This window comes from Schistocerca americana, chromosome 2 (assembly GCF_021461395.2).
Source record: "Schistocerca americana isolate TAMUIC-IGC-003095 chromosome 2, iqSchAmer2.1, whole genome shotgun sequence".
NCBI classification, from domain to species: domain Eukaryota; kingdom Metazoa; phylum Arthropoda; class Insecta; order Orthoptera; family Acrididae; genus Schistocerca; species Schistocerca americana.
This window is the reverse complement of record NC_060120.1, coordinates 698,198,896-698,270,984: the sequence shown is the minus strand read 5'-3', so window position 1 is coordinate 698,270,984 and position 72,089 is coordinate 698,198,896.

The window sequence follows — 72,089 nt, the reverse complement described above, 5'->3', positions numbered from 1 at the left end:
AACGTTTATGTCGTTGTTAGTGAGTTGTTTCAGTATTTTTCCTAACCTTGAAACGAGTTATTTTTCTGTGTCGTTCAGTGAAAGAACGTAGTAACAACAGTGTATTTAAATGAAAGCGTTACTACACATTTAAATGAACATTTTCTCCAGAAATGGATTGGTCGTGGTGCTACACGTCTGTGTCCAACCAGGCCCGATTTAACACTAATGGGTTTTTGTGTATGGGGATGGATGAAAGACATAGATTATGAGGACAAAGTCAATACACTTGCGACATTACTTGCTCGCATTATGAATGCAATAGACGAAACTAAGATCAACCCTGTGAAACTGATACGAGCAACATAGTCTGTTCATATACGTGCAGCTAAATGCACTGAATTCGCTGAAGATATTTTTGAACATTTATTGTGAATGTATTGTGAAATTGTATGTAAACTGTACAACTTCCTTAACCGGTTTAACATGAATTCACGTGTACTATGTTATTAACAAAATCAGATTATCTAACACATTCATACAGTTTCAGTTAACGTTACTACTATCTTTTTCCAAAATTAAATTCTCTACAACTTCTGTTGAAAACTTTGTGCAATTGTATGGAATTTAAAAAACAAATTGGGCCAAGTAGTTAATAAATTAAAACTTTTACGAAGTTATATCTTTCCTTCTCTGGATGTTCTGGAAAACTACAGCAGATACACATCTGAGAGATGTTTTATTAGATTCATCAGACCAATAACAACAAAATAAATGGAAAACGTGCTTTACTTTAACCTCGTACAGTTTTGCTATGGCTTCATATTAGCGAAGTTGCTAGATTTCAGGCAAAATCCTTTATTAGCCGTATCTCCGTAACTAAACATTTGCGGACCTATGTTTATATGAACTTTTTTCTTTAGTTTTACTTGTAGAATAACATATTAAAATATTTGCTTATCTTCGTGAATCACCCTGTACATGTAAAGGTCAGCGTACCTGAGTGGTATGCAGAGCACCCGTGTTTGATTCCCCGTACCGTGAAGAATTTTTCTTTGCACGAAGACTGGAACAGAGCCCACTGAGCCTTTTCATTTCAATTAAAGAGTTGCTCGAGCGATTAGCAGCGGCACCAAGGTCCAGGAAGCTGACAACGGCCAGAAGACCGGTGTGCCGACGCCACGCCCCTTCACACCGCATCCGACTGACGCCATTAATAGAGGAAGACAGGGCGGTCGATCGGTGCTGAAGGGCCCGAGAGGGCCAGTAGACGAACTTTTCTCTCAGCCACAGCTGAGACGAATCACTTTTTTTATCGTCGGCTTGCTCTTCTGGAAGACATTAACGATGATTGGTCTGGCACAACGGCCATTTCAGTTGAGTTTTATGGCTATAAAGTATAGTCTCGTTACCAATGTCCGCCTTACAAACGTAAGATACACAAACAGTTGAAATACGACAACACACAGAACTCAAAGTTTCCACGATTGACAGAATAAGAGGTTGATGACGCACACGATATCCATCCGTTAAGTTAAGACCTACGACACTGGCAACAGGAAGAGCATCCGGCCACGAAGTTAAAATAAAATAAATCTGCCAGACCTTGAAAGCAGTCGACCCTATATGACTACATAAACGCTAGGAGAAACGCAAACTGCTGCTGCACAGCGATACATACACAGCAGGCGCAGCAGCGTTCTCCTTGCTTCACTTTCTTACTCTTATTGCGAATCACGCCGTTTAAATTGGATGAAACATCATTCTTTTGCTTTTCCAAATGACGTGTCTCCTCTGCATCAAATACGAGCCTAGAAAAGCATTCTTAATATAGTTATTCTTCAGTTCTATGCTTTTTATGGTTTCACCTTTTGCTTCTTCTCTAGTCAAAATGTAAAGTGAGCCGTCTGAAGCTATGGTTAAACAGCAATGAAATGTTGGCTTACAGAGTAAATGTTGTACTCTGTAAGAGGCCATAATTACAGGGCCACTAAGACGGAATATAATCCCTATATCAAGTAAGCCGTCCACTCGCTGCGATACGGCCTTAGAACAGATCCTAAATAGAGATCATCCCAAAGGAGCTGGATTTCATGCTGAGAGATAATGTTACACGATTATTTCGCCTGTTGTCACATTTGGACGAATGACTACAGCCAACAGAGATCTTCAGGTCTGGTTGTCGATCTCGTCGTGGGAACTGACAGAAATTTTGGCGAGACCGTTGGGCTTCCCTAGCGCCAAAAGAAAAGAGAACAAGTGAAATTATATTCTTCTGTAAGTGTTACTACCAAATAGTCTTTACTCCAAATGAGCAGGACTGTAAATTCATTTTTTGTAGCTTTAACAAGGAAACTGAGTGATCTCGAAGACTCAGACCCGCATGAAAATTTGCTGAGAGTACAAGTTGTTTATACCGGAAAGAGTGGTATGAACCACCCGCATGGAAAACTGCATGTCTTACCACGAGTGACATTTGAATGACCAGTATTGGAGGTCTAAGAGAGGAACTTTATCAACGCGGAGAAATATCGATGTAATAGGATCAAGAACACACAAAGCTGAACTTTGTAACTTATTGCTCTACTTGAAATAATTACGCTATCTGAACAACAGGTTTTTTTTCTAGTAATCTGCACGGCAAATTCAGTCTTCAAAGTGCAAGTGTGGTATTTCAATGGCGTAGTCAAAGCGTTGTGGAACAGAACAGTATGCTCATCTAACAAAGCCTTTTTTTCACATTTGACGTCATTTCTGCATTGACGCAGTCTAGAATTAAAAGTCATTCTAATTACTTTCTCAAACGATGATATTGGTATGTCAATGTCATAACCCGGGTTTTGCCAAGTGTATTGTAGCCTGGACTTGTACTTCCCTCAGAGAAGGTTGTTGTATGGTATGGAGTGGAGTCTGATGATGAAACGACGGTCGTGTAACGTTACTTGTGCTTTTTCACATGTCTTACCAAAACAATGATCTTTACCGTATGGAGCTTTTATTGCCTAAAGAAGAGGAAATCATGATGTTGGCAATAAGTTGCTGTTTTCGGTGTGTTTTTGGTCCTGTTATATCGATTTTTGTTTCCTCGCGTTATCGAAGTTTCTCTGTTAGACCTTGAATTAGTGATCATTCACATGTCTCTCGTGATAACAGGAGCAGTTCTGCATGCGAATGTTTTTGGGATGATGGGATGCGCGATTTATTTTTAAGCAAGTTTTCGTGCGTTTCTGAGCATTCGAGGTCACGCATTTCTTTTGTAAGCTTACTCTGCTCAGTCAGTCAGTTCGTGCTACAGCCAATAAATGCATGCATGAACTGGTAACAGGCAAAAACGATACAAATGCAAGAAGCAGCGGTGAAACCGCGTGTTTTCAGTGCCGCGTGGTAAGGTTTGCAGTGGCGCCGAATCTCGACAGAAACGCGGCAGCCTATGACGCATAACTGAACCGCTTTGTAGTGCTAGGATGTACCGTTAAGGGTCGCAGTGCTGCTGAATTTCTTCGACACTCATGTCGACCGAGGCTAAGGCGTTAATGCACAATGGAACTGGAGCAGCACGTGCATGTTCTCTCGGCCGTTAATGACGGTTTGTGAAAGCTGCTGATCCTCCTTTAAATAGCTCCTTACAAAGCTGATCAGACCCGTACCAATTGTCGGCAAGAAAAAACTCCTAGGCAGTACGCGAAATGTAGAGGAGGCTGCGTTTAGGGATTACCGGAAATGTAACAGTATGGGGACGCTGATGGTGAAGTTTGGTTATGCCTATGGATTTACTGGTATGCAGGGAGGGGTCCCGTAATTTGAAGCGAAGGCAGTGTGCAGTTGATCACACAACACAGGCTTCGGTAATTTATGTTTGATTTAGATTTGTAAGATGCTGTATAGCACATGTGCATTACTGTAAATTACATTATATACCTAGTTACTACTATGAGAGTAGTAGGTTCGGTGTACGTACAGCCCACGACAAAACAAAAACAGACATGTTGGTAAGCTACGAGCAACATTTCTGCAGGCAACTCGAGCAGTAGACGGACCAGCAACTAGAACTGGCTGCGTTGTGGGCTGTAGGGTGTCGTGCCATTTATCACAAACACTTCTTCCTCAACAGTAACTAGGTATGTAATTTGATTTTCAATAGTGGACATATGCTATATACAATTTTACAAATTTAAAGTCTACCATATGATAAAATAAATTCTCGAAACTAGTTGCAGCATAATAAAGCTTTCCGCAGGTTTTTGATGGAATGCATAAAAATAAATAACTGTCATTCCAAAAAGTTTCGTGGCTGGGTAATTAATAATGGCTGCGTAATTAAGAAATCGAGACTCGTAAAAAATGGCTCTGAGCACTATGGGACTTAACATCTTAGGTCATCAGTCCCCTAGAACTTAGAACTACTTAAACATAACTAACCTAAGGACATCACACACAGCCATGCCCGAGGCAGGATTCGAACCTGCGACCGTAGCAGTCCTGCGGTTCCGGACTGAAGCGCCTAGAACCGCACGGCCACGAGGGGCCGGCGAGACTCGTGAAGATCGTGGTTTTAATGCTTGAGGTGTTCTACATAGTCTCCTCTGCCGCCGCCCCCCCCCCCCCCCACTTGAGTACAACGGACAAAACGTTCATACAACCATGTGAAATTGTAGAAAAGTCCTTCGTTGGGATGTTTGAACAACATGCAGCTTGAATGTCGTTTACGCCCTCAAAGCGTTGATCTTTCATGTGAATTTCTAGACTTTGTCGTTTTGTGGTGGGTTCCCATTAATAACATCAAATCTCGTCACCCGTGATGATTTTTTCCAGAAGATAATTATCCACGTTTTGCATTTCAGTCAAGTCGCGGCAGGCGTCCGCGCGTCGTTGTTCTTGTTCCGGAGTCAAGGTGTGCGGGACAGAGCTTGCACACACTTTTCACTTCTTCAAAACATTCTGCAGAATGGGCCTGAACACTTGATACAGAGATGTTGTTTCGCTGCGATTTGTAACACAACAACGTCGACACACTCCAGTCGTAGGTCTACTAAAAAAATATTCAAATGTGTGTGAAATCTTATGGGACTTAACTACTAAGGTCATCAGTCCCTAAGCTTACACACTACTTAACCTAAATTATCACAAGGACAAAGACACACACCCATGCCCGAGGGAGGACGCGAACCTCCGCTGGGACCAGCCGCACAGTCCATGACTGCAGCGCCTGAGACCGCTCGGTTAATCCCGCGCGGCGCAGGTCTACTACTTAACACTGCTTGCTCACAGCTCACTGGTCGAATGCACATCTTTTGTTTACAGTTGTTAGTTCAGGCTGCCACAGTAATCACTGCGCTGACATCAGTTATTCGCTGGGCAAAATGGCTCTGAGCACTATGGGACTTAACATCTGTGGTCATCAGTCCCCTACAACTTAGAACTACTTAAACCTAACTAACCTAAGGACATCACATACATCCATGCCAGAGGCAGGATTCAAACCTGCGACCGTAGCAGTCGCGCGGTTCCGGACTGAGCGCCTAGAACCGCTAGACCACGGCGGCCGGCGAAGCTGGGCAGGCGCCTGCGGCCTGGGCTGACCCATTCTAGCAGTACGTTAGGTTTAGAATAGTAGTGGGTTTACATTAGGTTTGGGTTGTATTTTGTAGTTTTTTTGCTGTATTCTTCAGAATTTTTATGTTATTTTATGAAAAATTATGCTTTTCATTTGTGAGTGCGTTATACTACCTGCTATTGTTTCCACTTCAACATCACATAACCAACAGACGATCTGCGTAGCTGTAGAAACGTCAAAATGTCCTTGATGGATTAGTTTCTGAGGTGGAATCTAATCACTAGTTCACTTTCGAAGTCAGTGAGATCTCATGACCATCCCATTCTGATGTTACTGCTTCTGTTCTGACAACACAAAACTCCCCGTCTCCTTTTATGCTCGGGATCTACTTCTCGCGATATCACTCTGCATTACAGGGGAGTGTCCAAAAACTATTGGTCGGATAGTGTATGTGGTAGATAAGGGTCAGGATCGCTGCGCGATTTAATATTTTGCTAGCTTACTGCGTACAGCGAGGGGAACAATTATGTTTTCAGTAATTTACCGTACACTTGGGCTGCTTAAGCTTCGTTTTTAGTAGGTATCTTGTATGCTTGAATGATACTTGTCGATCCCTCAGACCGATGGAATAAACCCAGATAAATAAGCCTTTTCCGTCTACTCCTTTCGCGATCCTAATCACCTAATTGATATAACTTGATATTATGTCCAGATCGGGTGTAGTGGCTATCAACCCTTTAGAGATTCCGGGTACTCGTGTGTTTCGCCTACAAGAACTGCCTGCTACGCTGCAGAGGCCAAAGCGAAGTGAGTGATGTACGTTGTAGTTGCTGCTGCAGCCGACGACCCACGTACGAGGCTGCGTAACCGTGCATTGGCCAGCTCCGGCATTGCACAGCGCCCGCGAGCTACCTGACAAGCAGGCATTAATGGCGCCAGCCAATAAATACATCGGCGCGTGTTGCAAGCGACGCCACGGATTTAGAGGCCCTGGCACCGCTGCCCTTGACAGTAATTCGCGAGCCAGGGTATAAAAAACGACGTTCCGCGAATTTCTGCTCCAGTAACGGCCGCTGGTACCTGTCCAGCACGCACCTGCGCTATTTGCGGACTGGCCGCGCAGAAATAGCGCCGGCCTTGCCGCGCTTACCTCCTTCCTCTTTATTGACAAGTTGCAGCTCATCATTTCGGGTACTGTTGTGATCGATTTCGCTCGATACATCAATTTAATGGGTACCTTCTTACGCAAATATTTCAATGTGCGCTGTTATAGCAACAAAAGCAGAATTATAAAGATCTCCAACGCTCCTTTTTCTGGTGCTTCGAAGTGGCACAGCATTTAAGACACTGAAACAGCAAAGTTCCTATCCCATACCGTGATCCGCTCAGATTAATATGGTCTCTCTAAAACATTTCGGGTGAAAACTGCGATGGTTCAGTTTCATACAAACCGTGCGTACGTAATTAATCTGTTGAACTCATGTCTGACAGCAAAAGGTGTTTTGTTCTTATTTCAATCTTAATAGTTAGCTACACGTTAAAAAGCTTTACACACTGTCTGTAGACTCACCGACGTTATCTATGGTAGCCGGAAACGAAACGTAAGATAATAATAACACGATACTTACTTTAGAACACTGATACTTGGGATCATTGTAAAGCAGGCCTCAGAAAGACGTAAAAGAAATTAGGCAACATGCTATTAGGAATTGAATCTTCTCGATTTTCAAGCTATGTGAATTCTCATAAAATACTTAAGCTTTCGATGGCTATCTCCGCTATCGTCGTCAGGAGTAAAACCGTCAGCACACGGACAGTGCTTTCTAACGTGAACGTTGAACATGCTGAGTTCAACGTGCTGCTGAACACTCAAAGCGATGCGACTTGTGCATACGGTACGAAATGGTCGGGCGTAAAACTCCTGGGTTAGCTCCATTAAGACGCATATTTCCTCCCCTGTCCTCATGCTAGTCATGTTGTTCTATCTGTAGTATACACAAATAAAAGCTTTAATATCCATTAACGTGCCATAAGCCAAAAGGAAAAGTACCAATTCCAGTCAGTGACGACGTCAGCTTATTAAAGTTTCATTACAAATACTGCAATACATATTTACAATAATTTCCCACGAAAGATAAAAATTGTTTCATCATTCTCAATGTTACGTAAAACCCTAAGGCCATCTTAACTTGATCATTTTTTCTATTCAGTAGCAGAATATTTACACCATATGAAATGCAAAACTTGAAACAAGAAAATACAAAATATCTTACTGCAAGTAGTGTAAGCTGTCTTGCAGATGAAGGCAATCGAACAAACTCACTCCTGAGAAAGCAGGCATTTATATTTACATAACACCCAGTACTAAATAATATATAGAATATATACAAAGACTGTATAAAATAATGAGAAAGAATCATAATCTACTAGAAAACGCGAAAGTTCGTAAAAAATTACTAAATCCAGTGACATTCGAACCTGTAACACACCAACTGTTAGCTGACAACTCTGGATGTCTACTCATTACGCTAAACCGACAATGAATAGTGTATGACCACACTTTTCATCTTACCGTTTCCTGAAATTTTAATAGTAGATATGTTACTAACCGACTTTTAATTATGACAAGCTGTGCTAAGAACAATGCGTTTTGATAGCTCCTCAACGTTCCGTTGCCTTGAAACAACATACTATCCTAATATGCAAGTTACAACAATTATTTAACCACCAATGTAACGTTTGCCGTCATAACAAAAGATCAAAGGGATTTTCGAGAGATCCTTAATTCTCTTGTGCTTAGAAACGGGATATATTTATATACTACATATGAGCTGAAGGTCAATACTGCGTGTCGCTATTCTGTACTGAAGAGAGATGGCGGCGTGTTTATTGCAGAAAAGAATTCGATAAAATCTAGCTTGGTTATCGCGGATTCCGAATGTGAATTAATCTGGATGAAGTTAAGTATCAAAGATCGGTCAAAAATGGTAATCGGATGCTCCTATACACCGCCTGGGTCGAGAGCTTTATTGTTAGAGCGCTTCAGTCAGAACTTGCAGAACATCGTTGATAATTTTCCTGATCATGCCGTTGTAATCGGAGGTGACTCCAATTTGCCAGGTATAGATTTGGAGCGTCATGCTATCAAGACTGGTGCCAGAGACAGCGATTCGTGTGAAATTATTCTGGATGTCTTGTCTGAAAATTACTTTGAGCAGATAGAGAACCACCTCGTGGGGGTAAATCCTCAGACCTCCTGGCAACAAACAGACCTGAACTTATCGAATCAGTTAACGTACAGGAAGGTATCAGTAATCATGAGGCTGCGATAACATTTATGACAATGTGTCTTACAATGGATGTTAAGAAAGGTAGGAAAATATTTTTTCTTAGCACGAGTGACAGGATACAAATTTCAGAGTATCTGAGCAGTCAGCAAAAAATATTCGGTGATGAGACGAAGATGTGGAGAACAAATGAAAAAAATTCAAACGCATCGTGCAATATGCCCTAGACAAATATGGTCTGAGTGAGGTGTTAAGGGTTGGGGAAGACCCATCATGGTTTAATAGTCGTGTCAGAAAACTGCTACGGAAACAAAGAGAACTTCATCTCAGGTTCAAGAGAAATAAAAACCTAGCTGACAAACAAAAGCTGAACGAAGCGAAAATGAGCGTGAGGAGAGCAATGAGCGAAGCGTTTTGTGACTGTGAAAGTAAAACTTTGTAAACGGATCTGAGTAAAAACCCTAAGAGGTTTTGGTCGGATATAAAATCACTAAGTGGATCAAAATCATGTATTATTTCACTTTGTGACCGTACTGGCACTGAAACGGAATATAATAGAGAGGAAGCCGAAATTCCGAATTTGGTCTTCCGAAATTGTTTCACCGCGGAAGATCGTAGCACAGCCTCTCCTTTCAAACGTCGTAAGAACGTCGAAGCGGCAGATATTGAGATAACCGATCGCGAAATAGAAAAACAACCATCGCTTAGTAGTGGAAAGGCGTCAGGATGATGAGATACCTATAAGATTTTACAAAGACTATGCAAAAAAACGTTCTTCTATTCTAGCAGTAATACTGATATCGTTGATCGCTTGAGCAACGTAGATACCTAGCGACAGGAAGAAAGCAAAGGTCATTTCCGGTTTTTAAGAAGGGCCGTAGGACGCATACACATAATTATGGACCTATATAGTTGACGTCAGTCTGTTGTAGAATTTTGAAATACCATTTATGCTTAAGATTATGACGTTTTTGGAGAATGAAAATCTTCTCTATAAAAATCAACACGGATTTCTCAAACATAAATCCTGTGAAACTCAGCTCGCTCTGTTCCTCCATGAGCTCCACAGCGCCGTAGACAACGGCGGTCAGTTTGACGCCGTGTTCCTTGACTTCATGTAGGCGTTTGACACCGTCCCGCACCATCGTTGAGCGAAAAAAAATACGAGTTTATCGAATGTCGGAGCAATTTGCGACTTGATTCAAGACTTCCTTTCAGACAAAAATCAACACGTCGTTCTTAACGGAACAAAATCGAAGGATGTAAAGCTATTTTCCGGAGTACTCCAATGAAGTGTGATAGGACCGTTCCTATTTGCAACATACATAAATGACCTAGTAGAAAACATCGGATGCTTTTTAAAGCTGTTCGCAGATGATGCGGTTGTCTTTAGCAAAATAGCAACGCCAGAAGATAGTAACGATTTGCAGAATGACCTCGAGAGAATTGTTGAATGATGCAGGCTATGGTAGTTGATCCTGAACGTAAATAAATGTAACATATTGCGCATAGGAAAAGAAATCCACTACTGTACAACTACGCTATTGATGACAAACCCCTGGAAATTGTATCTACCGTAAAATATCTGGGAGTAACTATCCAGAGCGACCTTAAGTGGAATGACCACATAAAACAAGTAGTGATAAAAGTAGATGTCAGACTTAGATTCATAGGAAGAATATTAAGAAAATGTAACTAATCGACGAAGCAAGTGGCTTATAAGGCACTTGCTCTACCTTTTCTTGAGTATTGTTCGTCTATCTGGGCACAAATAGCGGCACGTTTCGTCATGGCATCGTTTAGCCGGCGTGACAGAGTTATTGAGATGCTCAACAAACTCCATTGGCAGACGTTACAAGAGAGACGTTGTGCATCACGAAGAGATTTGCTATTGAAATTACGAGCGAGCACTTTCCCGAAGAGTCGGACAACATACACTCCTGGAAATGGAAAAAAGAACACATTGGCACCGGTGTGTCATGCATGTGGGAGGCCGGGTGGACGTACCGCCGAATTGCTCAACACGTGGGGCGTGAGGTCTCCACAGTACATCGATGTTGTCGCCAGTGGTCGGCGGAAGGTGCACGTGCCCGTCGACCTGGGACCGGACCGCAGCGACGCACGGATGCACGCCAAGACCGTAGGATCCTACGCAGTGCCGTAGGGGACCGCACCGCCACTTCCCAGCAAATTAGGGACACTGTTGCTCCTGGGGTATCGGCGAGGACCATTCGCAACCGTCTCCATGAAGCTGGGCTACGGTCTCGCACACCGTTAGGCCGTCTTCCGCTCACGCCCCAACATCGTGCAGCCCGCCTCCAGTGGTGTCGCGACAGGCGTGGATGGAGGGACGAATGGAGACGTGTCGTCTTCAGCGATGAGAGTCGCTTCTGCCTTGGTGCCAATGATGGTCGTATGCGTGTTTGGCGCCGTGCAGGTGAGCGCCACAATCAGGACTGCATACGACCGAGGCACACAGGGCCAACACCCGGCATCATGGTGTGGGGAGCGATCTCCTACACTGGCCGTACACCACTGGTGATCGTCGAGGGGACACTGAATAGTGCACGGTACATCCAAACCGACATCGAACCCATCGTTCTACCATTCCTAGACCGGCAAGGGAACTTGCTGTTCCAACAGGACAATGCACGTCCGCATGTATCCCGTGCCACCCAACGTGCTCTAGAAGGTGTAAGTCAACTACCCTGGCCAGCAAGATCTCCGGATCTGTCCCCCATTGAGCATGTTTGGGACTGGATGAAGCGGCGTCTCACGCGGTCTGCACGTCCATCACGAACGCTGGTCCAACTGAGGCGCCAGGTGGAAATGGCATGGCAAGCCGTTCCACAGGACTACATCCAGCATCTCTACGATCGTCTCCATGGGAGAATAGCAGCCTGCATTGCTGCGAAAGGTGGATATAGACTGTACTAGTGCCGACATTGTGCATGCTGTGTTGCCTGTGTCTATGTGCCTGTGGTTCTGTCAGTGTGATCATGTGATGTATCTGACCCCAGGAATGTGTCAATAAAGTTTCCCCTTCCTGGGACAATGAATTCACGGTGTTCTTATTTCAATTTCCAGGAGTGTATTATTTTCCCCACATATGACCTCGCGTAATGACCACGAGGAGAAAAATCGAGAAATTGGCGCCAATATAGAAGCGTACCGACAATCATTCTTCCTACGCGCTACACGCGAGTGGAACAGGATTGGAGGGCTCAGTGGTACAAAAAGTACCCTCCGCCATACACCGTTAGGTGACTTGCGGAGTATGATCTGGATGTAGGTGGCGTTCTTCCCTCTCATTGGACTGTGTTCAACCGCACGTTACACAGATATTGCTCTTGCGGAGTATGATCTGGATGTAGGTGGCGTTCTTCCCTCTCATTGGACTGTGTTCAACCGCACGTTACACAGATATTGCTCTGCAGGCCCGGAAAGACTCCCCAACATGCTTTTTCCACACTGTAACGTCAGAAACTGCGCACTCTCAACGTTCGAATGCACGGTACGTGTGCCCACGGCTTAAGGATCGGATGTGCTATGGGCTGCCCAACTAACCTTTCGCGCACGCTTCGCTTCAGCCCTCTCTGATTGGTGCCACATGTTGCAACCGTGCCTGTAGAAGCAGAAAACAGCGCCAGTGCCGGCAGTCAGTGGCTTTTACTCTTGACGACAATGACAGAGATGGCCATCAAAAGCTCGAGTATTTAATTCGAATTAATGCGGCCAGAAAACCGAGATTTTATTGAGACATGCCGCCGCGAAAGACTCCGAAGACACGTGCTATTAGGAGCTCTCTGGATCGTTGTAACAGTCTCTAAAGGGAACTTCGCGTATTTAGGGAACTGGAATGGACATCTTTGGCAGTTAGTCGAAATCATGTTCAATGACTTTAGTAAACATGTGTTCGACATAGACTGTAGACACACTGCTACTTCCATCGTAAGTCACGCGTAAGGATCGGGAGGTATTACGCCGCGTGCGCAACATACTGTCATCTCCATCACGCTCCACAAGAAAAAGGAGAATGTCAGGGATTGATATATTCACTGGCCTCCGGTGTACAACTACGATCTTATCACCCAAAAATTTTCGGATTCTCGCAAGAGGAATACCGATCGTCCCAAAACTCCTTACACACGCCAATTTATTTTATGTAGTCGTTTTGCTATGTATACGACAAAGTCAACAGAACCGAACAATAATCTGCCACAAATGTTAGTAATTTTTTAACTATCCAACTCCTCATCATAGGTAAGTTTGCTAATGCACGCTAATGCGATGCTGATCGACCCGAACGTAGCCCACTCGAATCCGGTAAATGGGAAAAAATTATTTATTGCACTGCCTTCGGCGAGGGTACTACAAAAGGTAATACTTAATGCCTGATTACTTAGCTTAGTGTCAATACCTTGGATTAAGTTCATATAATGAAGTGAGGGAGGTCAGTTCGTCGAATGCAGAAGATAAGCGCGATGGACTTCTTAGTAATATTTGAATCGAATACGCATTTTGCAATATCGGGGTATCACCTTCTCTCCTCCGTTCATTCCGGAGTCCTACATAAGGCAGGCATTACACTACACAAGGACTGTCCACAGTTATCCATACGATACAGACACACTGAGAGGATGACCCTGTCAATGATCTCCACTAGGATTGCTAAGAAATCAGTGAAGTCCACACTGCGCGACCTCAGGTCAGCAGTGAGCATAGGACTGCTTCGCTTTTAACATTAGTCAACAACATTTCACAAAGAAAACACCTTTATTCCCATGAAACACTCACCGGTGGGCGAAATTTGCTTATTTCCATGATTAATAAATTAGGTTTATACTCAAGAAGAGCGCTTAGAATCGACGGCCATCTATAACTAGGTTTTGCTTAGTTCATCTTTATCTCATCAGGTGGAATGAACCCTTTGAACAGACCACGGACGATATCTTCATCCGTCCTTGTCCAATCGGAGGTCGTGCTCTGACTCCAATGCCCTTATTGTCGGCGATGTATCTAATCTTTCTTTCTATTTTCATCCTTCATACCGACTTGATCAAGATCTTCTAAAATGTAACAGCTCCTTAAAAAAAAAGGGGGGGGGGTCGCACTGTACTTGTAGTCTTCTGATCGTAAGCGAGAGGGATCGAAGTTGGGTTGAATGTTTCGTTGGCGGAGTCATGATTAGGGACAGATCTATGAGTTGAACAAATATGGGATAGGAAATGAGACGTGGACTTTTTGAAGGAACAATTTCAGCATTCGCATATAAAGACTTTGAAAAACTACGGAAAACCTGTACCAGTACGACCCGATGGGTAATTAACCCCTCTTCCCAAGAATAATGTGTGTAATATGATGCCCTTCCCTTTTTCCTAGCTGAAATTTACTGTCAGGTATCCTCTGATGTTGTGGCATTCAGTACCAATGCTGATTTGATACATCTCACTGCGCTAGCCTCCCCTTTGGAAGTCTCCTTAACTCTGCATAACTACTGCAACCTTCATCCACCTGGACCTTGTAACGGGACGTTCCTCTAGCATTACTTTTCCTCAACAGTAGTTATCGATACCAGAATTATTTTTCGAGTTTTGAACATGTTAGTATTATGTCAGTTACTTTTCTGAAAACTTTCATATAATTTTATACACAATGTGTTATATTTCAAGCTAAAATTTATGAAAAGGAATTACTTTATTTTCAATGTTACAATCGATAAGAACTAGCTCTGAATGTACAGTTGAAATTATTTTTTTTTTTTTTTTTTTTTTTGGAGCACTTGAAATTACGAAATATTTGGCACACTTAAAATTTCTATTATTAATTACGCATTCTAGTACTGTTTACTATGTTTATTTCTCGATTCATTTATGAAATAACAATAGAAACTAATAGAAATTCTTTTGTCAAGAAAACTTGTAAGCCCTTTGGAATATTGTTATTTCCGCTGAGTGAGAGACTAGTAAACATACGTCTGATGTGATCGGACGTATTTTTGTAATTTGGGCGAACAATGTAATTTCGACTTTGTTAAAGTGAAAATTCAGAAGACTGTCTGATACACTGAAACGTGACAAAATATATTAAAGTAACAACAAAAATTCTGCAGCAACAATCTTCAAATTTACTTAGATCAATTCAACCATCAGGACCTGAAATGTGAGAATTTCAGCTTCAAGAACCAGACCCCTAGACAAGAAGAACTGGAGCAAACTCTACACGAGAAGCTAATTAAATTAGAAAGTTTATTGTAACCTTCGCTCCTCTCAACTTTTTCATAAAAGACTTTGCTTATTGTGGAAAATAACTAGATTTAGAAAGGAGGGGGGAGATTACAATCTCTTTACCGTATTCAAGCGCTGGACTACACTGTTTTTAACACCCCTCCCCCATTTATCTCCGTTATCAAATTGACAGTTACTTGATGCCATGTAATATGTTCTATCAATCAATTCCTCATTTTAGTCAGGTTAATTTCGTTTTTACCCAGATTGGTTCAATACCTCCTCATTAGTTATTTTATCTACCTACCTGGCCTTGAGCATTCTTGCGTGGCACCACATTTCAAAACCTTCTATACTCTTCTTGTATGAACTGTTTATAGACCACGTTTCACTTTCGTGCAAGGTTAAACTCCAAACAAATACCTTCAGAAAAGATTTCCTCGCATTTATATTTATATTCGATGTTAACAAATTTCTGTTTTTCAGAAATGCTTTTCTTGTTATTACCAGTCTGCATTTTATGTCCTCCATACTTCGGCCATCACCAGTTATTTGCTGTACAAACAGCAACTACTTTTAATGTCTCATTTTCCAATCTAATTCCCTCAGAACCGCCTGGTTTCATTCAACAACACTTCATCACCTTCGCTTTACATTTATTGATGTTCGGCTGATAATCTCTTTGCAAGACAGTATACACTGTTGTCCTCTACATTCCTAGAATTCTCTCAACAAATCTAAATCTTCCATTTGCTATTACAGCTATTTACGTGTGTTTCTTCGGCTTCACATTCATACTCTTATCACTCCTTCTGATCACCTTTCATTATTTTTTAAACTGTAATTTCATAGACTTGTCGTCGTCGAAAGTAAGTACTAAAGAGTAATCTGGCGCTGCGTTCGAGATAACTCTTTACTGGTGGCGGCTATGGTAAGCCTGAGAGCGAAAACAATGTGGATAAGGCGTCGAATTCGTAAAGTTACAAACGTAATGGTGACGCAAAAACAATAGTATCCAACTGCAAAGGCTGTAGATTCAGCTTTCAGAGAGAGCGAACTATACTGCTCCTTTTTTTCGTATAACTGTTTAGGTGCCGCGACCTCGCCGTTCAGGGACAACTAAATTGGAATCTTTCTGTTTATTCGTGACGAATCTTAGTTCTTGTGAACACTGGCCACTATAAACACGGCTCAGTTGCTTGTGTACAACTCTGTAAGTGGTCCCCATCCCACCAGGGCGAGACATTGTGAGTTGCGATGACACGTAATCAGACGCCAACAGCAACCAGGTCCTTAAATTTTCGTCGAGAAATGATGTTTGTTCGTAAAGTACTCCTCACCGGCAGAAAAGAAAGTGATAGCGTTATGATTTGTGTTACCAGAGATATGTCTCCCCATTTCAACACGTTTACAATAAAACATTGTTACAACGGAAATAAATGTGGCTCGACAAGGGCATTGAAATTCACATGACTGTTGCAAACAAATTACTGATATTGAATCTTGCCATAGTAAGAATAAATCACCATAAATTTATGGAATTTAGTCCATATACAGACAGAAAAATATCAGTCGATATTGAAACTAACTGCGGACTTTCAGTTGTAAAATTCATGTACAAATCGTAATTTCCATCACAAAGAAATTCTTTGACAATGTTTCTCCTCGTAAATCGCCTTCTAGGTACTGCTCAACACCGTCTGCATCTTCGAATTTTAGAAAAAAAATGAATCTTGCTTACTTGAATCTTCTTAGGTTGAATCTGCTAAATACCAACTTCTTCGAAACCAGTGGACGGTGCTACAAAATGAAGCAGGATGTTTAATGCAAGTAACACAAAACTAACTCAGTCCTTGTCTTGATTGGTTAGGTTATTTTAGTTCATTGTTAGGTCCAATTACAGGAAAGTAATCATTTTTTACTGCATGAATTTTTTTTGGTGTGGAGAACCAATACCCCAAGGAACTTTAGCCAGAAAGTAAAACAGCCAACATCACCTGTGCAGCACGAGCTAAACGCATTTTTCCACGTGAACAATCGTCTGAGGATGATTCTGTCAGTTCCAAACCAGTACTGCCTCTACTTCGTAAATAGCATTATAAATAGTGGCTGGTTGCTTTTTTTACATTTTGGTAAGATTTAATTTGCAAAAGAAATAATTGCACATTACATATCAAAAATTAGTGTTTCACGAAACTATGAAATGTTCTCGGGTTATCAGCCGAGTGGTGTCGGCGTCTTGTCGCAACGTTTCAACGGATTCCGTAGCCATCATCTTCACTTCGCCTGAAGATTGTGGATGTGGAATCCATTGAAATGCTGCGAGAAGACGACGACTCCGCTTGGCTTATAATCCGAGAAGATTTCATTGCTGATATACGTCGAGAAAGCCTGCAGTCACATATCTTTCACCAAGCTGCCACACTCTGCTGTATCAGACTTTATCTGACAGGTCTTACAACAGTTTAACTTTGCTTTATTTTACTCATTTTATTTCAGTAAAGGGCATATTCTGGATGTGATATTTGCAGGACTCGGAATTAAAGTGTACCAAGCCTGTTGAAGATAAATTATCAGAGAAAGGATTAAAAGGTGTACCACTTGAACTAAAATAAAATTTAAATTGTTTTCAATATTTAGATATGTACGTGATGTTCGAATAATTTTTTGACACGAGATATAAGTCCGCAGCTCGTGGTCGTGCGGTAGCGTTCTCGCTTCCCACGCCCGGGTTCCCGGGTTCGATTCCCGGCGGGGTCAGGGATTTTCTCTGCCTCGTGATGACTGGGTGTTGTGTGATGTCCTTAGGTCAGTTAGGTTTAAGTAGTTCTAAGTTCTAGGGGACTGAAGACCATAGCTGTTAAGTCCCATAGTGCTCAGAGCCATTTGAACCATCTGAACGAGATATAAGATCAGTCATCGATACCATGTCTGAGGAACTGTGATTTATTTTTTTTTTAAAAAAAAGGTGTTATTAATTACTTTTACTTTATGATGGAAGAATCTCCTTCACACTGCATCAGTGTACTATATCACGGCTTCTACACATGTCGCGTGACTTACTATACAATTTTTCCCCCACTGCATCCTTTATATTTTTACGTTAGTTTTACGTCGTTCGTACCGCCGTTGACAAACTGCCCCTTGCAGCGCCTTCACAAAGTTATGACGTTATTTGTGCTACCTTTGATGGCCTTCTTTATAACGTGATACTTTCGTAATTTTTATTTTATCGCCTCTTTTTCGTTACTTAACTTAGACTTGAAGATGATTTGCAGGGCACACAGAAACCGTTAGTCATTAATTAAGGAATCTGTGATGCAGGCTGTGTTTCTTCATTTATCTGTGGTCAGTGTTGAGCTTGTACTACAAAAATATATAAATCTATTTCCTGTTTTATTAGTATAGACACTTTACATATCTTGAATTTTCATGTAATCAATATTTAAAAAGTCTATAATATATATGCCTGATTGTAAGAAAGGTTCTGGTTTACGTGATATATTTCGCAATGGGCGTTGTAAACTATTATTGTTCCTGTAACTCGTTCTCGCTGCCGTATTCTTAAGCCTGTCAGCTACTTTCTGAATAGCGGTGAATAAATATGTGAATAAAAGAACTTTATTTTTCTTCTGTTCCTCTCTATCCCTCATCTCCGAAAAAAAGATTATTTCTTCTTCGGAACTGGGACCTATTTTATTGGTTTTCTTTTTAAATGATGTGTCAGTCATGTCTTTAATAAGGCCATTATTTATAGCCACATTCGAGAGATTGTTCACTTCCTGTTCAATTCTTCCGGTCTACAAATAACAGCGTGAAAATGGCATGTTTAGCTGTGAATAATTACGCCCATTGTGGTCAGTTTATGAACTATATCGAATAAGATTAAAATGTCTTCCTACTAAAAACTTCTTCCCTCGTATGTGTAATTTTTCTTACTGCATATATTAAATTTTTTTACTAACAGCATCATATTGTAGATATGATCATCTGGATATTCCTGGTATATATACCTTAGATTGAGCACACAATAATAGTGTTTTCGATTCATTGTAATGCAATCCCTTACGTCCTTCTCTGTGCCGCGTATTCATGTAGTGGTCGTAAGAGGCATTTGTAGATGATGGGCCGAGATATGGTGGCAGCGAGGGTGATGTGATGAGGACAGGGTACAGCTATTTCAACCGTCCTGTCCTTTGCAGCGGACTTCACTGATAATAACCCTGACTTCCTTTTATTCCGGCGGGTCCACCTCTCTTGACATCTATTGGTCAGTTCTTAGTTACACAGATGCCTCTGGTTACTTTTGATAAGACGGTGTACATCGGAATACTGCCTTACACCTACATCTGGATGACAAGACGGGGGACTCGAACCGTCACCCTCCTCGATGCGGGTGTAGTGTGCTAAACAGTACGGTTACTCGCTCGGTCGTTCGGCTTCTGCGCTGGATCAAAACGTGGCGGTTATTTTGTGCCGCAGCGCAGGCCTTACGTGACCGCTGTAGAAATTAATGTGGTCAGTGATGGCGGCAGGCAGGCCGCTGGAACTCGGAGGAGCCGCGAAACCGCAGAAATAGAGCGAATAAATAAGTACACGGGCCACTTGGCCGCGCGCTCGGCGTGGGCGGCCGCTTACCACGGCGTGGCTCAGCTGGGCTACTCACAAGGGAACCTCCCCATCGCACCCCCCTCAGATTTAGTTATAAGTTGGCACAGCGGATAGGCCTTGAAAAACTGAACACAGATCAGTCGAGAAAACAGGAAGAAGTTGTGTGGAACTATGGAAAAAAAAAAGCAAAATATACAAACTGAGTAGTCCATGTGCAAGATAGGCAACATCAAGGATAGTGTGAGCTCAGGAGCGCCGTGGTCCCGTGCTTAGCGTGAGCAGCTGCGGAACGAGAGGTCCTTGGTCTTCCTTCGAGTGAAAACTTTATTTATTTTCGCAAAGTTATTATCTGTCCGTTCGTTCATTGACGTCTCTGTTCACTGTAAGAAGTTTAGTGTCTGTGTTTTGCGACCGCACCGCAAAACCGTGCGATTAGTAGACGAAAGGACGTGCCTCTCCAATGGGAACCAAAAACATTTGATCGCAAGGTCATAGGTCAACCGATTCCTCCACATGAAAACACGTCTGATATTCTATACAACACTGGTGACGGCATGTGCGTCACATGACAGGAATATGTTGTCGACCCACCTAACTTGTACACTTGGCGAATGGGTAAAAAGATTCTTCTACCTTGCCCGATTTAGATTTTCTTGTGGATGTGATAATCACTCCCAAAAAAGTGATGAAAACATAAAAGTTTGTCACATAAACTGCAACAAATGAATGCAACAGTTTCACAGTCGGACAGTTTTCCCTGTGCTATGTCAAAACATATGTTTTTAACGTTTTCAAATTATTGCTTGTGTTGACCGTCAAATCCTGCATATGTCCAAGCAAATCTGAACATGTCCTGGAATTTTGGAGAGCGAAGTTGATTATGTGTGAGTGCCTGAACTTTGATAATTGTCTGAAAACAAAAAAAATCAACTTTTCACACGAGGGTAGACTTGAACCAAGGAACTTCTCGTTCCGCAGGTGCTCACGCTATCCACGGGACCACGGCGCTCCTGGGCTCACATTATCCTTGATGTTGCCTATCTTGCGCATGGACTACTCAGTTTGTATATTTTGCTTATTTTTTTCATAGTTCGACACAACTTCTTCCTGTTTTCTCGATTGATCTGTGTTCAGTTTTTCAAGGCCTATCCACTGTGCCAACTCATAACTAAATCTGACGGGGGTGTGATGGGGAGGTTCCCTTGTCAGGTCTAAGCGAGTCTCCGGCGAGTAGGAGCGCCGCGCGCCGCGGTGGCCCACATCTGTCGATTGCAACAGCGGCGCCTCAGCGTGGCGTAATCGGCAGAAGAGCAGTCCAGTCACCACCAGAGGCCAGTCCGAGCACAAGCCTTCCCCATACTCTACCAGTCAACGGTCAGACTCTACAAACTGTACAAGCAACTGCTTGTAGCTCACCAGTCAGTCAGCAAGGCAGGACTGACATTACCGTTTTATAAGGGGCGTTCAAAAAGAAACGGGCCGGAGGCATTGAACCGCTGAATTTTTACTTTCAAAATCTTTTCTTAAAGAATTTACTTTATTTACTGGCGATTCATCAAGAACATTGACGCATTTAATCACACTAGGTGAGCGTGGAAGTAGTTGCCAGGAAGTAACTGATGGAAAATTACTTTTAACAAATGTGAATTTTATTCCTAAAACCTTTATCAAAATCAGATTTAAAATTATAAGCAGAAAAGCAACCTCGAAAGTTACAGTTTTATTTAGAGGCAAGGAACAATATTAACAGTAGGAGCCTTCGGGCTGAGAAGCTTGCCTGCTCTCTTTCAACACGGCCGTAGTCATGACCGCTCACAACAACCTCTGAAAGAGTACACTGGTGCAAATCTGCAAAACACCAGATTACTTTAAACAAAAAAATTTTAACAACTCACACAAACATGTAAACAATGCACCCCGTAAGAGGAATGGAAATGGTACAACCCTCAAATTATTTGCCACCGAAAGTGTAATTTTTTAAGGACTCTTACGGTGGATGGGTGGCAAGCTTATAACCTAAAATGACTAAATAAAACCCATAAAATGCAGACTTACATAAAATGTACAACATGCTCTACATTACACATATACCACCTCGTAAGATGACAGGCAAGATAGAAACATATTTTAAGAATTCGGCCTTTAATTAATAAATTCGTTAACAACGAATCCGACAAACATGACAGAGGCAGCTATTAACGTACGGCAGACCGACAGACAGACACTAACTACCTAACAAATGCGGACGAGAGACAGACGAGCAAGCTGGGGACGAGAGACTGACCAAGAACACAAGTAGAATTTAACAAGTAACTGAAACAACATATCACTAATCACTTAACTTCTAATAACTGCGATTTCTGGCAAAGACCTGGCGCAGTACCCCCCAAAACGCTCTCCCGAACCGACCGCTGCCAGCCGCTTCAAGGGACGCAGGAAGGCGCGCCGATCTCCGTCTCACGGCGTCGCACCTCGCCGCGCCCAGCTCAATGTCGTGGGTTGACTCCTGTTGCTCTCGTGTTGACCGCGAAGCCACTACGCCTCGCTATACGGCGCGGGCACTGGACTCAGGTAGCGACCTCACATGCGCCGACGCTCCAGGCGCACAAGTCATCTTGTGTCCCAGTGCGCGACCGACCAACCGATTATCCAACCCCCAATGCCCATTGCCTGAGCAAAGTCGAGCAGACTGGCGGCCTAACACATACTAGCACTCCGGACGACAGACAGACACTAACTGCCGCACAAATACAAACGATAGACAGACCAGCAACTGGTGACGCGAGACTGACCTAGCCTCACTCCGACTGCCCACCTTAACGTACGGCAGACCGACAGACAGACAGACACTGACTGCCAGACACTGAGCCGGCTGACCAACTGACTAGACTCAGACTCACAGACTGACCTGGCTGACCAACTACCTCCGACTGACTGACACTGACCCACTGCCTAACTCACAGCGCCCCTTCAATGCACGTGAACAGGCAACTTTTCTCCTTTCCCACCAGAGGGAGACACAAAAGCAGCGATTGCCACAGCGGCGCCACCGCCAGAAACGGAGGGGGCCTCCTTTACACTACGCGCTGCGGCGCGCTCTTCAAAACAGCAAATTTTACTACGGCTCACATAATTACAGAAACCAGTACCTGTATGTTAGAAAGTATTAACCCTGGCTGTTGAGACATTTTTCCGACTATGACACAAGGCGGTGAATGGCTGTCTCATAAAATTCTCTGGGCTGCGATGTTAACCAGTTCCGCACGTACAGCTGCCCCTCAGAGCATTTTTAAATGGACCAAAAATGATTCACTTCTGATTCACTTCCTGCAGCACAGGACGACAGCGAATGTCCAGCGTTACTCGCAAACTTTGACCACGATTCGCCAAGCGATCAAATCAAAACGACCAGGCAATCAATCTCACCCGTGGGGTCATTCTTCTCCATGACAATGCAAACCCTAATACGGCCAACTCAGTAACCGCACTTCTGCAGAAAGTCAAATGGGAGGTTCTCGGCCACCCTCCATACAGTCCGAACCTCTCTCCCTGTGATTACGTCATTTTTTGTCCCCTTAAAAAGCCTCTGAGGGGCAAACGATTCATCTCGGACGACGACGTCAAGCTGTACGTGCGGAACTGGTTAACATCGCAGCCCCAGGAATTTTATGAGACAGCCATTCACCGCCTTGTGTCACAGTGTGTCAACAGCCAGGGTCAATACTTCTTACACACAGGTACTGGTTTCTGTAACTATGCCCCCGGCTCGTTTCTTTTTGAACGCCCCTTATATGTGCCACTGTGTCACCGCTCCGTGCTTCATCTTTAAATTACCTCTCCACTTTGTTCCGTATTTTATCTCTCCTGTTGCGTGACACGTGAAACTATAGCTTGCCTCTAGATGTTTCACTGGTTTCCACAATGCATTTGAAAACCAAAAAAGTATCAATTACTCTGTTATATTTTAATGCGGTAATATTTCTACAAAATTTAGGATTATAGTCTTTGTATAAGTGAAATGGGATGCTGCAATTCCATATAAAATACAATGTCTTACCTAAAAGTGAAGTGCTGAGAAGACGTGGTTGAATGTCACTGTAATATGTGCACACCAGGTCTGTAAGTAGAGTTATAATTTTCTGTGACAGGTAGAACAGCCACCAGAGTTCAGTAGTGTTGTTCGTTTTTAGTGCTGATATAGTAACGAGTGTAAGGGGCGTGAACAGCGTCAGAATCGTGAGTGATCCCTGTGAAGGACACGCAGCGTTACCGGCAGCTCAGCGTTTGAAACCGGCCTCATCTCGTATCTCCTTTTGGCCGGCAGGTCGAACCTTTCAGTATCCAGATTTGTAGGGCATTCGGACTTGACAGTGGAAACGAGAGGGCACGCAGACCCATCATCCAGATTCCAGTCGGTCACGTCTCATCATCACAAGGGAGGATCTCCGTATTGTGCACCAACCAGGTGGTGACCCCTTCACATCTGCGTCTGCCATCCAGGAACCAGCAACGGACTCTCGGCCCGCACCACTGTTGAGAGACTAGCAGTATCCAGACTATGGAATTAGCATCCCGAGCGTGGGCTGCAGTTAACACAACATAAACGGCTGCGTTTGGAGTGGGGCAGTAACCGGGAAGCGTGGACTGCTGATTGGCGTCGCATTGTCTTCAATAATGAATCGTGGCTCCGCACTACCCCAGGCGACCAGCATCATCGAAGCTGGCTGCGACCTGCAGAGAGGTCGCATTATTCCAATGTTTCAGAGAGGCACAGAAGTGTTATTCCTAGCAGTCGTGTACTACTAATGCTCCCGGCTGGTAGTGATTGAGGCAAACCTGACGCCACAACGGCTAAGTAATGGACATCCTGTATCATCATGCGTTACCTCTCGTGGACCGATATAGTCGTGCCATGTTTCAAAAGGGCAACGTTCATCCACACACGGCATGCCCCTCTACAAATTGTCTGCATGATGTTGAGATATTCCCAAGCCAGCAAGATCCTCATACCTGTCCGCGAAGGAACATGGGCCGTACATGCTCGGATGTCTACTTCTCCAGTGCTACTATCCTAGATATCTAGGACCAGTTACAACAGTTGTCGGCCAGTTCACTCAGGAGAGGATAGAACGGCTTTTCGACACCCTTCCCAACCGAATCAGTGCATGCATCCAGGCCAAATGGAGTGCAACGTCATTATTTGTAACTTTGATTTGATTTTGTAATGACTAAACCAACATCACATACCATACCCAGCCGTGAAGTTTCTTTCTCTCTTTTGGGAGGGGGGGGGGGGGAGAGGGGCACTGTGTTTATCTCTTCATGCGTTCTCCATTTTTCTTATTATCCATCTAGTATTTTGAGTGCTGGAATCCAATCAGATCTGAGTTTTTAAATAGAGTTCTGATTTTTCATGGATCATGAACGATTTATTTATGAATTCCAGTTAATTTTAGGTTATAACCTTTTATATTACGCAGTTATAGACATTTTTCATCGGTAGTGCTGGGTTTGAAATCTTGATTGTGAATCTATTGTTATCCATTCCGTAAAATTGTCGTCGTGCCTGTGTGAAAATCAGCTACAATTCGCCTTTTGTAATAAATACAGGGTAGCAGATTAGGCGGCAACGAACATTTTTCACAAGATTGCAGAAAAGAGGCGACAGTTACGCCTACAGTTTTCAGAACTTCTTTACAAAAATGTGTCTCTAGAAGGTCACTGAGAAGGGTCATATGACCCCGAAACCGATAGCGTCATGAATTGAATGGAACAATAAAGAATACAGTGAAATCACCAGAAGCTGATAATCTCTTGCGTACGGTTTCCAAAATACAGAACACTAACAAATGGACGGCGCCTACTCGTCATCACCGATTCCGTCCAAATTTACAGGCAGAAATGAAAGTGACAGAGATGGAATCTCCAGACGGCCAACCGTGCATTTGTGTGGCTCAGTCGGGAGAGGCATAAGCCATTTATCTCTGCGTTATTTCTAGGAAGCGGTTGGCGCAGCGGAAAGAACACAAAACGGTGATCCGAGGGTCATGGAGTCGAGTCCTTACGCGGAAACTTTTTTATTTTCAATTATTGCGGTATTTATATTGCAAATAAAACGAAATAATGCTCAATATATTGCATTTATTAATATTTTCATAAATATCATTATAAGGAAATGCAAAGAAACATTTGAGATCACAAATAAGTTTCCAGGAAGAGATTTTAAGGCATATACGAGAATTTCGTACATTAAATTATTCTTTTTTATTATTTTACAATGGTTGGTTTACACGTGCTAGGGTGATATTCATGCTAAAAGCAAGGGAACCTATTGTTTCGTGCAGCTGCCGGGGGCTGCCCGAAAGTAAAAATGAAACTCATGGAAGTCCTGTACGCTTTAATCACAGTCCCTTCTTGGAAAGTTATTTGCAGAGTCCTTATGAATGACGCAAGTACAATCTTTACTTGTAAATTATTTTCAATCCCAGATTTTCTTTTGTCTCTCATTTTATGCTTTTTATTAAGTTATTAATAAGCACAATATATTGAGCACTATTTCGGTTTATTTGTAATGTAAGTAACGTAAAAATTGAGAATAAAGAAAAAAGTTTTCTCCTTGAGACTCGATCCGACGACCCTCTGATTACTGGTCTGTGTTCTTTCCGCTGCATCAAACTCTTCCTGGAAACTACGTTAACATAAAGGGCTCATTTCTCGCACGACCCGCGCCAAAAATGCTTTCTTCTCTATTCGCTTGTCCATCTGGTGCCCCCACTTCCGTCAGCTCGGTTCTGCCCAAGCCCCGCATATACCATAAATTTGGACAAAACCGGTGATGACGTGTAGGCGTCGGCCCCTTGTAAGTAGAACAATTAGAACAACGCCGTCGTTCTAGTAGTTGACGAGTTCACGCCTTTAGCTTAATTGAATATGAAGAGCCGATGGAAATTCATCAAAATAAATGGTAAATAAACATGACTTCGACTTGAACGCTCTACTAAAACAGTGATTTCCAGCTTGCATGAAACGGAAAGTATAAAAGCAATGTCAAACTTATGACAGTGAGTTTATTTCATAAATGCGCAAACCTAACAAAACATGAATTTTCCAACAGGAAATGGACTAGAGGCCTGTTGGGAATAACGAACATGGACTAGAAGAGGAACAAATTAACAAGAGTAACCAAGAGCTGAAGATATCAGAAGGTATCACTCTCTGTTGCTGACCATCTCTAAAGCCGAGTGCGTGTGAAGACTCCTTCAGACGGTATACTTACAAGCCTATATCTTAGGCCTTCAGGCACCATACGTTGCCTAGACTATGAAGAAAATTCAAAAGAGGGACAAAGTCAAAAATTTGCAACCAGGTAGAAATGACCTACCTATTTACCGGTTATTGACACACTTCTTTCCGAAGCTGTCTTCTCTCTGTCCAGTGCATTTACCTCAACGATTTGCAGCCAGCATAGTCCATTCACTATGCGCGATCCAGGACGCTCATTTACGGTAGCCACAACCTACTCATTGCACTCAAAACATTTTCTAGCCACACGTGGTCACAGGTGGAACTTAAAGTTCTCCAGTCTAGCGAATTTGATGGACGTTCCCACAGATCGTGTTTCAAACCCATCAGTTTTCCCACTGCATTTGCACCTTTATGAGAAGGCATTCTGACATGATCAAAAGAGGGTTTAATTATTTTGCAAACCAGGCACCTTGCATCTCGCATATTGTTTCAGTCGTTCGATTCAGAAGATTTGTGTTGTACTCTCTAGCTATTGGTTCAGTCTTTGTTAATAATTAACTGATTTTGCAACCCTAAAACAACTGTCATTACCTTTCCGACAAATATATTCAGCCTCACCTGTTTTGGTGTACTGCGCCTGTCTTCTATCCATATAAATATAGTGTCAGATATGTGTTACACTTTAATCGTCCAACTGCATTTGTGCGCCTTCTCGATGTTTTCATCTGATTTCTTGCAGTCTGGGGAACGTCCCCCACGTTATTCTTATGTGGTCGTACATGAAAGGTAATTACGCCTAATAATTCCAGCGCCCAGTTCTTAACAGTTCTTATTTGTTGAAAATTAAGGCTCAGTCTTCTTCATCATCTTTCATCAACTTCAGATGATGATTCACAGTAAACAGCTCAAAACAAAGTATTTTGCGATGCTACAGTATTATAGTTTATCAGTTTGAACGGTTGACTACTAATATTGCTTTACAATAATTACTTTAATAGGACGATTCCTTCAACAACAACGCCTGGGTCCATGCAATGTTCTGTTATTGCCTAGTTGCGCTAGCGCTCCTTCTTTGATCACCTTGGTATCGACGAGACGGTGAACTCCTTTCCTTGCTCCGTTGCGAGATAGCGCCGCTGGAGAATAATGTGTCCTACCGCGATTTCCGTGGCGGTACGAAAGCAGATTCTTATTCAGCACGCTAATTCTACAGGACGGAAGCTGAGCACGAAGCAAGGAATCGTGTGTTTAATTTCTTCCACGTTCTCCTTACAACCGCAACAGACGTCGGATGACATAGTATCTTAATTGATGCACTATATATACATGGTGGGCGGGAAGTAACTAGGTATTGTCAAGTGGCAGTTAAGTTTTCAATGTTGATGGAATAATATTGGAAATAGTGCAATTATAGAGACTATTAAAAAGGACAGTGATTTTTCATGTCGCTTAGTACCGACGTTGGCCGCGAGAGACGGTACAGTCAACAACAGCGACGATGGCCTATGGCCTTATAGTTGGAGAACGAGCACAGATTTCTTCACTCTATGAGGTGTGGAATTCGATCGCTCTTATGCAAACATGGTGGCGTAAGGTGATGGGAAGGGCCGGAATTTACAAGATACCGTGCCAATGTGGTATGGCTTACATAAGTCAAACCACCCGCACCGTGAAAGAACGCTGCACTGAACATCAACGTTACGCCCGCCTTTTGCAGCCAAGCAAGTCCGCTATTGCTGAACATTGTATTTCTACTGGACATTCAATGGAGTATGAGAAAACAATGATTTTGTCCACAGCAACGTCTTTCTGGGACTCCATTATTAAAGAATCCGTAGAAATACGACTGGCGGAAAATCTGTTAAACCGTGACAGCGGCTACCAGCTGGACAGTGCATGGAATCCCTTCATCTCCATGGTTTGCTCAAATCGAAAACGACGGAGTGCGTCGACGGCCGTGGTAAACAGCAACGCAGAGGGCGACTGAGTTCCGCTATTCCACCGGCGAGGGCGCTGCCAATGGGCAGTGTGGTTCATCTATCAAGTTTTCGACGCATGCGCAGAATAGTTACAGTACGCTATATATTGCAGAACGGAGGATGTTTTCGCCAGTCTGCGACGGCTCACCTGAGGATGACTGGCAGGTGCCCAGTTGAAATATCGTGCGAAGTATTGAACGACGACCGGCTGCAAGCCCGAAATTTATTTGAACAGGGGTACCACAGTTTGTCTGGAGACAAATAGTTGTCACACGAAGCTAATAACCACAGGTTCGGTAAAGGATGCAGCAAAAATAGGTAGGCCATCCACGTCTCGGTGTTCTGAGAATGTGGCAATTGTGCAGAATATGTTCAATCGTAGCCCCGGGGAAATCAACAAGCCATGCAGCTCGCGAGAGCGGAGTCACAAGGCACGTTGTACGTCAGGCGTTGCATGAACTATTAAACTTTCGAGCATGGAAACCCCCTAATGTGCAGCAGCTGACACAAGAAGACTGTCATCGCAGTATGGGTTATGAGGAGTTGATGTTGGGTTAGCACGAAGATTGGCCTCTGTTGTTTCGCACCATCCTCTGGGGTGTCGTGGCCGTATTCCATGATGGAGGTTTCATCAATTGGCACAATTGCCATTACTGGGCGGCGCAGCATCCTGGAGTTTCGGTGGAGGAGAAACATTCTCGTCCAAAAGTGAACTTGGGGTGTGGAATAATGGCTACAAATGTCATCGGCCCATATATCCTGCGCAACACATTGAACGGCGAACGCTACCGCCAAATGCTACAGGATTACGTTTGGCCCACGCTATCTTGATGGGAAAGTACCGACGACATTATCTTCAAGCAAGATGGCGCACCGCCTCACTTTGCGAATGTCGTGCAGAGCCGGTTGGATGAGAAGATTCTACAATGTTGGATAGTGGGGTGGGGGGGAGGGCGGGGGGGGGGGGAGGACGTTGACCCCATGAATGACCTGCGAGAAGTCCGGACCTGACACCCTGTGACTTTTTGTATGGGCTGGGAAAAACAGGAGGTTTAACGGAAGAAACCATGCGCATTGGACGAATTGGAAGCGCGGATTCGGGAAGTTCTTACCAACAACTCACACAGCTTCCTCCAGAAAGCTGTGGATTCCCTTCCTGGTCGTTGGAGGAGATTGGTCGACGCCACAGATGCCTACATCGAAATTTAATGGACTTTTAACGTATGCAATCATATTCCCATATAACAGTGTACATACTGAATTATTTTCAATAAATAACTCTGCACAGATAAAAATTATACGTCAATTCCAGTACCTAGTTACTTCCCGTCCATTCTGTAGGTTCTACGCGGTATCATATTCGACACAGTTTACGAAGTTCAGGCGGTTTTGGGGAAGCTGCAAAACATTCATTTTCATTGGCAGACAGTACGGCAGCGACGGCTACAAAAAGTTGTCTTTTGCATGGGATTGCGTACAAAATGGAGGTTTCAATTGTACACCAGTAGTCTAAGGGTAGTGTGCTAATAGAAAAGTTCTGTTTTCTTATTTTTGTTTGGGTAACAGATAAACATGTTGTTTAGTGCTCAGCAGGGCTGTATCCGGTTTTAAATCCGAGTTTGAAAGTTTGGTTTCAATTCTCTGATAGCCGCAGGACCTCTTCCTCACGCTTAGTATGGTTTTAAATGTGAACATTGCTTTGTGTAAGTGGAAGAAGTCAAGAGAAAAGGCATCAAACTCTTAGCCTTGTAACTGACTGAGCGAACTGTGTGGGTAGTTCTGAGGACAGCAAGGGCACAGTAATACCGACAGGGTCACATCAAAATATTCTCTGTTTTGGATAACCCAATTTGCATGTTGATTACTGCTTTACCTTACATAATAAAAAAATGAGTATTGTGTGGCAGGTCTGCAGAAAGATGTAGTAAATGGCGAGATACGACTCACATTAATGTAAACGCGCAAGTATTAATCAGTCTTGGAAACAACGACGCAAATCATTCAATAGCACAAGATTTGATTTCGTTTAAAAAATTACGGCCTAGCAATGTCTCGTCGTTCTGGATCATAGCCAGGAAGTTAAGGCAGGCAGAAGGACTCTAGTAAGCATGCAGGCTGGTAAGGAAGCACTTGAAATTGGGCACGAAACAGTAATTTCCAAACTACGTGCTGTAGATACCAATTCGTTACACTGGTGCTAAGCCTCTTAACTGTACAGCGTTATTTCGTGGCAAGGACCTCTCAGAGATGCAAGGTTGCATCAACTCACTTAGTATCCACAGTTTGTTTGATGTGAGCAAGTGTGAATTGCGCACAGGAAGGAATTGGGATTTACTTGTCTCGTCTCAAGAAACTGCTTGAGTTTGCAGCGTCAGCGCAGCCAAGATAAATCACGCGTTAGAGTTTGTTAAACGCTACTCGAGCGAGCGCGCACATCGCTTTCCGCTGGAACAGAGGCGCGCGACAGCTCTTGAGGCAGATTTACGCGGCAGGCGCTCCTCCAATACGAGAGTCGTGTCCCGCGACGGTAGCAGGCGAGCGGCGCCCACTATGCCAAGGCTGCAGCCTACATTCGAAATAGAACAATCTCCTCTTCGCGACCAATCTAAAGCAACTTAATTGCGCAACGATTCTCCCGCCGTGCCACATTTCGTTCAATTCGTTGTATTACAAGACTACCAGTTTTACTTCAGAAAATTGCAGAAATAAGTCTCACTTAATGACGATTCGCAATTTCAAAGTATTTCTTGCGAGTCAACACTATAATGGAGATAACAGAAGAACAATGGCAAAACATATCCTCACCAAAGCATGCATTCTATGAGAATAAACTTAGTTTAGGTTTAATATGGTACATTCACTTCTGTAGTACATTACGCATGAAAGTTACTCTTTAACTTTTTAAAAAAGCTACAGCAGTTTGTGATGATTTTCGTCCATTTTCAGACGGTTTAATGCATTTGTAATATTATTCTCATATCTACTGTAGACTGCACTGTGAAAGTTGCAACTTTTCTGTGTAACACATTAACATTTTCAGCTTCCCTATTATTCGAGTTCTATTCTAACGTCAATAAATAATTTACATTCTCTTTGTACAGTATACGAGTTGATCGTGTCATCTTTCTCTTGCAAACCATTTACTGTTGTTATGTACACTGTTGAATGTTAGTGACCCGCAGGGCAGCAGCTGCGGTTTAGTCGATTTACACATTTGTTTTGAGCGGAAACGGCAGCTAAAACCAAATTTCATTTTCGATTTCCGGGGGACTTACATCAGCAGTCAACTGCATGTTAAGTAAAGCGTAATACATATCAGTTCAAAAGTAGCATGTACCTGAGTCCTTAAAGAAAGTTGCAAAAAAAAGTTAAATGCATATGAAAATTTCTTTCTCATCTTTTTCTGGCCTTAATGGTTACCTCAGAAAATTACACGAAGTAGAACAGACGTCACAGAAAACCCTGAAAATACTGCACCTTGCAAGCAATGACAGAACGATAAAGCTCCCAAAGGATTCACGCGTGTATGAAAGTGCGAGTGGTGTGAGGTTACTGTTGCGCCATAGACATACCCTTGTGGGTGTGACAGAAAGCTTTGCCGGGTGACCTTACGGATAATTTTCAGGCTAACCAAACAATCACGTGAACTTAATTGTAGGTATTGTGCAATGGATAACTTAACGAATTTAATGTATTAAACAGGGGTGGCCCTATCATAAGTGAAGCATGGGTATGGTAACTCACAAGATCATAAAATAGCGAGTTTCATCAAACCACTAAATGAAACAGTGGTCACTATAAAACCATATTTATTACAATTTCCGGTGGAATTCAAGTTAAACACAAATACTCAAGGACATGAAATCATAACGTCACTGAATATTAATACAAATTCAGAACAAAATTAAACTCCCATCACCTTGCCAAAGATCGGATAATGAAGTGAGTGGAGGTGAATGCAATCATCTTGAGGATGAATCTCTTTTGTTTGTGTTTGCTTTAACAATAACAATAATAGTGACAGTGACAACTCAACACACGAAACTTGGAAATGAAGAAGATGACGAAAAAAGAAAACATGCAGACGACAAACTGTAAAGGAAAACAGACAGTGTAAAAACGTAATACAGCAGGAAAACCACACCATGTGATAAGAAGCCATAATAACAAAAAATCCACTGATGATGCTGCAACTGCAGTGAAACATGTCTGGGACAACAAACAAAACTGTGTTTTGCTAAAGGCGGACCCCACCCAAAAACATATGTTATGGAGGTGAATGCTCTAAAGTCAACACAACTTTGAAGGGACGGTGAATAGTGTTTGCGGAATTCGCAGAATGATTCCTGAATGTTAATCAGAGAGGAAAGAAAGAACTACAGAAAGAAACATGCGTGCACCCCAAAACTGATTGAGAACAAGTTGAATTCGAGATTGCTAATGGCTTTACTGGGATTAGAAACGTAAAAGCTCTAACGTCAGTCTGAAAACTCCGTGTGCGTCCTACCACTCGATTTGCGAACGCTGCAGTCGCTCACCACACTTGGCGTTACCGGTGCCTTCCAGTGTCGGGTGAGGTGGCTGGAATTCTGTACCTGGGCTGCCTCAGAGACCGGAATCTAAGTCCTTCTCTCGGACAAATCGTCCGCTGCCGTGTCTCGGATGGAAGTAAGTTCCACAGAGCACTCCTGGAAAGAAGCAGACTTTTCTACTTGTGCAAACAATCCTGTTGGAAGACCATCCGCAACTGAGCATTATACCAGAGGTTGAAAATACCGCTCCAGATGTAAATTTCTTTTATTATCACGACTGGTTTCGGGCTCTCATAAGCCGCACCTAGCACACGTCCACCTATGAGCGCTCGTAGGCAGCACACCGCGCCTGGTACGCGTCCACCGCGGCGCTCGGGGGCCACAGCACAGTTGCGACGCCTGAGGATGGGCTTATGAGAGCCCGATTCCGGTCGCGATAATAAAAGAAATTTACAAATGAAGCGGTATTTTCAACCTCTGGTTTTTACTTGTGCATGATTTTGAGCGCCAATGACACTGATTCTTCTGAATCCTGACCAGTCTGGTCCATTCTAAAACTTCCATACACAGTTTAAAGATAATTAACCAGTTTTTAGTGCTGGCTTTCAGAACAAGCAGTTCCTGACTCCAACCAACTACCCTGTCTTGCGTTTTTGGCCAACCAGGGCTCCTACACGTAGACACAGAAGTTCCCCTTCTCCCACTGTAGATTTTATCCATATTACTCAATGGCAACTGCTCTTACTATTTTCTAACAGAATCAAGAACAAGGCAATTAACTTGAGACTAGCCTAACGGCTGTGCGTCCGTGCTCTTAATCAGAAAAGACCCGGATGGCCTCCCGTCTCATTCTGCTTCACAGATTTCTATCTCCGTATTCCTTCGGGGCGAACTTTTCCCAGAATGCTGACTTCCTGCTGAGGACAGGGCGCCACAAATCCGCGTTCCTTCATTGTGTGCTCACAGCGCGCCCCTCCGGCGCCAGCGGACTGTTCACACTAAAAACACAATACAGTGTCTTCCAGTCATTTAGGAGACAACATAGACGATGCCGCTTTGGCGAAGTTTAGACCTCACGCAATACAGTATCCCGACTTTTTACCTGTGCTTCTCATCCCCCTTGCAGCTCTTTTCCTTTGACATGGCCTGCAGCTCACCTAATGGCTGGACGCTGGCTATGTCCCCTGCACAGGTGGCCTCTGCCCAACCTGTGCTCAATAGAGCTTTCAGCTGCATTTAAACAGAGCATTTAAACAGATCTCCAGAAGAAGAATTTACTATGGAAATCTAGTATTTGGATGCAACAACTGGCACTAATTTTAATGATACATTTCTAGCTTGGGGTTAATTTAGACTGGCTAGACTTATTAGTTTACTGAAATTTAATTATGGCACGTGACGTTTTTGCCAAACACGGTCGCGTATCGATATCCGAGGAGAAAATGAAGCCACTGAACCGAAACAGCGCAGAACAGATTGCAAAATAAAATAAAAATGCTGAAAATACAAGTAAAACAATGTGGAATACTACAGTTGTTACAGAAAGACTTTATAGGCAAAAAATGTTCAAGTGCGTGTGAAATCTTATGGGACTTAACTGCTAAGGTCATCAGTACCTAAGCTTACACACTACTTAACCTAAATTATCCTAAGGACAAACACACACACACCCATGCCCGAGGGAGGACTCGAACCTCCGCCGGGATCAGCCCCACGGTCCATGACTGCAGCGCCTCAGACCGCTCGGATAATCCCGCGCGGCAAAGACTTTACAGGCTTCCGGATGATTTGACAAATATCCAACAACGAATAAATCAGTAGAGTTCAAACCACAACGAATGTACAATATTCACCGGTTCAAAATGAACTCAGATATTCCAAAGCTAAGATAAAGGTACTTACAAATTGACGACATTGTTATCTAAAGTAGAAAAGTATATTTTGAAAAGAATTGCGTAGATACTATATATAAATAAACACAAATTAATTTTGAAAGCCATAAAAGCAGTTATTTGTATAGAGAAAACGGAACATATTGCCAAATATAATGAATCAGTAGTGCTCGCCAGTGTCAAACACAAAACTAAAATAAATCGAAAAACTGCTAGTAATATAATGCGTCTATAGAAAATATATACACCAATTATTAGTAAATGATGACGCAGTCTCCATGCATTGTTACATAATGCACGTAACAGGCAGTAAATGCTGAATTAGACGTAAAGTAATTGGGTCAATAGTTCTCAAAGTAAACATCAGTAGTTCAGGACAACAGGCAAGAAATCACGGTTGTATACTGAGCTGTATTCTCGGCCTGTAAGAGTCGTGAATATCAGAACAAAGTCTGGCAGCTGAGGGCTAGTTGACAATAGAAATGCCTCTCCAGCGCCCCACCCTATGTCCTCACAATTGGACGGCAACCACGTGCTGAACAAAGCGACGCATTGAGCCCCGGAGTAGAAACGGAAGGCTGCTGATCATGTCACTAGTGTTCTGGAGACAGAGTTAATGTGTTTCAGTAATAAGCACTGATCCTGAAGTGAAGCTCTTTGGCAGATGGGGCTCTTAACTTGAGTGTAAGGCGGCAGAAACGCACTAGCGGCAGGTGCTTTGACTCTGAATGCATTAGAATATTATTGAGTTAAAGAGTTTTATTTTGTAACTACTGAACGATTAATACATGAAAAAATACTGCAGATCGTTTTGATGTAGCTGGTTGAAACACAACTATTTTAAACGCATGCGTAGTTTCAGACCGCCATTAGTTTAGGATGAGCGAATAAAAGTGACCTGCCTTTAAATAAATATCTGACTTTATGATAACTCTTTGGTTTGCGTACTATGTCGTGTTGACTGTAGAGCTACCTCTTCCAGCCTTCCTAAATCTTTGACAAGATAGAAGACAAACAAAGTCAAACTCCAGATGTAAGTCAAAAGAGAGGGCAAAGAAACAGGCAGCACATGAACGAGAAACAAAAGTCTTCGCTATTTTTGTTTGGGTGCTCATGTTCCGCAGTAGGCGTCTTATCGATTTTTGTTAGTTATTTCTGTCTTAAGCGTTCTGCAATTTAGAGAAGTATGATTAAGAAAGAAGAAACTAATAATAATTGAAAACTCTTTGAGGTCTTAGCCACGGGCTTCTTTAACGACAACAGTGGAGAGGAAAGCGACAAGTAAGGAAGGATGGAGGAGGATGTCAAGCCACTTGCTCGTGGACCATTGCTCAGAACTGCAGCACGGATATGGAGCCTGTGAGAATACTCCAGGTCACCCAGTAGCCAGCAGCGTTCTCTGGAGTACAGAGGCCAAATAATAGGGAAGTTGTGTGCAATTTGTATCGGTCGTTGAATACGATGGTTTTTATTTTATTACTAATTTCGACCAATAATGATCGTCTACAGATCGTCTAATATTTAGGGATAATTTGCCCTTGCAGAAAAAGTAATGTTGTGCAATGTGGCTAAACCAGTCGGACAACACACATTGAGTTGTGATGGGGCGTGATCACGAGCTGGGTGCATGGTTTATACGTGACATGACAGAGAAATTGCGTTGCCATTGATGATAAAGTGAAAGAATAGAGAAATACGTTTTCTCGTTTCTCACTGGCTAATCCTCAAAGGAAACATTGCCTTTCCTGGCTTCTGATTGGCTGAAAGTTAAGAGCGGAGACTGCATAATAGCTGGACACCAGGTTCGTGCCGTCACTTCAATTTTGGGAGTTGAGTTTGTCGCTTCAGTCTTGGCAATTAAGTTTGGAAGTTCATATCTGGAATTCAGTTTTCGAAGTTCAATTTAGGAAGGAGATTTGGGTCGTTGAGGACGCTCAGAATGTCCATAGTGCAACAGTGCATTTTTAATTCATATGTAAGTCTTTTATCCTGATTTTAACGAAGTGTAGTGGTTCAGCTTGCACCATGGTAATAAATTCTTTAGACATCCCTAAAAATTACGAAATCATTCAGCAGATTTAGAGAATCCTCGATCCTCGTTATAGTCACTGAAGGTGTAATCAATGGATCTATGGCTCTGAGATGTTCCCCGGCAGGGAAACAAGTATGACAAGATGCAGCGTGAGTGGACAGGACTTCTGTGACGTGTGCCCAAGTGTACACCTACATAAACTGTTGGTATGTAACAACCAATCCATATCGTTACATTTTCGAAAGTAATTTCGAGTTAAGAGGCTGCAGTCGGTGTACAAAAGACAAAAGTAATTTTCATAAATATTATTAGGGACTGTGTAACATCATAAGAAAATACTACTATCTATGTAGAATGTAAAAACCTGAACTGAGATGCATTTAAATACTATCCTAGGGAAACACACCTGTGTTAATAAAATGGTATAAAACAAATTTTTCAGCTAATAATAGCAGTGAAAAAAATTATGTAAAATATGATAAACACGCAACACAAACAATTTTATTTTCTTATACTACTGACTCAGTTAACATCTATACTCGGAGTCTTGACTACTCTCGTTCCTTCTTTGTCACACGCAACTGTGAACTGTGTATGCAGCGAGCGACACCCAGCAGCGAAGACTCTGCGAACAAAGTATGCCGATGTTGTCCCCACCTTACAATTATGTGATTTAAGGGAGACTTGTACTGCAATCGAAATATCTTCGTTTCAATAGGTTATACTGTACAAGTTCTCTTTTCATTCTTTGGACTGAACTATCAATTACTGTTTTATATTTTGTATTTTAATTGCGTTACATTTGGTAAGTATTTCAGACAATCATTTGAAAATAGTTTCACAGGCGAAACTGCGCACTAATCAAAGCAAAACAAAGGCATGTGTTAACCAATTCAGTGGCAGCCAGTCTGGCATTATGTTGTCTTTGAATTAGTGGCCGCTGCGGATACCGTTGCAGCTGAAGCGTAAACTGTAATCGTTTTTATTTCTTTTGTAGAGTGAAGCTGAAGAAGTTGAGTTGCGAGTACTTGATCATTCTCCAAGGACAGGCGCCGCCTCTAGACAGTTAACTTTAGTGCTAAGGCCGTCACCCTTAAGCCTTACAACCATCTTGGGTTTCCCTCAGGGCTTACGTCTTTTTTAAACAAATCACCGCAAAACGGCTGCTCTTCTTGTCAATAATCTTTTACTGTCGAACAAATATAAATGTTTTACAACGTTGATACCACTCAAAAAATTATCAGAATCACGAAAATTTCAGTTTCTTTACCAAGCGTAAAAAGAAGACACAGAAAAAATAAATTAACCATCTACAGAATAATAATAAAAACCTTAAAACGCAAAAAACGAAAGAAATAAAAGTTAAATTTTAAACAAGTATGGCTTTACAGTTCTGAAACATGGACCATCCCAGAAATCCCATAAGAACAAAATGAAAGTAGCAGAATTGAGATTTCCAGAGAACGTCAAAAGAAATGGGCGGCTGCAGCGGAACGAGGCGAGTGACAAACAATCGGTGCGCGCGAAACATAAAAGCAGTACTTTCAGAAGGTCATCATTGCGTACTACCAGAATCATGGTCCAAATTGTCTCGCGAGAGGACTCGAATCTTAGGTTTGATTTCTTGCAAGTGGGCTTTTTCTTCTCTTTAAAATACGAGGTGAAGTCAGTGTTATTTCTTTGTAAGAGGCGAGGATTGCAGTGCACTTTCGTAACCAGAATTTTATCACAAGTGTTTATTTTCTAATTTTTTCTGCCGAGTGACAAACAACCAGCGCGTACGAAGTTTAAAAGCTGTTTTTTAAGAAGTTCGTAACTGCGTACTACCAGAATTTTCTCGCAGGTTCTATTGCTGGGGATGAACCTCGCTAGTGTGTTTTCTTTTTTCTCAAAATATGAGGCCAAGTTGGTGATGTTTCCTTGTTAAAAGTAGTCAGATTGTGCTGCAGACACGTCTTCCAAAGTTTCCCGCGTTCGGAGCCTTGAGCATATAGCCGTCTGACTCATGCATCTGCTCGGAATAGCACAGTGGTGGGGGAGGCCAGGCTTATATTAAACCTTTAATGCAAGATTATACTTCTTAATAACGAAATTATGACAGCGTTTTAAACTGTTAAATTCGGCCAGCCATTATGTGGGAAATCTGCAACTGGAGTCAGTGACTGGGTAACTGTTTTAGCCGTTTAACATATAGACGGATGCATTGCGGGACTGTTACGGAAAGAGCGCAGAGAATGTTATCGCGAAAGACTCTGGTGCCATTTGGGTTGTGGTCTGGTGTTGGGAGCATAGCATATTGAAGTGAGCCATAAATCGCGTTAGCTGTTCCGAGACGCGTGGGTCAGCGTGGGGCGGGGCATACCGCGGCGCTGGCAGCGGCCGTGGCGGGATTCTGCGCGGGCCGCGTCGCGCATTCCCGGCGGAGTGCCTCCGCTGCGGAGCGGTCCACAGGCCAGGCGCCCGCGCCGCTAATCGTCTCGCGTACCAAATGTCACGCACACGCATCGCGGGCACAGGCGAGCAGGCACGATTCTGAAAGGTTCTCCACACAGGAATGCGCTGTCGACTTATGGCAAATGCCCGAACATGCGGTGTGCCGGCGCAGACGATGATGATGCCGGTGTTAGGGAGCTCAGAGACATTCAAAATCTGTGTCAAATCTTATGGGACTCGACAGCTAAGGTCATCAGTCCCTAAGCTTACACACTTCTTAACATAAATTATCCTAAGGACAAACACACACACCCTTGCCTGAGGGAGGACTCGAACCTCCGCCAGGACCAGCCGCAGAGTCTATGACTGTAGCGCCTCGACCGCTCGGCTAATCCCGCGCGGCACTTGTAATTGTAATTCCTTAACTCGGTGATAGCGGTGAAATCAACACCTCGCAAATTCTAACAGACAGACTTTTTCCTGCTGCTCTTGTCAGTGAAGTCTCTAAGGTGACCCCGCTTGCTGTGTCCTCTGTCGACATTCGTAGGTGAGTCCCCTTTACACGCCACATCCCGCTTTCAACAAGGCTCGCAGCCCTCCACCGCAGTGCCTCCCGCTACAAGGGTAAAAAAGGTGCCAGCCAATCGCTTGCAGTTGATACTCTGCATACACTGTGTGTTAGGCAACCCTAATGCAAGCCAGAAGTCAATGATTACATACCACTTCACTTTTCACTGTAAACGATTAGATAAACTTTAGTTTTTTATTGAAATTACCGGTTTTGCCCATATTAGGCGATCTCCAGACTTACGATGACGGCCAACAGCTAGTGCACTTGGTTAAAAATAAATTACTAACACCACACTGCCATCAGATTCTACGTCCGCTGCTATAATAAACGCCGACGTCGATGGTATTACATCTGTTCCCTTTATCGTTTTGTCACAGTAACGATCTCTTTTCGCTGGACATGGTAAATGATGTCTTCCTGCCTTTTATTACAGTAGCTAAGTTTGCTAGACATTTACAGTACTTGATTTGACCAAATTGTCTACCTGATGGTAAGCCTATATCCTGTATGTGATTGTCATAGCCACGTTGTATGTGTATACGAGAGCATGCTGAAAAGTAATGCCCCGAATTCTTTATGTGAAAACTCTTAAAGTTTGTAAATAAAACAAACTTCATTGACATTCTATTCCTTTATTCTTTATGTCTATATTTAGTTCTCAACATAGCGTGGTGCTACAGAAGAATGTTGAAGATTAGGTGGGTAGATCACGTAACTAATGAGGAGGTATTGAATAGGATTGGGGAGAAGAGAAGTTTGTGGCCCAACTTGACTAGAAGAACGGATCGGTTGGTAGGACATGTCCTGAGGCATCAAGGGATCACAAATTTAGCATTGGAGGGCAGCGTGGAGGGTAAAAATCGTAGAGGGAGACCAAGAGATCAATACACTAAGCAGATTCAGAAGAATGTAGGTTGCAGTAAGTACTGGGAGATGAAGGAGCTTGCACCGGATAGATTAGCATGGAGAGCTGCATCAAACCAGTCTCAGGATTGAAGACCACAACAACAACAACAGCCACCCTGATAATGAACACATTTCTCCCAACGAGAGACCGTTTTGCTGAAACTGTCACTGCAGAAGGTTCGAATTTGTTGATGGAGCCACAACCGCACCTCTACTTGCACTGATTCATCATCATCAAAGTGAAGTCCTCGAAGGCATTCTTTAAGTTTTAGAAACAGAAGAAAATCGGACGTGTCCAAGTCGGGACTGTGTTCAGGATGGTCGATGACAGTCAACCCAAGGCGTCGGATTGTTGGAGACGTTGCAGCGCTTGTGTATGGTCTGGCATTGTCTTGCTGAAGGGGAGGGTGCTCCGTCTGTGGAGGATCTCTTCGAATTCGAAACTCGATTACAGCACGCTGTTTTCCACACATCGACATAGTTACATTACACACCGCCATATTACATGCTACAATTCGGAGCCGTCTAGCAGCAGAGCTCTGCAAATACACTACTGGCCATTAAAATTGCTACACCTCGAAGATGACGTGCTACACATGCAAAATTTAACCAACAGGAAGAAGATGCTGTCATGTGCAAATGGTTAGCTTTTCAGAGCACTCACACAAGGTTGGCGCCGGTGGCAACTCCTACAACATGCTGGCATGAGGAACATTTCCAACCGATTTCTCATACACAAACAGCAGTTGACCGGCGTTGCCTGGCGAAACGCTGTGGTCATGCCTCGTGTAAGGAGGAGAAATGCGTACCATCACGTTTCCGACTTTGATAAAGGTCGGATTGTATCCTATCGCGATTCGGTTTATCGTATCGCGACATTGCTGCTCGCGTTGGTCGAGATCCAATGACTGTTAGCAGAATATGGAATCGGTGGGTTCAGGAGGGTAATACGGAACGCCGTGCTGGATCCCAACGGCCTCGTATCACTAGCAGTCGAGATGACAGGCATCTTATCCGCATGGCTGTAACGGATCGTGCAGCCACGTCTCGATCCCTGAGTCAACAGATGGGGACGTTTGCAAGACAAAACCATCTGCACGAACAGTTCGACGACGTTAGCAGCAGCGTGGAGTGTCAGCTCGGAGGCCATGGCTGCGATTACCCTTGATGCTGCATCACAGACAGGAGCGCCTGCGATGGTGTACTCAACGACGAACCTGGTTGCACGAATGGCAAAACGTCATTTTTTCGCATGAATCCAGGTTCTGTTTACAGCATAATGTTGGTCGCATGCGTGTTTGGCGACATCGCGGTGAACGCACATTGGAAGCGTGTATTTGTCATCGCCATACTGGCTTATCACCCGGCGTGATGGTATGGGATGCCATTGGTTACACGTCTCGGTCACCTCTTGTTCGCATTGACGGCACTTTGAACAGTGGACGTTACATTTCAGATGTGTTACGACCCGAGGCTCTACCCTTAATTCGATCCCTGCGAAACCCTACATTTCAGCAGGATAATGCACGACCGCATGTTGCAGGCCCTGTACGGGCCTTTCTGGATACAGAAAATATTCGACTGCTGCCCTGGCCAGCACATTTTCCATATCTCTCACCAATTTGAAACGTCTGGTCAATGGTGGCCGAGCAACTGGCTCGTCACAGTACGCCAGTCACTACTCTTGATGAACTGTGGTATCGTGTTGAAGCTTCATGGACAGCTGTGCCTGTACACGCCATCCAAGCTGTGTTTGACTCAATGCCCAGACGTATCAAGGTCGTTATTATGGCCAGAGGTGGTTGTTCTGGGTACTGATTTCTCAGGATCTATGCACCCCAATTGCGTGAAAATGTAATCACATGTCAGTTCTAGTATAATATATTTGTCCAATGAATACCCGTTTATCATCTGCATTTCTTCTTGGTGCAGCAATTTTAATGGCCAGTAGTGTATGCAGGCATGAAGAATAATGACGCAGATTGTTAATAACTTTTGTTTTATTTCAAAGGCTTAAGGAGTTTTCACATAAAAAATTCGTAGGCATTAGCTTTCAACACGTCCTCATATAATGATGCCACCTGTTCTTGTCATTCCTGTCACGCCAGCGATGTTTTTGCATGTCCTTAGGCATTACCATTTTTAATCCTTAGATGTATTATGATGCAGACTGCATGAAATATACATCAAATGCCAATAAAAACTGAAATTATAGAACATTGACCGTGACCGGGATAACTGAGGGTCGCCTGGATACATTAAATAATTCAGTAAGGTCCTGCAAGTTATAAGAGTGTTCTCGTCTTAACTCTTAAAGGGAATAATAAAGTATATTCGTCGACCTATTAATGTGGTTAACAAAAAATCGTACAGCAATCAAAGGCTTGTGTGCCTTAGTTTGCACATCTCGTCTAGAGGTGTCTAAACGCAAAAATATTTTTCTCAAAACCAATTAAAATGGCAAACCTATTAGTCGGGTTATAGGTAAGTTCTGTGACATAGTTCGTATTAAAGAAAGACATAACTTTATCTATATAGGCAGTGTGATACATAAGGACGAAACTGTGCCCTCTGTCAATTTTTATACCCTTTCTTCTCCATTGCTCTTCAGGAAACTTGGTTTCCAGCGATGCGAACCCCTGCCCTCCATGGCTATCGAGGTTATTATAAGAACCGGGCAGCTTATGAAAGGGTATCTGGTGGCGTATGCATCTATGTCCTTCACTCTCTTCACAGCGAGTCTGTCTCTCTACAAACACCTTTAGAGGCTGTCGCTGTTTGGGTGTGGACGCCACAGGCTGTTACTATCTGCAGTCTTTATCTTCCACCAGATGGTGATGTCCCACAGCATGTCCTGGCTGCGCTGATAGCCCAACTGCCGCCACCTTCCCTGTTACTGGGCGACTTCAACGCCCATAACGCTCTGTGGGGTGGGTCAGTGGCAACAGGTCGAGGAGCCACCGTTGAGCATGTATTGGCACAGCTCGACCTTTCCATTTTAAATGATGATGCCTTCACACATTTCATTGTCGCGCGTGGCACGTACTCCTTCATCGACCTTTCGATCTGCAGCCCTAGCCTCTTACCGTCTGTCCAACGGAGTGTGCATGATGACATGTGTGGTAGTGACCACTTTTCGCTCTTTCTGTCACTGCCACAACATCACTCTTTTGGACACCCTAGCAGATGGGCTATGAATAAGGCTGACTGGGACTTGTTCTCTTCCATTGCCGCTATTGAGCCTCTTTCTAATGACACCGTTGATGCGGTGGTTCACTCGGTCACCATCGGCATCGTTACTGCCACAGAATCTGCCATTCCCCATTCTTCTGGGTCCCCTCGGCGGAGAACTGTGCCTTGGTGGTCGCCTGAGATTGCTGAGGCGATTAAAGATCGCCTGCGGGCGCTCCAGCGTCACAAGCGGCATCCATCTTTAGAACACCTCATCACCTTCAAACGGCTGCGTGCGCGGGCCCACTGCCTTATTCGCCAACGCAAGCAGGAGTGCTGGGAATGGTATGTTTCCACCACTGGCCTCCATGTCTCTCCATCGCAGGTCTGGGCAAAGATTAGACGCCTCTACGGCTATCGGACCCCTGTCAGCGTCCCTCTGCTGTCGCTGAATGGGGCAATTTGTACTGACTCCGACATAATTGCCAACCGCTTAGCAGACCATTTTGCTCTCAGTTCCGCATCTGTGAATTACCCACTGGCTTTCTGCTCCATTAAAGAGCAGTTGGAACATCGGAGCCTTTCATTTCACATGCGCCATCCTGAATCCTACAATGTCCCGTTCACTGAGTGGGAACTCCACAGTGCCCTAGCCGCTTTCCCTGATACAGCTCCCGGGTCAGATCGCATCCACTGTCAGATGCTGAAACACCTCTCAGTGGACTGCCAGCGACGTCTCCTCGACCTTTACAACCGCATCTGGGTCGAGGGTGAGTTTCCATCGCAATGGCGGGAAAGTATTGTTATCCCCGTTTTGAAACCTGGCAAGAACCCATTGGAGGTAGACAGCTATCGCCCCATTAGCCTCACCAACGTTCTTTGCAAGTTGCTCGAACGCATGATGAGCCAGGGGTTGAGTTGGGTACACGAGTCTCGGGGCCTTCTGGCTCCGTCTCAGGGTGGGTTCCGTAAAGGCCGCTCTGCAGCCGACAATCTGGTGAGCCTGGAGTCAGCCATCCGTACTGCCTTTGCCCGCCGTCAGAACCTCGTCGCTGTCTTCTTCGACATGCGCAAGGCGTACGATACGACATGGCGTCATCACTTACACTCTATGCTTCATGGTTGGGGTCTTGGGGGTCCACTGCCGATTTTCATCCGAAATTTTCTGTCGCATCGAACCTTCCGCGTGCAAGTCGTGGCCTCCCATAGTTCCACCTGAGTTCAGGAGAACGGGGTGCCACAGGGTTCTGTTTTAAGTGTCTGCCTGTTTTTAATTGCAATTAACGGGCTCGCTGCGGCGGTGGGAACGTCTGTCTCAGCGTCCTTGTATGCTGACGACTTCTGCCTCTACTATAGCTCCATTGGCATTGCAGCTGCTGAACGTCAGCTGCAGGGCGCTATCCGTAATGTGCAGTCTTGGGCTGTAGCGCATGACTTCCAGTTTTCGGCTGCCAAGACCTGTGTTATGCATTTCTGCCAGCGACGAACAGTTCACCCTGAGCTGTGGCTTTACCTTGCTGGCTGACTTCTTGCTGTGGTGGAGACACATCGTTTTTTGGGTGTGGTTTTCGATGCCCGGTTGACTTGGCTTCCACATATTCGGCAGCTTAAACAGATGTGTTGGCAGCATCTTAATGCTCTGCGATGCTTGAGCCACACCAGGTGGGGCGCCGACTGATCTGCCCTCTTACGGCTCTACCAGGCATTAATCCAGTCCTGTCTGGATTATGAGAGCCTTGCTTATGGTTCAGCTTCCCCATCTGCATTGTGGGTGCTGGACCCAATCCTTCACTGCTGGACCCAATCCTTCACAGTGGGATCCACCTTGCGACTGGTGCTTTCCGGACCAGCCCTGTGGACAGCATACTTGTGGAGGCAGCTGTCCCTCCACTACAGTTACAGCGCCAACGTTTACTGGCCGCTTATGCTACGCATGTTTGTAGCTTGCCCGGGCATCCTAACTATCGTCTTCTGTTCCCACAGTCGGTCGTCCATCTCCCAGAACGTCGGCCCCGGTGGGGTTGTACTATCGCAGTCCGCGTCAGAGAGCTTCTCTCAGGGACTGAGGTTTTCCACCTCCTTTCTGGGCCCCTCTGTGTACACCCCCGTGGTGTGTGCCTCGACCTTGCCTTCGGGTCGAATTGGCACAGGGCCCGAAGGACTTAGTCCCTCCGGAGGCCTTCCTCGGCCGCTTTTTTTCTATCCTTGCCACGTATCAGGTCTCTGGCATTGTACACACCGACGGTTCGATGGTAGCTGGTCGTGTCGGTTATGCTCTCACTCTAGGGGACCACTACGAACAACATTCATTGCCGGCTGGCTGCAGCGTTTTCACTGATGAGCTGGTCGCCATCTTTCGTGCCCTAGAGTATACCCGCTCCTGCCCAGGTGAGTCCTTCGTTATCTGAAGCGACTCCTTGAGCAGTTTACGAGCTATCGACCAGTGTTTCCCTCGCTCTCGTCTGGTGATGGCTGTCCCTCCATGCTCTTGCCTCTTGCGGCCGCTCTGTGGTCTTTGTGTGGACCCCAGGCCATGCTGGGATACCCGGTAATGAAAATGTTGACCGCCTGGCGAAAGAGGCCACTAGTAAACCATCTCTGGAAATTGGTCTCCCGGAGACTGATTTGCGAGCGATCTTACGCCGCAAAGTATTCGACCTTTGGGACACTGAATGGCGCAACCTGACCACGCCAAACAAACTCCGTCCTATTAAGGAGTCGACGGGTGTGTGGCGGTCATCCATACGAGCCACTCGAAGGGACTCAGTAGTCCTTTGTCGGCTCCGCATTGGCCACTCTCGATTGACCCGCAGCCATTTACTGCGCCATGAGGACCCGCCTCTATGTCGCTGCGGGTCGGCTTTCACGGTGGTCCACATTTTGTTGGCTTGTTTGGCAGACGTTTGCGCTGCCTGATACGCTCCCTGCCCTTTTAAAAGATGACACTGCTATGACAGGCTTAGTTTTGCGTTTTATTCGGGGAGGGGCTTTTATCACTCAATCTAAGTGTTTGTCCTTATTCTATTGATTCTGACCTTTGGCCTACGATTTTAGTCTGAGTTTTTAGTGTGTTTCTCGGTGGTTGGCTTTTCCTTATTTGTCTCTATTGTCGGCCAACCACTGTCGCACTCTGTGTGCTTTTAATTCCTTTTGTCTGGTCTCTGTCTATGTCTTTCTTGTCCTGTGTCGTCTGTTGTCTTTTCCATTGTCGTTTTTATTCTGTGTGGGTGTTTTTAAACTTTGGAACAAAGGACCGATGACCGTAGCAGTCTGGTCTCTTTATCCCCCAAACCAACCAATGAGAACCGAAGTTCTGTCCTGGACACAGTCTACAGTCCTATTTCACGTGTGGAATGTTAGGTCTTCCTTGGGTTTTCCATTTCTATAGATCATGTGCGGATCAACAGCCATTTTTATTCAGTCATACGAGATTTCTAGTGAATTATCTCAATCCTCTTTCACTCATAAAGCAATGTTTCTGGAATTAAGAGTAATATTCTGTGATTTTTTGTCTATTGTATTCGTCGGGAATGCAAATGTATACGGTCCATTGAAATGCATGTGCGCACGAACTACGTTATTCTGTGTTCAGGTACTGGTCATTATATTACTTTTAAGTATTACTGGGGTTTTTACGGATTTATTATCCACTCCCTCTGATCTCCGTTTAATAATTTTTTACTTGTGCTCCATACTTTTGTTTGTTTTCACTCTAGAACCACTTACTCGAAATGTACCACATCCATTTTAACTGTATACAAACCTGGATCGAAGTAACCTGACTTAACCAGAGATTGCGGGTACATGAAATATAAATTTCTACTGTGGAGGTAAGTGCTAGTCGCTGTTGAACTTCGAGACATTTGCCAGTGGAGACGGAGAGAGAGAAAATTTCTGCTGTCCCATTAGGTCAGGATTTTCCGATTAACAGGTGGTGTAAACCGAGATGGCAAAAATATTTGCATTGCCCACATTGTATGTATAAGATGCAGTTTCTTTACACACATAGGAAGTGCGTGGGATCTACATTTAACTCCGGTTATCCCACCTCTTTTATTCTGCAGCGCGTTGTGGAAGTCCTTGCCACTCCGAGACTTAAATAATTTTAGTTAAATTGCGTTTACTTACAGATATGTCAGATTTCATATTAAAGAGATAACATTCAAGGGCATGAAATCAGGGTCATACCTATGAACTTCCAGGTTAAAGGAAGTAAAAGGAGAGCAATCTTTCAATCTTCCAAACACGAAACACTGTTAAGTGCTGCAGAGACCTCATACCGCACCTTCGGAATACGACTGCACTGTTTCAACCAGTGGACCACCTCTCTCTATGTCTCTACAGAGTAAATCCGCACAAAACGGAAAGTAAGAAAAAATAAAGAAGGTTGAAGAAATCCGTTAGTCATTATTAGACGCCAGTAGAACATTTTCACGTAAGGTTCTGGATGTGTCAACAATGCCTGGAGATGGGTTGATGACCGGAAACCGCCCTTTACCTCTTTGTTCTAGAAAACCTCCCCGTACCGAAATATCCGCTGAACCCGCTAACAAGGAGACCATTATTTTATAATCAAAGAGAGTGGAGAACGTTTCGCACGTAATATGGAGAATTTTAATGGTGAAACGTCGCAACAATGGCGCATAGCGAGAGCTCGTAGAGAGGAAGAATAAGACGAGGAAAATTGGTCCGTGCTCAAGATCGGAAATAGCCTGGCAAGTGGACAAGGGCGCCTGGCGGCCGCTCGCATTGTCGATGCGGCGAGATGGGGCGGCGGTGCGCTTCTGATAGCGGCCTGTCCCGCGCTATCACTCGCCCATCTGGCGACGCCTCTGTTCCGTAGCTGCTCACGTGTCCCGTCACGCCAATTAGGACCGCTGATCCTCTATCTCGCCTCATAGTCTGCAGACTCCCATGTGAACGCAATCGTCACTCCATGTTTCCAGCGGTCACCGTAATTCCCTCCGTTTCAAATGAGCTGTGCGACACAAGGAAAGCACTGTTTCTTCCCGTGAAACAACCAGCCACCTGTCTTAACAGAGGAAATATTTTCTTGTAAATATACGATATATTTTGGACATTAGTAGTATAAATTAGACTGTTACGTTTAAAACTTTTAGGACGAAGTTTTATGACTGTAATGTTATATTTAAAGTATTTTTCAGTGTGATTTCAAATCTGACTTCGAGTTTTCTGTACCACGTCAGATTTTTGCACATATCAAGGGTGAAAAATCACATTTTTTCTAATACTGAATTTTTAAATTGCGTTAAAATTGAATTATTTATTTTTTAATCTTGTATAGAACCACTACATACAGCATTACAGTACAATAGACAATGGTAAATGTTCACTTAAAAATGCTAATAATTATCACAAAAACAAATGTGTATGATAGTTTAATTTCCTTTCGCCGATTTCATTGCATCATGTTCTTTGTGACATGGGACAAAACAGGTATCGAGCCAAACAAATTTCCATTACGTAAAACACCTTCCGGGCTATGATTTGAAGGGTCTACAAACAACCTCCACCATATTGGATCATAAGTGACGTTAAAAAATTCAATAAACCCTCAATAACAAAACGAAAAATCATATGGTCTTGTTCTTTAAAGAATTTTATTAACTCTTTTTCTCTGTTCCTTTGCCAAGAGGCTGTACTCAGGGTAATAAGAGATGACCCATTCAAGTCGGCGGCATCCTCTTTCAGATTCAAGGGACGAGTTAAATCATTTAATTATTTCTAACTAAATAATTGTGGCGCTGAATCTTCTTCAGGCTTGTAATCAACGCCATTACAACATTCATTTGCTGATCTGCACTTTCGCTGCCAATGTTCAAGAATGATAGGTAGAATTCGAATAAGGAGAGATTAACCATGCCTAATTTTTCGTGAGACAGAAGAAATATTTTATATCCTTTTTACTTTTTCCTTTATGACCTTCAACATTAACCATACGAAAATACCAATCGTATAGATGATTTTGCAACTTCCTCGAAACCATGGGAGTTGCAAAAGGCATTGCATTCATCTTCTTATTTTTTCCACAGTCTCAGTCCCTCTACACGTGGTTCAAATGGCTCTAAGCAGTATGCGACTTAACATTTGAGGTCATCAGTCCCCTAGACTTAGAACTACTTAAATCTAACTAACCTAAGGACATCACATACATCTATGCCCGAGGCAGGATTCGAACCTGCGACCGTAGCAGCAGCGCGGTTCCGGACTGAAGCGCCTAGAACCGCTCGGCCACAACGGCCAGCCTCTACACATGTACGATATACGTTTTCTGGTACCCAACTTACGTCTTGATCACCAAGCATTATTACCAAAGTACGAGCCATAGCCCTTTTCTACGAAATTATTAGTGCCCTGCCACTGCTTCACACGTAGCTACCACAAACATTGCAGAATATGTTTGGATTCTTCAAACACTTCGGGAGCTCACTTCTAAGAAACTGCAAAACTACATTTAACACCACAAATATAAGCTCACAACAATATAGCACGTCAACAATGAACTAAAGTTACGCACGTAACAGCTGGATGGATGTGGCAAGTGTGGCCAACTTCTCCATCTTACTAAAATAACATTTCCCTTACTTCTAATAAAGTTTCTCTCAGTGGATCTTATGTCTGAATGAAAAATGAGTTTACTTGATTACTGAAAAACTATAAGCGATAGATAAAGCTAATAAAAGACCTGAAATCAGGTAATTTAGAAACAGCGAAAATTTCGCAAACATAAAAAAGTCAAATTACGCAGTGTTATTTATGTGAGCTCATGCAACAACCATTCGGGATGCAGCGTGATACGATTCTACTGAATTCTGCCCTCTTTTTGTAAATCAAAGTTCGACAGCAAGCTTTCTGTCTGTACCTAACCGATAAAAGACACTTTCAGCTACAATTTAAGATTGCTTGAAATTATGTCTCTGCTATCGCACCGATCTTTCTGCTTATAATCGTTGTGTAGTACAATTTTTCGCGTTTTCTTTTATTAAAAATTACCCCCTCCCCCGCATTATCGATTATTGAAAGTCAAAAAAAAACGGTTCAAATGACTCTGAGCACTATGGGACTGAGGTCATCAGTCCCCTAAAACTTAGAACTACTTAAACCTAACTAGCCTAAGGTCATCACACACACCCATGCCCGAGCGCGGTTCCAAGCTGTAGCGCCTAGAACCGCTCGGGTACTCCGGCCGGCATTGAAAGTCAGAACCAGCTCTTATTTCCATTGACATAACGGGTTTTGTGTCGGACAGTTTCCGTGAACTAATCTCACAAGACCTGATATGGGAGCACCGATCAACGTAGATGTCGACGCTTTCTAAAAAAAAATGAAAAAAAAACCACTCTGAAGCATCTCGGTCGAAGTACATGGTGAAATTATCTGGATACAAGTACTTTGATTCAGCTAAATTACGATGCTTTAAATAATATTAATTAATTTGAATATCGATAACCTTCGAAACACTTGGCCTTGACAGAAGCCAAATTTTAATCTGCGGATCAAATGCAGTCTTTTGACACAAATATCAAAAATATTCTGTTTGGTTTTTATTTTTACATTTTTGTAATAATTTTCGCTTCTATATATTTTTAGTCCTTCTATCCCCACGTCAAATTGGTTAGATCAGTATGTTATGAACATGATTTATGTGATGACAGAAGCGGCTGTATGTGAGAGTTCCAGAATTTTATTTTGATCTACTGAGTAATCTTACTAAAAATTGGTCTTCAGCGTCATTTGAAAGTGCACAAATGATAATTTGATTCACAAGACATGTTTAACTCTGACGTAGGACTTTGTTGACACCGTAAGACCCACGTCAGAAGCCACCGTAATAAAGGAAGCTGACTCACTAACCTTGGGAGATTCTGGAGAATTTTTAGGTAAGTTAGGGAAGTCACAACAGCTGGTGGTTTGGTTTAACAGCTTCAGATGACATTGTGAATGAATGAGGGCTAGACTTTTTGCCAACAACTAAACATAGGCAAGATCTCTGTAGGTTCGCTTGCGATTTAGAAACACACACGCAAGTATCAATATCAGTGTTGTTTACAGTATACGCAAGCGAGAAACTTTGCCATATAAACTGCCTGAATCTTCCTCTGTGTATTTAAATCGATAAGTTCTTAGCTTTTACTATGGAACAGTAAGATGACGTCACAGGCCCTTAGAACTCTTGAAGTTCTAATTTAATATCCCGTCGGTATCGAGGACATTATAGGCAGAAATGTAGCCCAGATGAACAGATATGAGGAGGAAACAGGTAGTTATGTTACTGAACAAATTGTCTTGCATTCGGCTCCAGCAATTTGAAAGGGCGCAAAGAAATTATTCACATAGTTAAGGAGGACGAAATTTTAATTGTGACATGGGGACTGGAATTCAATAGTAGGAAAAGAAAGAGAAGGAAAAATTGTAGGTGAATATGGACTGGGGGAAAGGAATGAATGAGAAAGCCTCCAGGTAGGATTTTGCACAGACTATAATTTAATCGTAGCCAATACTTGGTTTAAGAATCGTGAAAGAAGGTTGTATACGTGGAAGAGACCTTCAGACATCATAAGATTACAGATTGATTATAAAATAGTAAGACAGAGATTCCGGAACAAGATTTTAAATTGTGAGACATTTCCAGGGGCAGATGTGGACTCTGATCACAATTTATTGCTTATGAACTGAAGGTTAAAACTAAAGAAATTCTGACACCATGTCAGGAGACATTCTGAGACATCAAGGGGTCACCAATTTAATACTGGTGGGTTGTGAGGGGGGGGGGGGGGGAGGGGGGGTAAAAATTGTATGGGGAGACGAAGAGATGAGTACAGCAAGCAGATTCAGAAGGTTGTAAGTTGTACTGGTTATTCGGAGATGAAGATGCTTGTACAGAATAGAGTAGCTTGGAGAGCTCCATCAAACCTGTCTTGTGACTGAAGACCACAACAACAACAACAACAACGTAAAACATAAATCTGGAATTGCTGGTTGGAAATTAGAGTCGAGTTCCATTTTAATACGAGTCCAGTGTAATACCTACGTGAAAGATAAACAATGAAATTGTTCTTTAATTTAAGAATAATAAAACATAGAACGCGATTAAAAACAGGACCCTTGATCCTCGTGATTAGCTATACTTAACTTCTGTTCTTTTACGAACTCCATGAACCGTTCACTATATGTCTGCATCGGTCATAATACGATCGTAATTAAATGCTCTTGATTTATGTAGCACACACAAAAATTGTTAAAGGTTTATGGCTTTTATGTATGGTTATCCTGACCTCTATTATTACCATCCTTCAGCCTCTCCATTCTAGCTTCTAAATCTCTGTAGTTCTTGGGAAATTCAACTTCTCTGTATGATCTGCGCAAGGTTTCGCGATGGAACAAACAAGCGCAATATAAAAGCATGTGTCAGAGTTGTCGTATATGTTTCTGTGCAATAGACTTTTTAATCTGAAACGCACGGATACCCTCCGGCACGGTAGCTCAGCGTGTTCGGTCATAGGGATAGCTGTCCTCTGTAATAAGAAAACTGAGTCAACGGGTCAACGATGAACTTGAGTAGGTGTCATGGGACGTCCGCCCCGGACAAATGCAACGAACAAAATAAGGTCAACAACAACAACAAAAAAGGACGATGACGACGACTAGTCAGCTGCCTGGATGGGTATGGTTTTTAGGCGCTTTCCCACACGAAACTAGGTAAAAGACTGGGCTGGTACCCGTGACTTGCCGCAGATACTCGCTACGCAAAATATTTGGAAAACTTTATCAGTTTATTGGAGCCGCCTGTTATCCAAACACTGTTTCTTTTATTAAGACCCAAACACAGCACAGCCCCTCTGCGCCATCATCAATGGGTTTTCTTTAGTCAAATGTGTGGAATGTGAACATATTTTATGTGGACTAACCTAAGAAAATTATGTCTAAAGACAGTTTCGCTTGTATTTGTCAGTGCCTTAATTTTACATTATACGTTTATACGGTTATTGTGTACTGGTAGCTTGTCATCTGGAAGCTCCAAATGATGAAACGTTGTTACACTTAAACATGAGATTTACTCCAGACGCTGACAGAAGTCCCGGAGGCAACGTTTGCTCGCGGAACGCCGTGCGGCCATTAACCGTCACTAACATTTGCCAAAACGCGTATAACAATGCTGGCCCTTAGAGAAACGGGAAAGGGCATGGAAGAAAAGTAGATTTTTTTGCTAACTCCATTCATGCCATTCATTTCCACTTTTTTTATACATGACGTGTTCTTTCGTGTTCAATTAGTCTGTCATTACTGCGCTTTGCATTTCATACAGACTTTCAGAGTTTCCGATAAGGAAGATTCCATAATGCATGCTATTCCACTATCATTGTTACGTATTGACCTTTTAATTCTTCAGCTCAATTCCGCTGATTATCCTTTCAGGAGTAATTCCTTACTGTATGTAAATGGAAGGCGGACCACTGCTGTCAGCTGCAGTGGGACATTAAGCGGGAACAGCGGCTACGAGCGAAAATGTGTACCGGATTGGGATTCGAACCCGGATCTCCTGCTTGCTATGCAGGTGCGGTAACCAGTGCGCTGTCCGGGACACTGCGTTTTCGCATCTGCACGGACTACCTCAGTACGCCGCGAGGCCGAGCCACACTCCCACAAACACCGCTACTGCAGACCAATAACTCTACATGCACGTCCAATACGTTTCCGCGAGAAAGTCAAATACCTCGGTGTCTGGCTGGACCGGAAATTACTCTGGGGTGACCACATACAACACAGGACCAACCGAGCTAGCGCGAGGCTCAAACAGCCCTATCCTATGCTCAACAGGCGTAGCACACTGAACAGAAGGGTGTCGAGGTCCATGTACATGACACTTATCCGACCCCTGATGACGTACGCAGCTCCTGTTTGGGGATACGCTGCGCCTACACGCCTGCGCCGTCTGCAGCTCATACAAAACAAAGTACTCAAAATCATAAGCAATGCTCCACGATACACACGCATCGCGGACCTTCACCGGGAATACCGACTTGAGACTCTCACGGAGGTAATCCACAAACTCACCACAAGACTATACAGAAACTCCAGACATTCGCAGAACCCGTTTATTCTGAATCTAGGGAACTACGACCACAACCATAGATGGAAACATAAAAGTCCAAATGACATACTTGTAAGGACATAACATCTTTGGCCAAGCATACGCAAACATAACGGCACAGGCGAGCCCCTGTTAATCAGACGCCATTACTGGATATCCAGCAGAAATACAATGCCGAATAACTGGCACCACACAGGGAAGCCGTACCGTACACTGCATGCAAACAAGCTCCACTCATCCCCCACACAGTGAGATGATCTATGGCCGATCTCCCACTACAGCATAACGACCTTGATTGTTCCAGGAATGTAGCAGCTGCAGCAACTGGGACACATCGCCATCGCTTGTCACGGTAATGATGCATGATACCTATACTAACAAATCCAACCTTGCATGAACTATCGCAGCTAGTAAGCCACTACTGCTCTTACTACCCATCCCACTGTCGCAGAGGTTTTTTTCCCACGGCACGAGCCATGGCACTTTTTTCCCTCTGCTCTTCAAATTGCTACCCTCACTCGCGTTTCGTCCACTATCTATCACCTGATGGACCATGCTAATGCGTAGTCTTATCCAGACGCACGGACATCATCACAGCCCAGCATCCTGTGATCCACTTACTAGATAACTAACATGTTTACGGAGGTGACAGTAGAACTTTTGGTTTGGTCACCACGTTGGTGCGGGCGTGGAGGGGCCCCATCTCTTTCCCACTGAGAACCACCTATCCGCAGCCCCTGTCCATTATAGTCCCGTTCACTACTCTGAGATTCCAACAGTAGGTCGGACGTCTTTCGTGCATTCGCACTGAAGAAAGTGGATCCATTGCCCAGCCAGCCGTATCAACTATGTGAATGTGTGGTGTCTGTTCCTTCGAAAGAACAGACACCACGCAGATCCTGCACTTGTGAAACACTATATGTAAATGTGAGAGAAAGCTTTTGACAGCAGAAAGGTGTACGGTGGTTACCTGACGTGCAGTTATTAAAAGTTAGACAGGGAAGAGGAGGATAATTTCGCAGGAGACCCACTGAAATAAACGAGTATTTATTCTGCTTAGTATCTACCGACCAGCTAACGTAATGTAAAGTACACGGTGATTCATGTAAATTACCAGCGAAAACAGTCAGAACCTCCTATCCCATTTTTTTCAATATTCATGAAAGCGTGTCAACAAAAAAGATTGAAGTGGAGACAAAGTGTTTACAGAAATCTTAAATTTTCCGATCTTCTCAACTCTGGGGAAGGAGAAGCGCAGAACCAACTAGCCAAAAGACAGTGCGATGTGCTGTTTACTGCAGTAATACGTGAATAACATTAAATTCGTTTGCAATATTACACATATGAATATTCAGACTGCAGTAGCCGATTAATTAACGTTATCACATGTCTTGATGGATTCCTTATGATATAAAACCAGAACAGATGTTTATCGACTAAAGAAACCAGATCAGGTCTTCGCGGTGATTTACTTACACTGTTCCCAACTTTTCATGACTTACGTCAAATTTGGCGAACTCCAATCAATCTCTGACAAACCAATCGTTTTGGTGGCAAGAAAGACGAGAGATATACAGTTCAAATTTTTGAGTCCTGTAATTATATTCACATAAGGGAGTAGGAGAAATATCTACCCACTTCCCGTTTTCTGAAAAAAAGGTCTTTTATTTTGCTTATTACAGATAAGCTATTCTGTAAAAAGCTCGCCGGACAAAACACTACTCATGCCCGTAAAATACCATATTTGTCGTTTTGAAGCGGTGTAGATGGTGTATAACTGGTGCAATGTGATCTTACGACCCTCCACCGATGACGTTAGGAGGAGGAGGATATTAGTGCTTAACGTCCCGTCGACAACGAGGTCATTAGAGACGGAGCGCAAGCTCGGGTGAGGGAAGGATGGGGAAGGAAATCGGCCGTGCCCTTTCAAAGGAACCATCCCGGCATTTGCCTGAAGCGATTTAGGTAAATCACGGAAAACCTAAATCAGGATGGCCGGAGACGGGATTGAACCGTCGTCCTCCCGAATGCGAGTCCAATGTGCTAACCACTGCGCCACCTCGCTCGTTGATGACGTTAGGCATGGCAGTGAAATGGTGTGTATGTGCCCTGCGGTTGCCTAGAATCACTGCAGTAAGATAGATCGACGTGGCAGAATGACAGGACGAAGCTGTCTTGTTTGGGCGTGTCCTTAACCACACCGTCAATGAAGATACCCAATTTCTTGGTGTATCAGAGCGGACTGTCCAACGTGTCTACAAAGAATGGTGTACCACTGACAGTGATGTAACGTGGTGTACGAACAGTGGCCGGAAAAAGCTCCTCATGGACAGAGAACTGAGATGAATATTACACCTTGTCAATGACAACCGGTTTCAAGGCCGACAGGAATTATTGCTGGTAGTGACTGCAGGTCTATCTGAACTAATTTCCAAGCGAGCATTGCGAAGGGAAATGTGTGCAATGGATATAGGGTGTCAGGTTCCCCGCAAAAGGACATTGCTAACACCGGCACATAAAGCCGCCGTCTTCAGTGGGCCGAACAACAATGAAACAGGACAGAAGCTGACTGTGGCGTGTAGTGTGATCCGTTGAGTCGCAGCTGCCTCTTTCGCAACGAGGCAAGGCGCCGAGTGCGCGGACGGTCCACTGAGGCGTTTAGCCCGCAAAGGGTGGAGGGCTAGAGGTGGCTCTGTGATGTTTTGGCGGTGTTTTTGTACCATGACTTGGGCCTTGCCATCAATCAGGATTCTTATCTCAATTCTGTCGGTGAGAAAGTGTACCTTTTCTTCTACATCTTCATATGAGTATGCTCTGGACATCTGGACACTGCCATCTTCCAACATGGCAAGATCTGTGCTCACAGAGTTGCACGCATACATTCCTGGTTTGAGGAACACTCAGGCACCCTACCGCTCCTGCACGTCTCTGCTCAGTCATGCAATCTAAATGCCATAGAAAATGTCTGGGACTACTTGGAACAGCGGGCGAAACGTAGCTATCAACAACCCTGGAAATCGATAGATTTACGGGGTTTAATTACCGATGAGTGGCATCTCTTCGATGTGACATGCCACAGAAAACTCGTGGATACCGTTTATCGGCGAACTGAGGCCATTATCGAGGATAGAGGGCTGTTACAAATGTTGACTAATTTTTTGCCCGACGTGCTTGTCATATTGCGTGGTATAGCCTGATACATGGACCTCCTGCTGCGGCCTTGATACATCCACCTCGTTGGCTTGATTCCGTGCTGAGATATTTCACACGGTTTTAGGTTTGTAACATCATCTAAATGTCACAGTATTGAGCTGTTTCAAGCTCTCCGCCGTAATAAATGTTGTTGAGCCTCTCTGACGTTGCGTCGAATTGTGTCCCTAAAATTTCGTAATATTTCCAAGAAGTAGAGTTTTGGTGATGGTTCACAGCCTGAGAAACATATCTATGTAAAAGTTGTATGGGTTAAGTACCGCCTTTTGCAACTGCAAACTAGACTTATTAAGGGGCTCCGGAAAGGCTCAAAATCATGAACAGTTCAATTTTTACTTTTTTGCGTTTTCTGAATCTGCAGACTATTACCTTTTAATAGATATATAATTTATTCAATTCCGAAGACTACAACTATTTTTAAATTTTTTTTTAAATGTGTTCTACATGGGCGTGACCCACTGTGGCGCTGTTAAACTGCTGTCAAATGGTGTTATTATTAACGTCCGTGTGCATCAGGTACATTTTAGTGATGTGAGATAAAGTATGTGTTGTGGCTAACCTGTGATGGTTCAATATGTATCGCTGGTGTGATTGTCTATTGTTTCATGTTTATTTACTCTGTCGTTATCTCGAAAATATTCGTAATTAATTCTGCTTCTTGAGTCTCTGTTTTGTTGGAGTATAATAATGAGTAAAAGTAAAGTTATTAGAAATCCTCTGAAGGCTTTTAAGAAAAGGAGAAATGTTGGAAAGCCAAAGGTATGTGTTATTACTGTAAACAATAAAGACGATAACCAAGTGAGTGAACCTAACCTCTCAAGTACACCTGCCCATAGCAGACAAAGTGGGAAAGAAAATACTTCACAGAAGAAGCTTGGTTCAATGAGTGAAAACTGTGAATGTTTTATGGGCGAATCGGATGTGAATGAAATATTTGATATGTCGGTTCTCAAAGGAATTTTTTCAAACTGTGTAAGATGTATTCATTGTAGTGAAGTTGGTCTGGAACTCTCCATAATAAAGGACGTAGGACTTGCTAGTGAAATACAACTGAAATGTGATAAGTGTTCATACATGACCACCTTTTGGAACAGTGTTGCAGTAACTGCAACTGAAGAAAATGGAAGCAAAATCTACGAACACAACAACGAGCGATGCTTACTTTAGACAAGGAACGACTTCGGGCTGCAGACAGGGCTGTAAAGAGTCTAGAAATACAAGCAAGAGTAAACAGGAGGAGGAACAAGAGGAAGCTGGAGGAGGAGTTTGCAGAGGATGAAGATAACCCATCCTATGGTCCTGGAATGCACCAAAAAGTTAATCCAATCTTTGTCGCTCGATTCCCAAAACTTTTATTTTCTCATACTAATTACATGTTTTCTAAGGATCTTCCAAACATATTTGTTTCAAACTTTCAGTAAATGTTACACAGTACCTTCTGCATAATTTAACACAGCCTTTTTCCAAAAAACTGTATATTTTTGAATATATAAATAAAAAATTGCAAAAAAATGTTGTGAATTTTCATTACAATTGAAAAAAAATCATCTTTAATAACTGAACTAAAATTTTGTAAAATCCCTGTGTTAAGTTGTAGCCCATATTCCAATAAATAATCCGTAAAAAGTTCAACTTCCTACCTCAAGTACTTTGTGAGGAAAGATGTAATTTATTAGCGTTATTTTAACATTGCAAGTATAGGGCGTTCCGGAGCCCCTTAAGACCAAATACGTTTCGCTTCGTTTTAAAGTATCTTCAGTAGTCAGTGTAACAATACAGGTTTTTTTCTCGTACAATTTTGTTCGCTAGGATCATGAACAATTCACATGATGGTGGTAATTCCTATGGGACCAAACTGCTGAATTCATCGGTTCCTAGGCTTAAAGACTACTCAATCTAACTTTAACTTACTTACGCTAAGGACAACACACACATCCATGCCCGAGGGAAGCCTCGAACCTCCGACGGGGGGAGCCGTGCGAACCGTGGGAAAAATTTGGTAATTTGTGGTAAGGTCTTATGGGACCAAACTGCTGAGGTCATCGGTCCCTAAGCCTACACACAACTTAATCTAACTTAAACTAACTGACTTTATGGACAACACACTGCGAACCATGGCAAGGTGCCCCAGAACGCGCGGCTACCTCGCGCGGCAACAATTCGCATGCTTTACTTAACTGTTATAAACAGTGTTCTTATCGATACTCGCGAATTTTTGTTGTTTACGTCATTCTTCCTGTTCTTCCACATATACCTGCTAGATTTTAGTACACAACATTATCACTAACAATAAATATATTCACGTTTTTGTATTGTTAAGAAACGCTGACAACTCGCCATTTCGTGTGCTTTGTTTTGCTGTTGCGGGATGATTTCGTCTTTTGTTTGTTTTGGTAGTAGTGGGAGCGTCTGCTATTTCTCTATATGTGTGATTGTCTATGATCCTAGCAAATGAAATTGTACGAGAGAAAAAAAAACATATTGTTACAGTGCTCACTGAACATGCCTCAGAATGGAGCGGAACTCGTTTAGCCTTAATGAGATTTTCAAACACAGTTACAAACGACGGTGTTTCACCTACACGACTTCTTTATCTGCGACCGCAGGAAAAGAGGTCGAAAAACAAAGAAGGTAATACGTATATCCTTGCAAAGCTTATAACTAACATATGATTGGTTAATTCTGATGTTTTGATACCAATTACTGCACGATATAATCCCCTGGTTATCGATATTAAATACCTGTACTATTCTCTTCGTGATATGTAGACAGAAAATTGTTTTTAAATAAACACGAAACAACATCTTTATTACCTGCTTTTGTAACTTTGTTGCACCATTGTATATAACTTGTCATTTGTAAAATAAATCCAGCTAAGGAATCATAGCAGTTGCCCTACTGCACGCGTAACACGCTAAGCTGCTGCCGACAGTTGTATTTAGTTGCGAACGGCTTAATGAGTAATGATATGGGGCTATAAATATGAGTAGAATACAAAACCACCATCCCACGATATTCTTCGTTTGGTATTTCACCTTTTTTAAGGCGCGAAACGTGAAAGCACTCGCCGTTAAAACTTGAAGATTTACGCAGAGGCTGCATCCACTGAGGCACTGGTTTTGTTGGTAGTGTGCGTATATTCACTTCACTACGAGAGAATGTTTACGATGCAGCGTAAAAGGCACACTCATCAAATCCGACTGAGGAAACGGTGAATAGGGTTTATGTGCTAATCGGAGAGAACATCTGTGTCAACTAGAAAACCAATGAAACTACCAACAGCTGGTTGTCGTCAAAGGAGCAGAATTTTCGCTCTACAGAAACTGGTTCAACGCTGCAATGTTTATCACAACATTGAAGCCATCATGTAGAAAAATAATGTTTCGTACGTATTATATGCGGGTGGATGTAGAAAATAATGAAAACGGACCGATCTAAAACACCTCACATTCAGAGCTTTTTTGCGATTGGACTGCCGTTGCATTTCGTTGTTCGTTTGTGCTCTGGTCCACTAGTATGACTGCGACTGCCGTGGTGTTGCGGTGTTCCATCGCCAAGCCTTCTAGCGAGGTAAAATTTTTCGTGTCGCCTTAGTTGATGCATCTGTGACAACAGCCGCAAATCGACTACGGATATTTAGAGCTATTGTATATACTGTCAAAACAGCACACTGAGTTCATCGAAAAATACAATAGCGTAAGAAAAACTAATTTATAGGGACTGTTATTAACCTTAAATGGAGATCACGACCGCTGTAGGGACTGCCGTCTAGGTGTAACAGTGCGACGGGGACTGCATAAATAATATATTGAAGATAGAGTTTTCATTACCAAACTGTAGTTAAGAAGATGGAGTCGGAGAAGAGGTTTCGGTGGAGTGAAGAATATCCCTGACTTACAGACCAAAGACAGTAGTACCTAATGTCACCCGAAGAGCCCACTGTCCCCAATTGCAGGGGGTGTTTACGTATAACGAAGGCTACGACAAGCTTTTTTCTTCCAAAAAAGCAATGAAGCTTGACTGACTTTATGAAATAGTGTTCTCGGCTGTATCATGGTTTTAGGTGGATCGTGTGGTTCTACTGAAAGCCAGTTTGTGTGATAATGTTCTTTCAACGGCGAAGTTACTTTCATAGATGATTATGTCCCCATTCTCAATGGTGATTATCTCAGATGCTGGTCTGATGAGCATGAATTTGATATAACACGTTTGCCTCGGCTTCTAGATTCGCCGTACCTGAAAAATTAGAGGAAGAACGCGTCACCGTCCTCTTCCATCTCTTAAGGAATTGGAACGTTTTCTCTGGGAGGAAAGGTACATTATCATTGAACAGCATTCTGATTTTATACATTTACATCCAAGGAAATATTTAGGATTCTTAGATGCAACAGATGGTACGAAATATTTTAGTTGGTTTATTGAAAACACTATATCTATTGCTATTTGTGTATGTTACAATACGAACCAGAACTTAGAGAATAATTAGAAATTTTCTTCACTTGGCGCATATTCGCCATTGACCTCTGTAATATGTTAGTTACGTTGGACATTTTGTGCAATACCGTAAATCAAATGTCTAAATGATCTGAGAAATAGTTTTGTACAGCCTTTTGAAAGTAGTAATTTTGTTTGAGTTTCATTGAAATGGATAAACTCGAATATCGTGGTGTCATAAAAATCTTCGTTCAGGCCAGTTTTTCGGCAGTGAAAATTAAACCAAAGTTGGTTGAGGTTTGTAAGAATTTTGCCTCTTGGTTTTGAGAGTTAGGAAATGCGCAACTGATTTCGGTTGTAGCCATTCCTTCGTTGATCCCCATGAAGAACTGCTCTTAACTGTAACAGCGACAGATGAAAACAATCAGCGTGGACGAGCGACGATTAAGTGTAGATGAAACATCTTACAGCATAACCATATCAAAAGAAAGAGCATCGTACTTTTACGTAAAGTCCTGCATGTGAGAAATATTTGTGCTTTTTTAAGCAGATTTACTTCTCTCCGTGAAGAGTAGAACGAGCTGTTCGAGATGCGACCCACAGTAGGGCGCAGTTCTTTTCAGCCAAATATGAGATGAGCTTGTAGTGGGGCAGAGGAAGTCCCACTTCGGAATATTCGGGAGGGATTTTCCAGCTCCGGCATCGGGGAAACCTTGATCAGTCAGGAAGGGAAAGAATGGACGAGAGCTAGTTTATAAAATGTGGGGACCTAGTGCGTGTTTGATTACATGTTTATGTGTGTAAGATATAAAATCAACAACTTCTTCGCCATGTGTACTGTGCTTGCTGAAAGCTTTGTGGAAGATGGATGTCGCATTTGTTGAATTCTAACTAAAACTATAGTCCTACGTCAGCGTGAATTTCTCGGCCATGTTTCGATTCTTTTAAAACAATTCAACAAAGTTCGGTACCGTAGGTGAGACATGAGTTTACCGTTACACGCCAAACTGAAACAGTAATCGAAGCGATGGGTGGGAGCTGGCGTGCTTTCCCCAAAAACGCGAATTCCCAGCCGGATCTGAGCTATGATGATGTTATTATAGTCGTCTGTCACCGAGAGGGGCGAGTGACGTTACGCCCTGATGTATGAGGACTTGCGGCAGCAGCGGCATACGGAACCTCTGGAGGGCGTGTCTTCGCCGACGTCTCTCATTCGTGACTGTGTCTGGCAGCGACTGTCCTTAGCTTGTGGCTAGTCTTGAGGTACGAAATTTACTGTGGAACCTCACTCTTCAGAAACTCCACACATTTCATCTGTTGGAGCGGTCATGACAAGTAACTTTCTTAGATTTTGAGTATAATACTTCTATTTATTACCTTATTACGAAATGTCACACACGTTTTCTGGACCAAGTGGACGAAAATGGGTCTTTCATCGAGACTTTGAAAGATTAATTGCCAACGAGGAAACTAAAGGATATTCAGAACGAACTGTGAAACATCAACTCTAATCGCGATACTTGGCACAGTGTGACACCTCAGATTCGTAAGTGCTCTGAAACCGACGCTGTTCGTATTTTTTAAGGCCTGTTATACTCTTTGTTCAAGTTATGTGTAGGAGCCAGCAAGTTTCTTCTTAAATGCGTGGTCTTGAAATCTTATTGGTGCTTCAGAACTGATGGTTGTGTCACTCCGTTGGACTTTCTTAATGAAAACACGATACTAAAATTAACGGAAATGTGATTATTAAGAGAGAAAATGAAACCTGTAGTTTTGGTCTGACCTTCTCGCATTCAATTGATGTTAGAAGAGCATTAATCGAAAGACTAGTCACAACAATTGTACACAAACAGACAACATTGGACAGGAACTCTTACATTCGATACTGTAATGTGTTGCTGACTGATCGCTAAAACGCCCCATTCTTTTGGTGTTATTGAACCGAAAACTGGCTGTCAGATCGGCATCGGAAGTATCGAAACAGAAAATAGCGTTGTCGCTACCATGAAACAATCCCTGTTGTTAAAGATGTCGAACAGTTCTGAGTGTGACTGGTGACATGTTCAGTGAGTATGCAAGCAAGATTTGGCGCACGGCGAACATGAAGAAGACAGTCTGAGAAGTTATCGAAATATTTTGTAAAATGACAACATAAAACTTGGTGTAAAGCGAAAAATCTGATAATACGAATCATGTATTAGTCACAATAGACTGTGTTACTTTTTCACCACATTAAAAAAATATATACAAGCTCGTAGTACCAGCTGCTGTGCACTTGATTTAAGCCTAAATCACTGGCAAAAATGTGAGTACTTATCTCTTGACTTTGTTGGTTGCACTTTACGTTGTCCACGAGAACAGGCACCGAATTCAACGCAGATTTTCTGCTTAAAGTGAAATAGGTACCAATGACTTTTTCTTGAAATAAAATTAGAGTTCAGTTGACACTCGGTGTTTTATCAACAAGTCTTCATTGTACAACACTGCAACCATCAAACGACATTTACTGTAATTTGCATTAAATTTACTTTGCGAATTGCATGTGAATTGAGCAAACAGGTTGTAGAATACGGGAAAAAGGCAGTCAGTCTTCGAAGGAAATGCTTACAAATGACTTGTGAGAGTTACAAGTAGGGTATAAAATGTGTACAAACGAAGTTAGTAAGAATGGTCACAGATTTAAAGAGGTATTCTGCCTTATAAAAAGACACCGTTTGTTTACGTTTTGGTTCACCCAAACATATTTCAGTGTTTTCTGTCCTATCTTCAGTGGGATTTTGTTTATAATTATGTCTCACATGATGCTCTTCGTCATTTTGTGCTGGAAGTTTTATATCTACTATACGTTATACACCTGCCATGGTTTCTGGCGTTGTAGTTTTGTTTCACTTTGTTCCAAACGTGTTAATGCACTTATTTTCTTCGCTATCGTTGTTTTTAATCGCTACATAGGTACTTCATTTATTTTATCACACTAGTACTAGGTGTTGTCATAGATATGTAATGTTCGCAGCCACACTAGCACTTGAGCTGAAGGCTAAAACCTTGTGTTACTGTAAAAAAATTGATAAAATGTGTGTGTAACAATGAAAACAACAATAGCGAAGAAGATGAGTGTTTTAACAGGTCTAAAAAAACAGCGTCAGAAACTATAACAAGTTGTAGAATGTAAGATACATATAAAACAACCAGTACGAAATAACGAATAGTGTCAAATGAAGCACAACAGTAAACAGAAACTAGGGAAGGTAACATAGAAACTGTCGAAACGTAAAAAGTAAAGCAGAAATTGAACAAATGGTATCTTATAATGTGAAATGTCTCTCTATTTTTTCTTAGCAAGCACAACGAATAAGAGGAACTGTGACGTTCAACATATGGTCACAGGTTTGTTTGACCCTTGGCAGAGCGTCACAGAAATGCTGAAAACTTGAACAAGCAGACGCTTGCAGATAGTCGCCAACTATACCGTGAGAACATAGGCATGTAACAGCGATTCGTCCTGCATTGCCCTGACAAGTGGTATAGTACTCAGTACCGCCTGTCATCACTTGACAGTGATTTACAAAGTTTGGACGTAGATGTAGTTGTAGACGTATCAGTGTCGAACACAAAGGGACTGTCAGAACATTAGGGTTCCCGCAGAACACTCGGAAGAACTAGATGCTCCCACCGACCCTACGCGAACTATTCGTACAGCAGTCAAAGTGGAACAGACGAACGCCAGCATCAGTTGACAGAAAGCCATCCAATTATATCACACACATATACGAGGAGCGATATAAAGAATTACACACTGCTAATACCACTAACCTACGGCTTGAAAAATCAGTAATTTACAATATGTTTTGTTCAAATGGTTCAAATTGCTCTAAGCACTATGGGACTTAACATCTGAGGTCACCGATCCCCTAGACTTAGAATTACTTAAACCTAGCTAACCTAAGGACATCACACACATCCATGCCCGAGGGAGGATTCGTACCTGTGACCGCAGCAGCAGCGCGGTTCCGGACTGAAGCGCCTAGAACCACTCGGTCATAACGGCCGGCATATGTTTTGTGATAGTTGGCCCAGCTTTTATTTTGGCCAGACCGGAAGAAACTTTAATATACGAGGACGTGCTTAAAAAAGCAATGCCTCCGAATTTTTTATTCTGTCGAGGTATTACACATCGTGCATATTACTCGGTCGACTGTCCCGCGCCGCTAACGCAAGTTGCAACCGTCTGCCGCTGGAGGACTCCCAATTGTAGCGTGTAACATGACGGTGTATAAGGTAATTATGTCAGTGCGAGAGAAACAACTCAGAAAACTGATAGCACGAATTCGCAGAGTTTGTCCACACGTGGAGCACTCTCTCCTTCAGCATGAAAAGGCCAGAGCACACACGAGGCACTGCGTCATTTGCAACGATCCGACGGGTTCATTGTGGTCAGTCATCCTCCATGCAATCCCGACTCCTATGTTTCCAGAACTTAAAGAGCGCCTTCGAGGACCTCCCGCTGACAGTGATGAAGCGTTGCAGCCAGAGATGAGGTTGTGACCCCGTCAACAAAGTCAAACAAGATACAGTGACCGTATCAACAAATTGGTTTCTCGTTGGGAGGAATGTGTTCACCACCTTGGTGATTATGTTGAAAAATAAATATGTAAACATGAAGAAGAAAAATTCAGAATGTTAGAAACGTTCGTTTCATTTAAAAAGCTTTAAGAGTTTTTACATAAAAAATTCGGAGAAATTACTTGTAGTACGCCTTCGTAAGATATCGTCAACGCATGGATGCCTTTTGAATAGAAAATTTAAGTAAATCTGCAGTCGTCACTCACGTGGATCAACATGGACACTATTTCCAACATTAAACATAACTTATACACTACTGGAGATTAAAATTTCTACACCACGAAGATGACGTGCTACAGACGAGAAATTTAACCGACAGGAAGAAGATACTGTGATATGCAAATGATTAGCTTTTCAGAGCATTCACACAAGGTTGGCGCCGGTGGCAACACCTACAACGTGCTGACATGAGAAAAGTTTCCAACCGATTTCTCATAAACAAACAGCAGTTGACCGGCGTTGCCTGGTGAAACGTTGTTGTGATGCTTCGTGTAAGGAGGAGAAATGCGTACCATCACGTTTCCGACTTTGATAAAGGTCGGATTGTAGCCTATCGCGATTGGGGTTTATCGTATCGCGACATTGCTACTCGCGTTGGTCGAGATCCAATGACTGTTAGCAGAATATGGAATCGGTGGGTTCAGGAGGGTAATACGAAACACCGTGCTGGATCCCAACGGCCTCGTATTACTAGCAGTCGAGATGAGAGGCATCTTATCCGCATGGCTGTAACGGATCGTGCAGCCACGTCTCGATCCCTGAGTCAACAGATGGGGACGTTTTCAAGACAACAACCATCTGCACGAACAGTTCGACGACGTTAGCAGCAGCATGGACTACCAGCTCGGAGACCATGGCTGCGGTTACCCTTGACGCTGCATCACAGACAGGAGCGCCTGCGATGGTGTACTCATCGACGAACCTGGGTGCACGAATGGCAAAAAGTCATTTTTTCGGATGAATCCAGGTTCTGTTTACAGCATCATGATGGTCACATCCGTGTTTGGCGACATCGCGGTGAACGCACATTGGAAGTGTGTATTCGTCATCGCCATACTGGCGTATCACTCGGCGTGATGGCATGGGGTGCCATTGGTTACACGTCTCGGCAACCTCTTGTTCACATTGACGGCACTTTGAACAGTGGACGTTACATTTCAGATGTGTTACGACCCGTGGCTCTACCCTTCATTCGATCCCTGCGAAACTCTACATTTCAGCAGGATAATGCACGACCGCATGTTGCAGGTCCTGTACGGGCCTTTCTGGATACAGAAAATGTTCAACTGCTGCCCTGGCCAGTACATTCTCCAGATCTCTCACCAACTGAAAACGTCTGGTCAATAGTGGCCGAGCAACTGGCTCGTCACAATACGCCAGTCACTATACCCTTGATGAACTGTGGTATCGTATTGAAGCTGCATGGGCAGCTGTACCTGTACGCGCCATCCAAGCTCTGTTTGACTCAATGTCCAGGCGTATCAAGGCCGTTATTACGGCCAGAGTTGGTTGTTCTGGGTACTGATTTCTCAGGATCTATGCACCCAAATTGCGTGAAAATGTAACCACATGTCACTTCTAGTATAATATATTTGTCCAATGAATACCCGTTTATCATCTGCATTCTTTTCGGTGTAGCATTTTTAATGGCGAGTAGTGCAGATAATAAATACCTCTAACAAAGGCAAAAAATGGACCTCCCAGAAGAAATAGAAATATACACTCATCCTCAGTTCATCCCATTACATTCTAAATGAGCAACTGGAACTAGCAGCTAATATCTACATTTTTTCCTTGGGCTGTTCGCACAAATTAGAAACGACATGGACCCCTAACAGTCATAACTCTGGACAACAAAATCCTCACTGCATTTGCAAATCTGTGCACTACTTAACACCCTAGGTACTTCTGTAGAAGAAAAGGAGCATTGCCCCAAATCAAAACACTTGACAGAGTAATCTCATAAAAAATATTTGTAATTTACAACGTTTCCCGAAACATGCTATAGCTGTTACCTACATATACTATGTGATCAAAAGTATTCGGACACCTGTCTGAAAATGACTTACAAGTTTGTGGCGCCCTTCATCGGTAATGCTGCAATTCAATATGGTGTTGACCCATCCTTAGCCTTGATGACAGCTTCTACTCTCGCAGGCATACGTTCAGTCAGGTGCTGGAAGGTTTCTAGGAGAATGGTAGCCCGGAGAAGTATCGATGTCGGTTGGTGAGGCCTGGCAGGAGTCGGCGTTCCAAAACATCCCAAAGGTCTCCTATAGGATTCAGGTCAGGACTCTGTGCAGGACAGTCCATTACAGGGATGTTATTGTCGTGCAAACACTCCGCCGCAGGCCGTACGTCATGAACAGGTGCTCGATCGTGTTGAAAGATGCAGTCGCCCTCCTCGACTTGCTCTTCAACCGTGGGAAGCAAGAAGATCCTTAAAACATTATACCACCACCGCCTCCGAATTTTGCTGTTGGCACTACACACGCTGGAAGATAACGTTCACCGCGCATTCGCCATACCCACACCCTGCCAGCGGATCGCCACGTTGTGTACCGTGATTCGTCACTCCAAACAACGTTTTTCCACTGTTCAATCGTCCAATGTTTACGCTCCTTAGACCAAGCGAGGCGTCGGTTGGCGTTTACCGGCGTGATGTGTGGCTTAAAAGCAGCCTCTCGACCGTGAATTACAAGTTTTCTCACCTCCCGCCTAACTGTCATAGTACTTGCAGTGGATCCTGATACAGTTTGGAATTCCTGTGTGATGGTCTGGATAGATGCCTGCCTATTACACATTACGACCCTCTTCAACTGTCAACGGTCTCTGTCAGTCAACAGATGAGGTCTGCCTTAACGCTTTTGCGCTGTACTTGTCCTTTCGCGTTTCCGCTTCGCTACCACATCGGAAACAGTGGACCTAGGGATGTTTAGGAGTGTAGAAATCTCGCGTACAGAGGTATGACAAGTGACACCCAATCACCTGACCACGTTCGAAGTCCGTGAGTGCCGTGGAGCGCCCCATTCTGGGCTCTCACGATGTCTAATGACTACTGAGGTCGCTGATATGGAGTACCTGACAGTAGGTGGCAGCACAATGCACCTAATACGAAAAACATATGTTTTTCGAGGTGTCGGGATACATTTGATCACATAGTGTATATTTATATAGGAAAGAAAATGTTTATGATGTCAGTATAGAGTTAATTAAATCTAAACTTTAAAATTAAGAAAATGTGTAGTCCTTCTACCACCCTCCACATTTTAATACTTATGAAATGTAATGATCATCAAATGTTATGTACATGCAGAATGTTTTTGTTAAATGGGAACAAGCTTCAAGAAAGGATCCCTGAGAGGATACGGAGCATTTAGGTGTTATGGACATATGGCCGTAAATGCATTCCAAGGATGGTGGAGATAAAAAGTCTTTGACAGTGTAGGTTTCAATAAAAGAAAGTGAAAATTAGAACACACCTGTAAAATGGGAATATTCTGTCTGCTGTGGTGTTTTAATGTTATGATGGCAAAAATCCATCAGCACCGGTTCAGCCTCAATATGTGGTAGGGCTAGATGTTGTCGAGACGCTTCCGCTGGATCACCACGGTGTAGTAGCCACAGTACCCTTCGTGTTCCAAAAGGGGAAGTGCGGTTTTGCCTCGCCTATGAGGCGTTGTGGAAGGATGACATGTCCAGCGGCCAAACATTGGAGCTGAACAGGTGCTGATGGTTCGTTGCCACTATACAACTAAAACAGACAGAACTTTCCCACTTGCCTGGTGTGTTCTCACGTGCGCTTTTAGTCGCTGGAACCTACACTTTCAAAGACGTTTCATCTCCACTTTCAAGTCGATGTACTTCACATGAAACGCATTTCTGGCCATATGGCCATTTGATCTTCTTCGCTCCTTATCCTCTTCATATAAGTGTGTACATACATGTGTAATTTATAGTATTCAATCTGATGTCTCTATAACGTTTTGGCCGAGCGGTTCTAGTCGCTTCAGTCCAGAACCGCGCTGCTGCTACGGTCTCAGGTTCGAATCCTGCCTCGGGCATGGATGTGTGTGATGTCCTTAGGTTAGTTAGGTTTAAGTAGTTCTAAGTCTATGGGACTGATGACCTCAAACTTCAAGTCCCATAGTGCTTAGAGCCATTTGAACAATATAATGTTTTGTTAGAACTTCCGCTGTCAGTTGAAAACGAAATACTTAGAAAAACTTGTCTTACATTCCTCAAATAATAAGTTCACTTTTAGATTAAAAGCTTTTTTTGTTATTAACA